Source organism: Zingiber officinale, chromosome 10B (genome assembly GCF_018446385.1).
Source record: "Zingiber officinale cultivar Zhangliang chromosome 10B, Zo_v1.1, whole genome shotgun sequence".
NCBI classification, from domain to species: Eukaryota; Viridiplantae; Streptophyta; class Magnoliopsida; order Zingiberales; family Zingiberaceae; genus Zingiber; species Zingiber officinale.
Genome location: NC_056005.1, coordinates 89,954,017 through 90,026,105, shown reverse-complemented (window position 1 = coordinate 90,026,105; position 72,089 = coordinate 89,954,017). Strand labels below are relative to the sequence as shown.

The following is a 72,089-nucleotide window of genomic DNA, read 5'->3' as shown; positions in this document are numbered from 1 at the left end:
AAACCTCCATCTTCTTCCTCATTGTTCTCTTCTCTTCTCTCCCTCTCCTCCTCTTTGGCCGAGACTTCTTGGAGTGCTAGCACACTCAAGATTTCTTCGCCATCTCTTGCTTGTGTGGATACACATAGAGGAGTATCTACTTTGATACTCTCAAGATCCGACGAACCTTGGACTAGCGGGATTAAGCGAAGGGCTTCGCATCAAGAGTAAATTCTTATCTTGTAGATCTAAAGTAGATCTAGGCTTAGAAAACTCGTATGTGAAAGTTTTTACGAAATTTTAATCTTCGCACGGATCCTCTAGCATGGGAATTTCGGGGTTTCCGCAACGCAAAAAGCGGTTTTTGCGGCCCGAAAAATCCAACAGTGGTATCAGAGCCACGTGCGAAGCGCGTATGAGTTTTATTTTGAATTTTATGAAATTCTACATATCTATAAGTTTCTGTGTTTTTATTATTTTTATAGATTTTGTGGGTAATTTTCTCGTAGAAGCGAAGCACAAGTGTTTAGACACTTGTAGGCTTCGACTACCGAGAAAATATTTTCGAAACGGCAAGGTTTCGCCCCAAATCGTTTTGGGACAGCGGACTAAGGCGTTGTAGGATCTCTTAGGAACACTCGCGATGGTTATATCACGGGAAGGGGTGCTGCCCCTAACCCCACAAGGGGCTTCGTTCCGCGATTGGGCCTGAAAATCGCTAAACGGGACCACCGGAAATTTTTTACTCAAAAAAATTGTAAAAATTGTAAGAAAAATTAAAGAAATTTATAGAAATTACATATTTAGAATTATGTATTATTTTGTGATGGTCATGGCCCAAAAGACCCAATTTGATTGGATATTGTGTGTTGTATTTCATAATACGGTCTGCGTGCCGTCATGTGATTGTGCGTGTTGTATATTTGATACGCGACCTGCGCGTCATGCCTTTCTATTTATTTATTCCTGTTGTAAATAGTTTAGACTCGAATGTAACTCGAGTTTCACTTTTGTAATGTACAAAATGGAGCGGTGGAAGGTCCACTCGAGACGGAGTTACGAGGAGGGCGCGAGCAACACAAGGTGGTCAAAGGAAGGAGCTTGAGAAGTTGTTGACCTTAGGTTGACCATCCGATCTTCTCATTGGCTTCAGAAGATCGTAGTAGGGTCATGACTAATCACAAAATATTTAATTAATTGCTTGTGTGTGTATATGTGATGCATGCTTGATTAGTAATTAATTAGTGCATTAACGATTAGATTAGATCTAAGTCGCGCACATGATGCACCTCCACGATTAGATTAGATCTAAATCGAGTATATGATACGTATCGCCGATTAGATTAGATCTCAATCGCGTCAACTCAAAAATGCCTAGCATGCCGGGATACCTATCACTACCTCGATCACATGTTGTTGTTGAATCTGCCAAAGCAGAGCAACACATATTATCTTGGTAGGGTATGGAGGGGCAATCTTAGTCCCGCCTATCAACGCATGGGTGAGTACAACTCAATTAGATTGAGTAACTAGTTAACTCAATTGGATCGAGTTTAACTATAGGCATTTTCCAATGGTTGGTAGATAGGTCAAAATCACGTTTATATTAACTCTTGGGCGTATTAGCCACATCTAACTCGAGTTTTAATATAAATGCGGATCTTGATCCTATAAACAAGAGTTGCATAGAGATGTAATTGGTAATTAGTTATCTACCGATCATACTAAGTCTTGGGTGATTTAGCCAAAGCTAACTCAGGGCATAGTATAATGTGGATCTTGTCTCACATGAATTATAGAATTCAGTGGGAGCATCATTTAATTAAAGGCCTAATTAGATGATTAATAGAATATGATATTTATTTTTCTACATTTTTCTGTTGTAGATAACCATGACGTCAAATACGAACTCTTTCTCCCTGCGTTCCGTCCTTGAGAAGGACAAGCTCAACGGAGCTAATTTCCTGGACTGGTACAGGAACCTGAGAATCATTCTCACACAAGAACCTGAGAATCGTTCTCACACAAGAACGTAAACTGTACGTTCTGGAGAAGCCCATTCCGGAGGCACCTCCTGCCACTGCCATGCGAGCTGACCGTGATGCTTACAAGAAATATCAAGATGACGCATTAGATGTGTCATGTCTTATGCTCGCGACCATGAACTCTGAGCTTCAGAAGCAACATGAGTTGATGGGTGTTTATGATATGGTTGAATATCTGCGTCAACTATATCAAGGACAAGCGAGGCACGAGAGATTCGAGATCTCTAAGGCACTGTTTCAGTGCAAGATGCAAGATGCAAGATGGGACTCCCGTAGGCCCATATGTACTCAAGATGATTGAGTATATAGAAAACTGAGTATATAGAAAACCTACAGAGGTTGGGATTCCCGCTTGGCCAAGAGCTGGCCACTGATCTGATCTTGCAATCCTTGCCAGATAGCTATAGCAATTCATTCTAAATTATAACATGAACGAAATTGACAAGCCACTGCTCGAGCTACTTAGCATGTTAAGAACTGCTGAGCTCAACCTTAAGAAGGTTAAGCCCAATTCCATTTTGATGGTACAAAAGCATAAGGTCAAGGGCAAGCCCAAACACTACAACAAAAACCTTCATAGACATCAGTGGAACAACAACGGTTTTAAGCAAAAACCGATGTCTTTGAGTATTTTACACCTGTTTTTCCAAAAACCGGTGTCTATGAGCGCAGATTTTCGCTCATAGACATCGGTTTTTTAGGCGATGTCTATGAGCGCCCGTTTTTTCGTTAATAGACACCGATTTTAACATCGGTTTTTAAAATCTGATGTCTATGATAATTTTCCCACCCATACTTAGCTAAAATTTTCAACTCTCACGCAAAAACCAAGTCGCGCGCACCTTTCTCTCACGCAAAAAACCTAAAGTCATACGACCTCTCTCTCACGCGAACTCCTCCGCCGCACGTGAACTCCTCCGCCGAAGCCCTCTCATGCGATCTCCTCTGCCGAAGCCCTCTCACACGAACTCCTCCACCGAAGCCCTCTCACGCGAACTCCTCCGCCGAAGCCCTCTCCACCGAAGCCCTAAACCCTAAGTCCTCTCCGCCAAAGCCCTCCACTAACTTGAACATCTTCGTCGAGATCTTTCTCAGGTTAGATTTATTTTATTTGCTTTTATTTTTTGTGTATTATGTTGTGATCTTTCTCGTCAGGATCTTTCTCACCTAGCCTCCTAAACTCCAAGAAAAACAAATAAGAGCAAACAAAGGCAGGTCAGTCACACGATAACACACCGTTGCATGCCTCTCGCGGTCTCTCAGTCGCTTCATTAATTGCATAATTCATCAATAATTGAGTTCCAAATATGGAATAACACTTGATTTGCTCGCTAAAACTTTATTCTGTGTTTATTGCCTCACCTTCATCGTTTTTTCCCTTAATCTCTGTTATGCTTCGTTCTAGTTAGAATATTGCAGAAAGAATGTCTTTCCTTTTTGATGTCTTTCATTTACTTATTTATTCTATCATAAACATTGTTTAGAGTACTAGAATCGCATGGTTTGAACAAAAGTATTTCTCTTCCTCCAATTCCGTATTACTAAACAAATTAAATGAGATAGAGTGGAAATAAGATAAAGATAACACAACTCTTTTCTTTTCTTTTCACTTTAGAGTTTAGACCATTTCATATCACTTCTATTTTTCCCACTCTAAGTAAACACTGCCAAAAGAATACACTATATCGAGAAAAAAAGGAAGAGTGTAGATTAGAGATCACAGAAATTGATCAGATAAAATTTTAAATTAAATAATAATAAATGTACTTTAATCTGACAACAGATATTGTTTTGGAATCAACTGATGTATAATACATACTTATGGCACAAAGGATAAAGTAATAAATGAGGAATCTCGGACTTCAGTATAATACAGCAAAGTTATCAGCTATGGCTGTCTCTTGCTTCATGGCACACTCATAGTAAGATACAGATAATCTGACAGTCCTATCATTTTTTCTTATATAAGCTTCTGCTCTTAGTATACTTAAATGCTTTTTTTGACAATGATGCTTAGGATACTCTTCGCATTTTTTTGTACCATTTATTTGTTAAATATTGTTCCCAACTCCATTTTTGTTTGCAGAGTTGGGGAAGGATGATTGCTACTGACCACTAGAAACATGTTCTTATCTTGTTCTACCTATTTTGCAGGTGCTTTGCTAGCCAAGATGGAAGTCTTTTGTTTAAACCAATAATCTAGATTGTTTTTTTTAATCACAACTACGAGCACCATTTTTTGTTTATGCATATGCACTTCTCTGTCCTATGCGTAAAATGTCTTTGATGCCAGTAGTGACCAACAAATCTGTTCATTGCAGCTCATGATATTTGTAGATTATGCTGGAGGATTTCTTCCAACTGTCAATCATAGTCCTTGGAATGGCATATCACTTGCTGATTTTGTCATGCCATTATTCTTGTTTATAGTTGGAGTTGCACTTTCCCTTACATATAAGGTAATCCATCAACTTCATAAAATCCTAATCCTCTCTTTGATTTGAAACATCAATTTTTACAAACTACAAAAGATGTAGGTAATTACACTGTGTTAATGAATCAAAGTCAGTCTTTATATAAATATGTTATTTACACTCCTTTTTTTTTTTTGCTCCGAGAGTGCCAAACAAAGTTATAGCAACCAAGAAGGTGATACTCCGAGCGTCAAAACTCTTTCTTGTAGGTCTTGTTGTTCAAGGTATACAACTGTTCCTTTTTGCATGCCTAAATAGATTACTTGTATATCTGGGTTATTCTTATAGTGTTATTGCATTAATTTAAGTGTAGGCGGATACTTCCATGTGTTTCACAATTTAAATTAACTAGCCGTCATGTCAAAAATGCATCCAATCCCAAAAGCTGATCAATAAGACTCCACTGTCTGTAATAATTTGAGCTAGAAATTTTAATAAAATTACTGTTACTAAAAAAATATTAGGGTATGTTTTTATTAAGAATTTATTAAAGAAGGTTATGTAAGGTTAATAACTAACTCTATGGATCAAAGATTGTGATGGGCAGACTAATGGAAGTGAAATTCAGTAAATTTATCAATTTTCCAAAGAGTTTATGAGCAAGTATATAAGTATTGAATGACCTTGCGTGAGTCTTTAATGACCTTGTGCAAGCTTTTGGCCTCGGATTTGAAGTCTAACAAATATGATCATGGATTTTTCTTGTGGAATGTTGAGAACTTCCCGCTTGTATACATTTCCTTAATTTATTTTGTTCTTATCGAAATAGATGGGGTTTTGATTACATGTCCAATGCCTATATTATGTCCAGATAAGGTGCTAGTTAAATGTGTCCTTGACAAATCTCTAAAGATGATTGCTTTTCTAATTTGTTAAGTACTGATTTCTGACTTACATGCCACTGAAATATTTTCTAAATCTGAAACACACACTCAGAAGAATTTTTTTTTGTATTATTTGTGTGCCTTTACCTTCATTAGATTCGTCTGGCAGGAAGATGTTGTTGATGAATATATAGATTCGTGCATATGTAAGTGAAACCCTTCCCATTGTTTGACAAAAGATGACATATTCTCAGACTGAAGCAACACAATGGCATATTAAAAGGTGGAGCAAAAGCATGCTCTGGTGGAAGGCCTTGGAGTCTTGCATGTATTATTCGAGGATTCAAGGATCGAAGTGAAGGTAAATGTCTTTGCTTGACTTTATCAAGTAGATAGCGTCAAGTTAAAATAGGTGTTAATGCCTCGTGTGTCAAAATCAAAATTGTTGTTATGCATCGAATAAGAGTTGCAAATCTTTTACTACTTTTTACAACTTTGTTCTGCAACTTTTGGATAATCTATTGTAGGATGCCCAAGATTAAACTCCATTACATGACTCAAAATACTCTAATAACTTGAATACTCTTAACTGCTACAAAGCACAGTGGGAAATTCTTAGGTCCGTGCTTTGTGAGAATTATATTGTGATAGAGCTTGTAATTGGAAATCATCTGTCTTTTTCTTCATTCATATTTGCAAATAGCATCTTAAAATCTTCTGTTAAATACTTATTCCAGGTTTTTATGAATGTGTTTGCAGTATGTTCTGTAATCTTTTTGAAAACTATTGGTAATATTTTGGCATAGCTGGTATTGATTTTCTATATACCTCCTTTCCTTTAAAAGCATTAGTTCTTCTTACTATTTCTGAACTTGACTTCTCAATCTTGGGTTACCAAATTTCTCAGTAACCTGATTTACAGGTCTTAGCTAGAGGCATAGAGTGCGACATTGCATTACTTGCAGTTGAGAGTGAAGAATTCTGGAAAGGTGCTGAACCACTTCGTTTTGGTCAATTGCCTTGCCTTCAGGTTGTTGTTGTTCATGAATTGCAAAAATGTTGCTCTTCCTTCATGATAAGCAACTTTTCCATAAGTAATTTGTGTTTCTTTTGATGCATCATTGAACCTGGTATTAGCCCTTCTCCAGTTGTTCATTGAATTGGCTTAATTATTTTTTAATTCCTATAAGCATTTTGCTTCAATGATACAACATATGATTGTTTTTTTAATCCCTGACTTGCAGGATAATGAAGAGCTGGAAAATTGTAAATAACTGGCCTACACTTCTATATCTGTAATTTTGATGAATTAAGTGTATCAAAATGCCATAATTAGCCTTTTTGTTCATCAAAGCAAACTCCAGTTACCAAGTTTGATAGATTGCTTGTGGTTCTTGTCACATAGTGGTTAGGTATTTATCCAATGTGAAGAAAGTGAGGAAATTTTATGTTCCATTTTGAATCACTGGTAGGTGATGGGCTATTATAATATAATCTATAATGTTCTTTCATAAGGCAACGTACTCCATGTTTCTCCAAGTGAATTTATGCTTTGCCACTTGCAGCATGTTTTCTTTTGAAACAATAAAGATATTGATTATCCACACTTGAATTTTATCAGTGGTAATATGTACTTTTGGTATGCCAAGTCTGTATTTGTTGTCAAATCTTTATGTGATGAAGTGTGATCAAGTAGAAGTTCAGTTGTTGCAACAGTTAACATTTTCTAAGGCTCTCTTTTCTATAGGGTTATTTAATCTAGTTGTTCTTCCATAATTCATCAAACTAACAAGTTATATGATACACATGATTCAGTAACTGTTGTAGGATATCCACTTGGTGGAGATACAATCTCTGTGACAAAGGGTGTGGTATCACGAATTGAGGTTTGATTTCATGAAATTGTGATCATAAGCTTTTAGTATTTTTTTGGTGAATTTTATATTCTTGTTGAGATTGTTTTATAGATGATAAATTGCTGACTTAAGTGTTATCAATTTTAAGTTGGTTGAAAATTTTAGAACATGGTGTCTAAATGAGCTTTTTAATATTAATCACTTTTTTTTTTTGCTTCTGTTTCAAGTTAGTATGCTCATGGATCCTCTGATCTGCTTGGTATTCAGATTGATGCTGCAATAAACCCTGGTTGGTAACTCAACCTAGTTTCCTTGCTAGAAAGATAGCATTTTATTTTTTAGATAGTTGGATGTTATTGCGCCACTTTCTCTGGCAAGGTACAGATATATTCCTGTAAAAGCATATTAATGTTGTCAAAGAAACGTACTTGTTTTGCAGGAAACAGTGGTAGTCCTGCCTTCAATGATCGTGGTGAGACATTCATTCTGTAAAACGTACTTGTCTCAGATATTTAAAGTATGTTCAAAGTTTTATGTCCTAATTGTAAAACATTCATTCTGTAAAATGTAGAGACAACATGCGATTCGAGCTTACAGGAATGCACTCTTCGTTTACATAGAAAATGGTTGGAGTTATATATCTAATCATGTTCACTACAATGTTGGAAGGTTCTCTATGCTTTGTTTGTATATTTGTGAATTTATCTTTGATGCTTTTGACCTTATCTCCTTCCATTTACTTACATGATATTCTTTTATTGGAGTTCTTGATTTGGCTATCAAGCATATGCTAGAGGTTTTGGCTTGCAGTCATCTATCCCTAGCCACACAAAATGCATTCCTTAATGAATTTTCCCATGTTGTCCAGGTACTTCTATAGATTCTTCCTCATGATATTTTTGTTTAGTAGTTCGTAAATCTTAAAATCTTGCTATACCTTGATTCATCAGAGCATGGGAATGAAATTTGAGGTTTACAATCTTCGACTACCTGTTATCAATATGGCCTCACTCAAAGTATTTTATTAAGATTTTCGAACTTATGCATCACCTTCAGATTTAAGTTAGTTGCTTGATTTTCATTGTCTTTGAAGGACTACTGTTATTATATATTTTCCTGGTTTCTTGTCATGGTTATTCCTTATCCTCTATCCTTAATGTACTTTCTTTTGCTTTAGATGCTAGAACAAAAAGCAAACTAATGCTTTGATTGAGGTTATGAAAATTCATAATTTTTTGTGCTCCAGAGAAAAATTAATTCTTAGCGATGGATTTGGGTTCAATTCCATCAATAAGAAAAATGAAAAACAGTACTAGACATGATTTTGTTTAAAAATTCATGCGGGCTATGAAGAATGCTCCTAAACAAGGAGACAACAACGTTAAACAAACATGTTAACAACATTTAACATCAAAATAGTGTTGTAAATACAGAAATTGATTTTCCTCATTATTATTCTTCTTCTCTGAACTTGGGATAAAAGCTACTGAGGTTCCTACACAATTGGGAGACTTTGCAAAACCAAAGTAACTAATTTATTAGGTTGAAATGATAGATAGATGAGTGATCTCAGTCTTGGCTTTTGAATGCTCCTCATTTTATAATTTATAGATGCTCGAACCAGATCCTAAGAAGAGGTTGACGGCTCAGCAAGTTCTTGGTAACTTTTAGCTCCTCGCTTATTCGTCCTTTGTAAAGAGAGTATTAAGTACTGGTTATGTTAGTTTCTCTGTATGATCGTTCATGCTTTGTAAGAGTAGAGAAACTTATTTCTCATTGAAAATGATGTTTTACTCGTTGAGTCAGTATAACGCATGTTCCATCATTCTATTATGTATGAAGGTGCCAGTCATCGGTTTGAAACTCATCTTCACTGATAGTGCCTTGCTTACATATAGAACATCAACAAGCAGTTATATAGATATCTTTTCTAATCGAACCAATTTAGTTATATAGAATGTACTTAATCTATGAATTCGCAGATCATACATGGCTGCAGAATGCAAGTAAAGCTCCCAATGTTAATCTAGGTGAAACCGTACGAGCAAGACTTCAGCAATTCTCTGGGATGAACAAACTTAAAAAGAAAGCTCTACGGGTAAGTGATCATAGCTCAACACTCTTAAGGCATGCAACTTTTGATTTTGATTATCTATTTGTTGATTAGTGAATTATATTGCATGATAAGTCTGCTCTGCTCTTTCTTACAGGTTGTGGCTGAATACCTCTCTGTCGAGGAAGTTGCAGACATAAAGGAAATGTTTGACAAGATGGACATTAATCAAGATGGGAAACTATGCTTTGAGGAGCTGAAACTCGGTTTGCATAAGCTCGGTCACCAGATTTCAGATTCAGACATTCAGATATTAATGGAAGCAGTGAGTGCTTAACCGAACATCTCATTGAGCAGGATCGTCTTCGTTGAAAATATCATGATGCCTTACTTAAAACCTCTGTCTCTTATTCGATCTTGTTGATGACAGGCTGATGTCAATGGAAGCGGTACCTTAGAATACGGAGAATTTGTTGCTGTCTCAATCCACTTGCGCAAGATTGGAAACGATGAACACCTGCACAGAGCCTTCTCATACTTCGATCTGAACAAGAGTGGATACATAGAAATTGAAGAACTCAGTGATTCCTTAGCTGACGACTTGGGTCCAAACCGAGAAGAAGTTATTAATGCAATCATCCATGATGTCGACACAGATAAGGTCAGAAATTTAAGTCTTCTGTCCATGAACCATTCATCTGCTTTATACTTTTGTCTGCGGACATCAATAGTTTACGAAAATATGGCTGCATTTGCAATTATAACAACATCAGCTGACAATGGACGTCTTTCATCACAGGATGGTTAATAACTAGTCTTGGCTTGTGAACCACTGAAGATCCTTATTGCAAGCATTGAAGTAAGCATTGATGTGGTTGAGATAAATGATGAATATGTCTCTTTTTAAGCATTCAAATTAATCATCTTGTTACCTGGTGCTCTTACTACTTTTTCAACTATGATTTTTGGTCTTGGTTTACTAATATATTATTTATGTGTTTTTACAGTTTACAAATCTCAAGTACTCCAGAGTTGAAATTGATGAAGTGCGGTTCGAGTGGGCTGAATGCATGCTAGATTACATTTGAAGTGCGGTTCTACCTTGATGTGTTAACAGAATGTAATACTTTGATTTTGATATCTATTAGCTAGCTTTTGATGTAAAAAGAATGTTTGGGTATTTTATGGATATTGTTGTAAGAAGATTATTTATATAATTTGTGAATATTTGTGTATTTTATGGATATTATTGAATGAAGAATATTTGTACAATTTGTGAATATTTGTGTTTTTTTTTTGTTATTGTCGGTTTTAAAATCAAATCTGTGCTGTTAAAAAATATACATATTACATCGGTTTTCCACCGATGTAAAACCGGTGTTATAAAGTAATATTACATCGGTCATTTACCGCTGCCAAAACTGGTGTTATTAACATATAATATTAAATCGGTTTTACACCATTGATGAAACGGTGTCGTTAAGTGATACTACACCGGTTAATAACCGATTCGAAGACCGGTGTCGTTAAGTGATACTACACCGGTTTTAACCCGATGTCTAAAATGGCAGACTTTTAACATCGGCTTCATAGACATCGGTCGAAAATCAAATAGACACCGGTGGAAAACCGATGTCTATGAAGGTTTTTGTTGTAGTGAAAGGTAAGGGAAAGTTCCAAGCCAAGGGTAAAGGCAAGGCACTGAAACCCAAAGGAGGGGTTACCAAGGATGCTACCTGCTTTCACTGCGGTCAGACCGGGCACTGGAAGAGGAACTGCAAAGTATACCTGGAAGATCTTAAGAAGAAGAGAAGTGAGACTTCCACTTCAGGTATCTATGTTATAGAAGTCAATCTATCTATTTCTTCATCATGGGTATTAGATACCGGATGTGCTTCTCACATTTGTACTAATGTGCAGGCGCTGAGAAATAGCAGAGCATTGACGAAGGGCGAGGTGGACATACGCGTAGGCAATGGAGCACGGGTTGCTGCTGTTGCTGTAGGAACTTATCATCTATCTCTGCCTTCTAGACTTGTATTAGAATTAGAAGAATGTTGTTATGTGCCTGCTTTAACTAAGAACATAATTTCAGTTTCTTGTTTGGACAAGAAAAGTTTTTCATTTATAATAAAGAACAAATATTGTTCAGTTTATTAAATGATATGTTCTATTGTAGTGCACCTCTGATGAACGGGCTCTATATTCTAGACCTTGAGAACCCTATCTATAACATAAGTACCAAGAGGTTCAAGTCAAATGACATGAACCAAACCTATCTCTGGCACTGTCGCTTAGGTCATATAAATGACAAACGTTTATCCCAACTCCATAAAGATGGTTTGCTTGACTCATTTGATTTTGAATCATATGATACATGCGAGTCATGCCTTCTAGGCAAGATGACCAAGACTCCCTTTAGTGGGCACAGTGAGAGAGCGACTGACTTGTTAGGTCTTATACATAGTGATGTATGTGGCTCTTTCAATGTCACTGCTAGAGGTGGTTATAGGTACTTCATTACATTTACTGATGACTTCAGTGGATATGGTTATGTGTACTTGATGACACATAAGTCAGAATCCTTTGAAAAGTTCAAAGAATTCAAGAATGAAGTACAAAACCAGCTTGGCAAAAGTATTAAGATACTTCGATCAGATCGATGTGGTGAATACCTTAGCCATGAGTTTCGTGACTATCTAGCTGAGTGTGAGATTCTATCTCAACTCACTCCTCCTGGAACACCACAGTGGAATGGTGTATCCGAAAGTAGGAATCGTACCTTTTTAGATATAGTACGGTCTATGATGAGTCACACAGATCTTTCTATGTATCTTTGGGGCTATGCTCTAAACACAGCAACCTTCATTCTCAACCGAGTTCCATCTAAGGCTGTAATAAAGACAACATATAGGATATGGACTGGGAGAGATGCCCAGGTGTCTTTTATGAGGATTTGGGGTTGTGAGGCTTACGTTCGACATCAAGTCTTGGACAAATTGGGACTCAAATCCGATAAGTGCTATTTTATTGGATATTCCAAGGAAACGAAGGGATATTACTTCTACATTCCCAGTCAATACAAGATAGTTGCGGCTAAGACTGGGATATTTCTAGAAAGGGATTTTGTTTCTAGAAAGACTAGTGGGAGTACGTTCGATCTTGAAGAAGTTCAAGATGTGAACCATAGCACTGAAGCCTCGATAGAAGTTGAACTGGAACCACAAAGTGTTGTGGATGATGTTGTTCCACAAAGAGTTGAGGAACAACAACCAGTTCAAGTAGACGTACCTCTTTGCAGGTCTGATAGGGTGCGTCGTCAGCCTGAGAGATATTCATTTCTCTTGTCTGATCATGATGACGTTGTGTTCATTGAGGATGAGCCTACCTACTATCAGGAAGCTGTGATGAGACCAGATTCTGAGAAATGGCTAGAGGCCATGAGATCCGAGATGGAATCCATGTACACTAACCAAGTATGGACTTTGGTTGATCCACCTGAAGGGGTCAAACCCATTGGGTGTAAGTGGGTCTTTAAGAGAAAGACTGACATGGATGGACTTATTTATAAGGGTCGCTTGGTAGCTAAAGGTTTCAAGCAAATTCATGGTATTGACTATGATGAAACTTTTTCTCCAGTAGTGATGTTTAAGTCCATTCAGATCATGCTTGCTATTGCAGCGTACCACGATTATGAGATCTGGCATATGGATGTCAAAACCGCGTTTCTGAATGGAAACCTGCTCGAGGATCTGTATATGACACAACCTGAGGGTTTTGTAGATCCACAGCATACTGGCAGAGTATGCAAGCTGCATAGACCCATTTATGGACTAAAGCAAGATTCTCGGAGCTGGAATCTTCAATTCGATGATGCAATCAAAGAGTTTGGTTTCATCAAGAATGAAGATGAACCTTGTGTCTGCAAGAAGGTTGTTGGGAGCACAGTTGTCTTCCTTATATTGTATGTGGATGACATACTACTCATTGGGAAAGACATCCCTTTGCTGCAGTCTGTCAAGACTTGGCTAGGGACTTGTTTCTCAATGAAGGACTTAGGTGAAGCATCCCGCATTTTAGGCATACAAATCTATAGAGATAGATCTAAGAGATTGTTTGGCCTAAGTCATAGTACATACATTGACAAGGTATTACTTCGGTTTGCCATGCAGAACTCCAAGAAGGGATTTCTTCCGATGTCACATGGTGTGAGTCTTTCGAAGACTCAAGGTCCCTCTTCTAGAGAGAAGAGAGACCGCATGGATCAGATCCCTTATGCTTTAGCCATAGGATCTATCATGTACGACATGCTATGTACTCGTCCTGATGTCTCATATGCTTTGAGCATGACGAGCAGATACCAGTCAAATCCAAGTGAAAGTCACTGGATAGCGGTCAAGAATATTCTTAAGTACTTGAGAAGTAATAAAGAATATTTCTTGATACATGGAGGTGATGATGAGCTAACTGTAAAGGGTTACAGTGATGCTAGCTTCCAAACTGATCAGGATGATTATGGATCGCAGTCAGGGTTCGTGTTTTGCATAAATGGTGGTGCTGTGAGCTGGAAGAGTTCGAAACAGGGCACAGTAGCTGATTCTACGACGGAGGCCGAGTATATTGCTGCATCAGAAGCAGCAAAGGAGGCAGTTTGGATCCGCAAGTTTATTACCGAGCTTGGGGTGGTTCCTAGCATAGCTGATCCCATAGAGCTCTATTGTGACAACAATGGAGCAATAGCACAGGCCAAGGAACCTCGCTCACACCAGCGGACCAAACACATACTACAGCGCTTCCATCTCATTCGAGAGATCATCGTTAGAGGAGATGTGAAGATTTGCAGAGTACCCACTGAGGCTAACATCGCAGATCCCTTGACCAAGGCTTTGGCACAGAGAAAGCATGATGGCCACACTAGGTCATTGGGCCTTAGAGCCTATACTGATTGGCACTAGTGCTAGTGGGAGATTGTTAGTTAGAGCCCTAGAGCCAATCATTTGATGATTGTTGTATGGACTCATTGTATCATATTTTTATATATATAAAGGCATTTTTTTGGTTATTATGCTTACTTGTATTGGTGCCAAATAACTAAGTATAATAACGTCCTTGAGTAGAAGGTTCTTACCTATATCAATCGATTAGTTGAATCGATAGTGAGATGATATAGGGAACACTACTCTTAATCAGTCCTAGTCAAGTATTAGCATTCAAGGACAATGTTAATACGACGAGACTAGCACGTAGGTCAATTCGATGACTTGATCTCACAAGTCATGGATATGGAGATATCAAGTTGACACATGGGTATGTATTGGAGAATGTATACTGAATGACCCGCCATGAGAAAGTATCATGAATCATTATATGAGTGTCATATACTTTCTCATGTGGCTATTAGTATGACTATTAGTCTTTAGACCTGAAGTCACCATGGTTCCCTCCATAAGGAGTTACATACTTTGACTTCGTCAAACGTCACTCGTAACTAGGTGGACTATAAAGGCGATTATTGGGTATGTAACAAATTATGCGGAGGGATGTGAGTGATGTAGATGGGATCTATCGCTCCTATATGATGGGAGAGACATCGATATTCTTGATAGAGTGAGACCACTAAGTGCATGGTCATGCCCAAATGAGTCAATATGAGATGTTGAGCTCATTTGATTGAGTGAGTCTACTTGGGATTCAAGATTTAGATTGATTAGAGGATGACACGGTCTATGCCTCACATTGATCAATCTAGATGTCAAGGATAGAAGGACACTTGTCATATATTGTGAAGAGTCACAATTAGTAGTCACAAGGTGATGTTGGATCTCAACATTCTTATAACTTGGGTAGTAATGATGTGTTACTAGATACCGCTCATTACTTATGCTTCTAAATGGGTTTAGGAGCATTACCAACATTATAAGAACCTATAGGATCACACACAAAGGGAAATTAGATGGAGATTAGGTTCATTTGATGAATCTAAAGGATTAGGTTCATGTGATGAACCAAATTGGATTAAGAGTAATCCAAATTGAGCTAATTGAGTTGGACTCAATTTGGTTCATGTGTTAAGTGAGTCTAATTTGGACTTAGACTCATTTAATTAATTTAATTCAATGAATAGAGATTCATTAAATTAAAATTGATTTGAACCAATTGTTAGATTAGATCAACCAAGGGAGAGAAGTGGTCAAGTTTGACTTGACTTGAGAGGAAGATGAATGGTCAAGTTTGACTTGACCATTTGCCACCTCATTGGTGAGTTGGCAAAGAGTGGGCCAATGATGATGCTCCACATCATCATGGTTGTTTAAGTGGGATGCCACCTGATGGGAGTTACCAAGAGTTGTGACTCTTGGCATTCCATGGAAGTTATAATCCCTCTTATTGTGGCCGACCACATCAATTCATTGGGTAAGTTTCATTTTGTGTTGAAACCTCCATCTTCTTCCTCATTGCTCTCTTCTCTTCTCTCCCTCTCCTCCTCTTTGGCCGAGACTTCTTGGAGTGCTAGCACACTCAAGATTTCTTCTCCATCTCTTGCTTGTGTGGATACACATAGAGGAGTATCTACTTTGATACTCTCGAGATCCGGCGAACCTTGGACTAGCGGGATTAAGCGAAGGGCTTCACATCAAGGGTAAATTCTTATCTTGTAGATCTAAAGTAGATCTAGGCTTAGAAAACTCGTACGTGAAAGTTTTTACGAAATTTTAATCTTCGCATGGATTCGGTGGCATGGGAATTTCGGGGTTTCCGCAACGTAAAAAGCGATTTTTGCGGCCCAAAAAACCCAGCACCAGACACTAGACAAGACGTCCAAATGTGGGATTCTGGTAGGAGGTTGGGATGTTTGATTCCCGATGGGTTAAAGTTCAGATGTGTGATTTCGGCAGGAGATCGGGATGTTTGATTCCCGATAGATGAAGTACGGATATGCGATTTCGACAGGAAAATCTGGTGGGTCAAATTGGATGTTAAGGAGGATACGTCCCAGTTGAGGGGACAGTAGGCGTCGATCCAATTTAAGTCAATTTCAGAAATCTAAATTGAGATCCTAATTAGATCATGGTCTGCAGGACAAAGTTTAAGTCATAAATTAATCATATTATTGTTGTGCTAACTTTGTTTTGGAGGTTAAATATTTTTGTGTTAGACTAACACATTTTGCAAGGTAAAAAAAACACAAAAGACCTCAAGTGAACAGTACCTGAGGCACCTTCCAGGAGACGGAAGACGTATTTAGTACTGTTTATAGAAGACACCTTTAAGTGCTTGGAAGGCACCTTCGGTTGAATAAGGCAGAGACGTCGTCGACGATAAGAAGATAATTTCTAAGGGATAAAATTTGGCATTGAAGGCGCCTTCAATGCTATGGAAAACGTCTTTCATCCCTTATAAAAGAGCATCTCGACTAAGGCTTCTACACACAAATTCTACAAGCTTCTACGTGTCCTTTTGGCATTCCGACTGCTCCAACTTCCTACTACTACCTTGCTATGACTCTGCTACACCCGACTGCTGTTGAGAAGTCGTCTAACACTGAACGCAATCCGATCATCTTTGAAAATATTGGATAGCAAAGTTCAATTCTGTACTTAATTATTGCAAAAGGAAAAGTTTATTGTGTTACATTTGTTCCTATTCTTTTTCTACTCGATCCCTAATTTCGACGATTCCGAAAGAGTGGGTCTTGGAATAGAAGTCGCTAAAGGTTTCGAACATAGTAAAACTAAACGTGTTTTTCTCTTTTCTTGTTTTCTTGTTATTCCGCGGCACTCGTACTTTTTTTATAAAAGGGAAAAAAAGTTTTTTAAAATTACATAATTCACCTCTCTCTCACGTGCATGTCGATATATATATATATATTTTGAATTGAAAATTATTATAATTATAAGTGTTGATTGAAGCGGCTACAGTATAGAATAGTTTATTAAAATTATTTTTAATAATTTGTAATTAAAGTTTTCAATATTAAAGCAATTTTGATCAAAGATGTTTAAATTGAAGTAGTTTTGACGAAAACTGTGCTGTTCAATAAGAGTATTTTTAGAATATTAAATACTATTTTAATATTTTAAAATAGGGCACTGATCATGAACATAAATGGTGCATTTTTTATTTTTAAAATGGGGCACCGATAACAATCTTTTCTAATGATTAGTTGATGGAACGGAACAAACCAACATTTTGGTGAAATTTAATGAAAAATAAAATAAAATTTCCTCCAATAATTTTGGTTGATGTGCCATTTCCTCCAATTCAATCGTCTCCAAGAACATTGATAATTATCAGAATAAATTTCACTTAGCCCCTGAACAATTATTAAATTTTTTAGTTCCTCTCAAGTTTGAGAAAATCATATATCAACTTAATTCTTTTTATTTAAAATTAATATATTCGGGATCTAAATCTCAAATTTCTCAAAATCTACATGCACGTCCAAACAGCCATTCATTGATGGGAAAATCTTCAACTAAGTTTCGACCTAGAAATTCTTAGGATCCATATTGAGAGGTCTAATCACTATATCATAGCTATGTGAACACTCGAGACTTTTTATCTGATTTTTGATAATTTAGTTATTCAGTTCTTTAATCGAATAATTTTATAGATGACTGATCTGACCTTACGAAAATTTTTCATTAGTCATTAGGATAAATTAAAAAGGGCTTACGAAAGCTCATCTAAAAGGCCAACATTTTTAGATTTGTCATCCCACTGAAGGAAAATCTGTAAAGTACGCACACAGTTGGTGGAATTTGAATCTTAGATGTCTGGTTAACAGTTTGGAGGACCTACCATTACACCATAGTCTCGAGGGCACCTGAGATATCTTTTGGAGTAAAATATGATATCACTCATCTAAGCGACCCAGTATTACCGACCCCACAATAAGATAAAGGCAAGTAAATCATTGTCGACATTTTGCCCTAAAATAGTGGCCTTTTATATGGGGAGGTCATACATCAAACAAGACATTTTACACCATGGAGAATTAATCCTAAGACCTATTGAAGTAAACACTCATGTAAGTATCAACTGCGCCAACCCGTTGAGCACCCTGAGACCTTTTTTTTAAAAAAAATAAAAAGGTGATTACATTTACCGCAGGCGCCTCTCACAGTCCATCTCAAATTATGTGAAGGGAGGTAAATCAAGGGGTCAGTTTATACCTGACAGCCAAGTGGCTGCGGATGAGACCTTGAGACATCTTTTATAACAAAGGTGATCACGTTCACCTTAGGCGCCCTTCACAACCTACCCCCAAATTATGTGAAGAGGGATAAATCATGGGATTAGTTTATAACCGACTGCCCAAGTGGCTAGAGGGCAGAAGAAATTTTTTCCCCCCGAGTGCATGTGCTCGTTAGGAACCACGAGACCTCTATTAAAAAAATATTAAACCAGGTAACAACGAACCTAGGGCGGCGGATTTGGTACCACGGAAGTTTTCCATCAGCTGCTAGAATAAATCTAGAGGCGTTTATGGTGAGCAGTCCAGAAGTCTAGCATCTTGTAGTTGCGTACTCCATTTAGAAAAAAAAAAATCTATAAATACACCATAAGAATCGAACCGCAGACGCCTAGGTGATAAAAAAAAAATCAAAAAATCCTGAGAACTCTTTAAGAGTGCGTTTGGTTGGGGGTTATCTTTGATAACCTTGGTTATCCATTCAAGGTTATCAATAAAAACTCTGTTTAATTTAGGTAATCGATGAATCCCGAGTAATGTTCCATGTCCGACATGTCAGCAAAATAGGCATACAACCCGAAATCGAAAAATCTTAGAAAAATGAGGTTTTTCTTGATTTCGGGGTTAACGATTTTTTTTACCAAAAATACCCTCCGATAAGAGAAAAATCTAAAAAATAGAAAAAAATAAAAAATGTAAAAAAATAAAAAATAAAAAAATATATAAAAAACATTAAAAAATAGAAAAACATTAAAAAAATTTAAAAATAAAAAAATTGAAAAAATAAAAAAACTTAAAAAGTTTAAAAATAAAAAACAAAAAATTTTAAAATATAAAAAATAATAAAAATTAAAAATTAAAAGTTTTAAAAAGTAAAAAAATTTAAAAAAATAATAAAATTAAAAAATTAAAAAATTAAAAAATTAAAATTTTTTAAAAATAATATAAATAAAAAATAAAATTTTAAAAAAGTAAAAAAATTAAAAACAAAACAAAAAATGTAAAAAGTAAAAAATCAGAAAAATAAGAAAAATGTATAGTTTAAATAATAATAATAATTATATTATTATTATTATTATTATTATTGATTTTGATAATAATACAGTAAAATATTAAACTAAATCATAACTTGAAAAAGGCACCTAAATGTTTTGAAAGGGGAAATGCAATTTTAATAAATTAGTAGCCCAATGTGAAGTTTTCTCAATTCCATAGATATTTTCCAACAGGAAAATTTTCGCCTCCCCTTTGTTTGGAACCTTATCTGGCGCTCCTTCCTCTGTGTTCTTCTTCGTTGCCTTACTGCAGCAGGTAGCCCCATGACAGCAGCTTCTCCACCTCCTCTCACCCCTCCCCAGTTGCCATTCTCCCCCCGGAGACCTCCTCCCAGGCCCATCTCCAAGGAGCTACACTTCAACCATGACCTCTCAGCCACCAAGAAGCTTCAGGTCCAATCTTCACTGTTTTTCAGTCATATTTACTTGACCTAAAAATTGCATTTTGACAAGGCACGATGCAGGCTGGGGTAGATTTAGTGGCTAATTTGGTTGGAGTTACTTTGGGCCCGAAAGGAAGGAATGTGGTGCTGAGTAACAAATATGGCCCTCCCAAGATTGTTAATGACGGAGAGACTATCCTTAAGGAGGTAACTTAGAGGATAAACCCTGTTTCATTCTATTTTTAAACTTGAATATTTTGATTTGGGCGACCAAATATTGAGTAGAGTTCTTAACTTGATTTCTTCTTCTTTAATTGGAGCTAGACTTTAGAATTTATGTCAGCAGATTGAAAATGCTTTATGTTATGTGTTAGTTTGTTTCTCAGTATAGTTTAGCAGGTCTTGTTCCATTAGGCTTGTGAAATGCTATTGGGATCCATTTTTGTAAAGTTGAATCTGACAATTTAAGCCTTCTAAAGTCGTGTGCATCTCAACTATTTGCAGTCAGCTACATAGGATTTATGCTTGCATTGTTCTGATATCATATCTAGCACATATTTTTCATCTTACAGTTGTGAACCAATAAGCTTGCTTCTCGATAAGGTTTTCGAAGGTTACTATGTGGGTTAGAAGGCCAGGAATTGTTGAACTAGAATTTAATTGCGACAACTTTTCTTTCTTCTGCCTTTAATGGAAAAAAGTTAGAATGTATTTCTTTTTGGTTTGCTGAAGATTGAACTAGAAGATGCAATGGAGAATGTTGGTGTTAAATTGGTAAGACAAGCTGGTGCAAGGACAAATGATATTGCCGGTGATGGCTGCACTACTTCTATTGTTCTTGCTCAAGGTTTGATCTCCGAAGGCAATAAGGTACATAAGAATCTTTTTGCTTTCCTCTTTTTAACTCTCAGTACCTTCATCTCTATGATTAAGTGTTAATACGGTATTGATTAGAACATTATATTTCATCTCTAGTGAACTTTTCATCTCCCCCTCCAATCAAGAACAGGGTTGTGTTCCATGTTCAAATGGCAACAAGAAAGGCTTTCTTTTCCTATAAAGGAAGAAAACAACTAGGAAAGAAAGATAGTGAAAAGCTGACAACAAAAAACTGAAATAGTTATCATCCAACCGTTTCCGTTGATAGAAGAAAAGGAGTGAAAAGTTTAAACTTTATTTGTTAAAGCAACCATAAATCAAAAATAGATTTGAAAAACAAGAGCTTTTTAAGCTCAGATTTGAGCTCTGTTTTCGATCCAATTGGATATAAGAAAAAAAAAAATCAGCCATGTCTTTCCCTCAATTTTTTTTTTTGCTCAAAGAAAATAATGGAAAACAGTATTTCCTTCCTAGTTTCCTTCTTGTAGAAAACACACCCTTAATTTTTGTCAAGAATGTTAATCTTAGTCTATTGCACAACTAGAGCTTGTTTTTCTTTGTCTTATAACTGAAAAAGGCCATTGTCATTGTTGTTAGTCCTTGATGTTGTTGTTGACAGTGACATTGCATTATGTTTAAGGTATTAGCTGCTGGAATGAATCCTGTCCAAATTGCCAGAGGAATTGAACAAACTGCTAAAGTTCTTGTTTCTGAACTCAACTTACTGACAAGAGAGGTATATTCAGTCCTTCACAAAACATTATATTGGTTAGGAGTACTTTGCTTGCAGTTGAAGTTTATATCTATAACTATGTACCTTAATTTTGCAATATAGTATTAAACTATCCTATTAGACAATAATGACGCTTTACTATACCTTTTTGATGATGGAAGAACTTCTAGTTATTGTCATGCAGGTTCAGGATGAAGAAATTGCAAATGTGGCAGCAGTGAGTGCTGGCAATGACTATGCTGTTGGAAATATGATTGCTGAAGCTCTGAGAAGAGTTGGAAGAAAAGGAGTTGTTAGGATTGAAGATGGAAGATGCTCAGAGACCAATTTGAAAATTGTTGAAGGAATGCAGTTTGATCGTGGTTACTTATCGCCTTACTTTGTAACTAACCGTGCAGATATGACAGTGGAGTTCAATGACTGCAAAGTATGGATTTGGGTACTATCATAGTCAATACCTTTCTGAGATAATTAATTTCTGGTTCTCAATGCAGATACTTTTGGTTGACAAAAAGATTACTAATCCGAAGGATATGTTCAGAGTGTTGGATAGTGCGGTCAAAGAGAAATTTCAACTGTTGATAATTGCAGAGGACTTTGAGCCAGAGTCTCTTGCTCTACTTATTAGAAATAAGCTCAAAGGTGTTCTGAAGGCAGCTGCTATCAAAGCTCCTTCTTTTGGAGATCGAAAAAGTGACTACTTAAATGATATTGCTGCCTTGACTGGAGGTACTAGTTAGTGAAATGATAGATTGATGGATAATTATGTTAAAGTGGTTCTCTCTTGATGCCATATTTTGCTATACGTTTCACAATCAACTTCGATATGGGTTCAGGTACTGTGATTAAAGATGAGATGGGATTGACCCTTGAGGAGGCTAGCAAGGAGGTTTTGGGATCTGCTGCCAAAGTAGTAATATCAAAGGACTCGACTTTAATAGTTACCAATGGAAGCACTCAGCATTTGGTGGAAAAGCGGGTTAGCCAGCTTAGAAATCTTTCAGAGGTACATAATTACAAAAACTTGTGCTTCTGCCGTGCAATAAAATTTCAGATTCTCGAGAGTGTTATCTAGTCACTGTCCATAAACAACTTTCTGCCAAACAAATATTTTTCAACTTTGACGTCATTAGTCCAAATAAAAATATGAGAAACTAACAGTAGAATCAATTTGAATGAGGAAGGTACTTTAAACAGCAGCCTCTAACTGCCCTCTATAGCAAGTGCTCATAGATGCAAAATCCTTCTCACCGCAACACAACCTAACACCTTGTATGCAACCAAGAACAACCTCTGCGAGTACTACAGGATAATAACAACAAGAAACACAGGACAACAAACAAGAGTGATGTAACTTGGTTTGACCTAAGCATACATTTGTAAAGACAAACCAAGATGCAATATGGTGTGACCTAAGCTTACATCTATAAAGTGAAAAGATATAGTTTGGTTCAATCTATAGCTTGAATCCATAAAGAGAACCCAAGCCTTTATTATATGATGGAAAAAATGCACAATTTTTTTTTATGTGAGAGGCAACTACTCTATATGGGTCTCCCATTGAACCTAACTAATCGCCTCATAGTTTGTAATTTTCCCTCTGTGTTTAACTTGTTAAAATTTGTTCTTTCTTGCTAGTTGATCAGATGTACTAATTAACTTCAATAAAATTCCAATTTTGACCAATGCATGATTGTGAAGTTGGAGACTTTTATTAGATTAATGTGAACCCCAAGTTAAAGTTATACACAAGGTTTGACATCCTTTGTCAAGGCTCAAAATCTAAATCTTAGCGCAAAATATTCTCTAATCAGCAGTTAATAAGGCCTAACAAATGTCTCACCATCACTGACAAGTCATTTCCCTTAATCATCTCATCAAGCCAAGAGTAGGTCCAATTCAATACCTTTCAGGCTTTTATCAAGATAGCTTTGATAGCTTTAAACCACGAGTCTAAAATTCTTAAGTCCAAGTTAATGTAAATACACATGTAGGCTTTGAACTATTATTACCCCACAACTTCTATGACTAAATTGCAATGTCATGATTGCCGATTGAATTGGTTGATTTTTGTTTTACAGAGTTATCCCTAAAGAAGCTTACCTGATGACATTATTGTAGATTTATCTATCACAAAGATTGACATTCTACTCTTACAGAAGCTTGATGAGTTATGAAATTTGATAAAATTGGAATGCTTCAATGACTAGATGTATAGAAGCAGTTGTAATCTCGGAAGTGCTGGTGCATGAGAATTCCACTAATGTATGTAGTTTTATGCTAGCAAGCAAAAAGAAGTTTTAGTCAGCTCTGGTATTTTATTAATCTTTTAGGTGAAAGTATAGTTTGCTTTATACGACATATTACCTAATTTGCTCCATTTTATATGGAAATTTCTCAGTTTCCTTGAGCAGTAGCTTGTGGAAGAAGTTCTCACACTAACCATCTTCATTTTATCAATTTCTAACTTCCTATCTGTGTATTTATGTTCTCATTTAGTACTCAGAGGAGAAGTTCCAAAAGAAACTATTGAACGAGAGGATAGCAAGACTCTGTAGTGGTATTGCAATTATTCAGGTTTGCAATGATTTAAACATTCTTAACTTAGAAACTTCTGTCACCTGAGATACACAATCTAGTTCTTTTGAAACTACCATTGAACAGGTTCTTACAGGTTGGCGCACAAACGGTGGTTGAATTAAAAGACAAAAAGCTGAGAATTGAAGATGCTCTAAATGCGACAAAGGTCAGTCTTTTTGGAGATAACTGCAGCCCTTATTTACAACCCTTTTTTTTTAAAAAAAAAGGGAGGCTCAAAGCATTGCATTATATTTGGTTCATTTGCTCCATTGCCTTGAACAATTGCTCCCCAACAGTCCATGGCTATGAGATCTGTTTTCTTGATGTGAGTAGTGGTTTTTAGAGAAATGTAGTATAATAATGATAATAAGGGAAAAATACTTGGAAGCATGGTTTTAGACTACTACCCACAACTACGGCTTGATGCATCCTCTTCTTCTTATGCAAGTGCTTGAGGTAAGGGCTGCAACTTTCCCTCCTCTTCCTCATAGCTAGCACTCAAATCCATTACTCACGGATCGTTTCATTTCCTCATTTGTGCCACCAACGTTACCGATACGATTTTATTCTGGAAGGGGATTGAAACCTTGGTTCATGATTTTATTGTTGTTGTCCCTTTGCTCTATTTCCTTACCAATATATTGGAAAACTCATGTAAATATTGATACTCTTTCCAACCTGACATGATGTTTAGATTCATTTTACAGGCAGCTATTGAAGAAGGTGTTGTAGTTGGTGGTGGCTGCACTTTACTAAGATTGTCCACAAAGGTTGATGGCATCAAGGAGTCTCTCGACAACGAAGAGCAGAAGGTAGAGGGCATGTCTTTCTCTTTTTGGTTCCTGGGTAACGAACTTAAACTTTGAATTACAGTATTTGTAAGTTCTGACTCAATTCACATAACTTAGATACTCAAAATCATTCCAAAATAAGTTGATTCCTTTTGATCGATTCATAAAAGTGAAATACTTCTATCTTTAACCGAACTCGATCAAGTCAGTGCATTCAAACTTCATTCCTCTATTATTTCTACAGATTGGAGCTGACATCTTTAAACGGGCCTTGAGTTACCCTGCAAAACTGATAGCAAAAAATGCCGGAGTAAATGGCGATGTTGTCGTCCAAAAGGTATCCAAATCTTGCTATTTCAGTCCATATCGATAGGCATTCCACAAAGTTAGTAAACCATGCTCCTCTTCTTAACAGATATTGTCGAACAGCGATGCGAACTATGGTTACAATGCAGCCAAGAACTGTTATCAGGATTTGGTTGCTGCTGGAATTTTAGATCCATCCAAGGTAATCTTATCGAGTCGATAAAAACATATCGCCTTGTCGCCTCTTTGTCGGTCTCTCGATGCATCACTCATCAGACAGTGTTCTTTAACCTGCTGGAGCAGGTGGTCAGATGCTGTTTGGAGCACGCTGCTTCAGTCGCAAAGGGTTTTCTCACATCTGACCTGGTTGTTGTTGATCGAAAACAAACAGAGACTGCCCCAATGAGAGTTCCGGCGAAAAGGCCACTTCCGATGTCAAAACCGATGCGACCACCACCAATGCCGTCGCCGAATTTGATGCGAATGCCCGGTGCTCGATCCCTTTCTCAGATTTGAAACTCCATTGGCACGTACACTAACAGAATTTAAGAGTTACTCAGCAGTGTTTTCTCTTAAAGCTAGTCACTTAATAATCCAAAGTCAAAGTCAACAAAGTTGACTTTTCTCTCTGTTATGGAGGAAAAGTTTAGATTGACTTTGGAGTTGTCAAAGAATGATTCAAACTCGAAACCTAGTCAACTCTGATCACCTATTATCATGATTCATGTTCATATCTTTGGTTATTCTTATCGCATCTAAATTTAATTATACTTAATAACAATATTTATCTCCTTCCACAAAAAAAGGACAAGGGACCTGGGAGATTATCACCTTTTATTACAATTATACTTGATAACCGCTGAAACTTGTAAAAATAATTAATTCAGCCTAAAAATAAGCCAAGCCTTAATAATATTCATCCAACTTAATTAATTACGTATTAATAAAAATATAACTTTTATCAAAATTGATTTAACGAAAATAATTTGTTTTAATAATAATTAGAAATTGGAACCTTCTGGAATTGGAAATCTACACGTGGCCATTTCGAGAGTTTCAGTATATAATTTCCTTTTTATTATATATATTTATGAGATGTTAAATGATAGACCATTTCCTTTCGACGGCATCCTGCTGCGGTCGGCCTCCTCGGCCTCAGAGTCAGAGATCCCGTCTCTTTGGATCTCGCAGCTTGCTGCTTGGCCGGCCGGGGAGATGGATCTGGTGGAGGGTTTCAGATCATCGAGCTGGGAGCAGGAGTCGTACCCTGCGTACGAGGACTTCCTGGCGCTGCCCTTCTTCGTGCTATTCTTTCCCACCATCAGATTCTTCCTCGATAGGTTCGTCTTGGAGGTGCGTGGTTAGGGCACTTTTGATTGATGTGTCGGCGATGCCTTGGATTTTCCTTGTGTCGAAGTTCGGCGAATTCGCGAAAAGTTTGGATTTGTTTTTCCGTGAATTTGGGATCTTGTTTCATGTGGATAGTATTGGAAATTTTTGATGGCGCTGGATTGAAATGAAATGATCCCAAATAGCGCGTACTTAGCTTTGCTTGAGGCCCGAGAAAGAATCCACCGTCCACCCGATTCAGAAACAAGGTCATCTGAGTGAGTGCACAAATTTGGTGATCTAAACTCCGGCTACAAGAAGGAAGAAGGTTGCTACTCAATAAGGAGAAGAAACTTGTAGGGATTTGTGAATTCTATATTGAATTCAAAATGATCCTTCGCGACCCATATACGGCCCTTCTACAAACGAATCTACAATCCTTGATTGATTTGTGTAATTTGGGTGGCACCCATCCAAGGTTGATCTGGGTCCTTCAGTTGCGTGGACAATCTATAGTTGGTAGTTACGACTCTAGTTTGTTTGGACTCCTGGGTTGGCAAGGTTCATATGAGTCTTCCTTCGGTAGGAACCCTATTCAATGCATGGCAAGCCATTAATAGGACTTCACCTTAATACCCATGTGCTAAGTGAGTACAGGATAACATAATATTAACCATCTCCATTAGAGTTATTTATTTATTTTTGGTCACACCATTTTGTTGAGGTTTAGAAAGGGGTGAAGAGGATTTGTCTGGAGCTAATGCTTACTGAGAGATTCTTATGATAATCTGAGCTCATTGTATTCTTTCTCTTCTCCCCTTTATAAAGCCTCCTTGTATTCATTGAAAAATTGTAAGAGTTTTCTTCATCTCCCGAACTTCTCCGACAAGGAGAAAATATAGAGGGCTCTTTTGGAGTCATCTGTCAAAGGATCATAGACTATGGAGTAGCAGCCTAAGGGCTGCTGAACCATGTAAAAGAGCAAGTGTTAGCTTGATTTATTTTCTATTCAATGGTGTATTAAAATTGTAAACTAACCTTACAGCAAGAGAAGGTCTTAAATGTTCTGGTGGTGGAAAACGTTCAATGAATGTTTGCACCAAATTAAACTGGAAGAGAATCAATAGGAAAACGTCTTAAGGAGTTATATTTGTCCAGGTAATAGTGTGCATTGGACAATCAAAGATATGGTAGTTTAATCTGTTTTCTATAGGTGACGCAGGACATGAAATCAAGGTTGATGTTTGATTAATGGACTCTTCTTGCTCCCTTTTTCAGTTTAACTTGCAATTTTGAATTATCTCAAGAAATTAATTTTTTTCCTGATACATAGACATTAGCTGTGCGGCTTATACCTAAAACAGTGCATGATGAAAGAGAGAGGAAACGAAAAGCCAAAAAATTTAAGGAGTCAGCATGGAAGTTTCTTTACTTCTGTTCAGGAGAGCTTCTGGCCGTTTATGTTACATACAATGAACCATGGTTCACAAATACCAAATACTTTTGGGTCGGACCAGGAGATCAGGTTTGGCCTGATCAAAAAATAAAGTAAGACCTACTATTTCCAGGAAATGAGCTTTCACTTGTATATTTTGTTGGTGTCGTAATTGCATTGAAACCTAAGTGTTGTTTCTTTTTCATCCAGATTAAAACTTAAGGCCGTGTACATGTATGCTGCTGGGTTCTACACATATTCTATTTTTGCTCTCATATTTTGGGAAACAAGAAGATCTGACTTTGGCGTTTCAATGTCTCATCATGTAGCAACTGCAGTTCTGATTGTGCTCTCTTATATTTTCAGGTTGGTTTTTACACTCCATTTTATATTGTTTTGGTGAATAATCTGGTTTTATGGTTTTATCGAGAATGGTTATCATATAGGAGATAAAAACGTGTTAGAGTATATGGTCTATGCTCTTCATATAAACTATTTGTGATATGCTGAAAATTCCAGGATATTAAAGAATTGATTGGCTACTCTAATAGTAGTTTCTATCTAAACTGCCATAATTTGAACATCACATGTTCCACATACTAAGAAGTAAAATTCTACAGGGGATATTTAATTTTTTTGTTTTTTGTTTAAAAAGATTGATTAATTTATGTTTATAACTTTCTTTTCTTCCTAATGCAAAATAGAACCATGGTTTGAAATCTTTATATATTAGTTTGCCCTGTCATACATAGTGATTAACAGAATGCAAATCATATCCTGGTCTAAAATAACAAAAACATGTAGTCTGTATGTAAAAGGCTTCCTTTTACTCTAAATAGTCCAATCACCACTTTTGTTCCTATAGCATTCTCTTTTTAAGGCCTTTCTTCCTTTCTCTTTTTTTGATTCTTTGCATTTAATTAAAAAAAGTAAATATAAATCAAATTGACCATCTTTTTATCTATCTATTGCTAAAAGATATTAAGTTGACTTAGACTAATAAACTTGCTTGATGTGGGTAAATCAATCAAAGATTAGTAGCAACATGCAACTACATATCCATATGTGAGTTTGTACAATGTGATGATGCTCTGAACATTCATATTTAATCATATATGTGATCACATGAAATGCTTTTCCAAAACTGACAGTGTGCTTACTTGTATTAGATCAAATTGTATTATGAGATGATGCTAGTACTTCTGTTTCTTATTCCTTCCAATACTAAATGAAGAGTGCCGAATAAAAAGGTTAAGTATATGAAATTGTTGATGGGTATAGGTCTATAGGATTTTATACTCACTAGCTGGAAACCTTTTGTGCAATTCTTCAAAATGTAAGACTTAAGTAGGTATAGAATAATAAAAAGCCATGAACCCTAATATCTAGTGTTAATTAAGTGGATCTTACCACCCCTTTGAATGTAAGTAAGATCCATCATGAAGCTATTGTCATAGTTTTATGCTAGTTGTGGCGATCAAACTGACCTCCCACTTGAATGCCAGTATGATTTTAGTTGCTGTGCATTGCCTTTTTTATAGGTTGATCAGTCTTCGTTCTAGTAATAAAGAATTTCCCCATAGAAATTAAATGGATATTGCAAGAAGGTTTGGGAGTACAAGGTAGCAAAAGTCTGTAGAAACTCCTGAGGCTAGATTACTACTTCACAAAGTTGAGTATATGGTAGCAACGTTATGTAGTTTTATTTATGATCTGTAACCAAACTCTGATAACTAATTGGCTTGAAATGATAATGTTTCTAAAACTAATATTAACTGCTAAGCAAGTCTTTTGACTGCTTCTTTAAGATTATGATTCTTTATTAATTTTCTCTTTGTATTGGAGCAGATTTGCTCGGGTTGGTTCAATTGTTTTGGCTCTACATGATGCAAGTGATGTGTTTTTGGAGGTGGGAAAGATGTCCAAGTATACTGGAACAGAATGGCTTGCTAATATTTCTTTTCTTATGTTTGTTGCATCATGGGTTATACTTCGTCTTACATACTTTCCATTCTGGATCCTCCGAAGCACAAGGTAAGTGTCACATTTCTCTTACACATTTCTATTGGAGTAGTACCTTGTGACACTTGACAGTTCTAAGATACATAAGTAGTCTTTACTACTGTTTTGCAACGCCATTATATGTTCTTTATGTTATGGATCAAATGTGCGTATTGATTTCCATATTCCTAGAGAAACAGGTGAGCTTTTGTGGATTATTTTTACAGCTGTTATCTTAGTGGCAGTCCTTGTTCCAACTCGAGGACTGTTATGCCAAGCTTCTATTTAGAGTGCTAACCTTTTTGCCTTTTTGAGCGGTTCATGTTAAGTTACTTTTGATCTCAAAAGAAATTTGAAGCTTACTTACAAAGCATAGAAAAACACAGGATTGCAGAAAATTTTGGCATTACTGTGTCAACTATTGCCCTAGCCATAAGTTGCTTTTACATGCTCAGTTATCTTGAACTGTAATAGGAAAAAAAAAATCTATATTTTCTTCCTAATTTGTTGCTTATTCACTAGAATGTTTCATCCAGTCATGTATTTTTAAGATTTACCCTAGTGAATTATTTGCCTTATATCTCAACAGCTATGAAGTCGTCCTGACCTTGGACAAGGCAAAGCACAAATTTGAAGGACCCATATATTATTATGTATTCAACACTCTGCTCTTCTCGCTGCTTGTTCTTCACATATATTGGTGGGTTTTAATGTACCGAATGCTTGTAAAACAAATCCAGGCTAGAGGTCAAGTTGGTGATGACGTCCGATCAGGTAATTCCTCCATCATGTGTTTTGGTATATCAAATTTTATACTGTGTGAATGGAAGGATATGAACATATTGCAGTATCTACTTTTCAAACTGCATCAGTAGTTAATAGCATCCATTGTGCCGTTCTGATTTTTTTGGATCCTGTCTTTCAGATTCAGAAGGGGAAGAGGAACATGAAGATTGATCGGGAATATCTCCTTGCTAGTGTTTACATGATTCTGTAGCATTCTTTTTGCATATCGATTTCTACCTCGCACTATTGTGCCAGCGACAATTTATATGGTTGGCTTGCAATTTGCAAATTCCAGAGAGATCAGCCATTTCTCTATTTTCAGGTTAATTTGCAATTAAGCTTCACTAAATGGAAAGAAAAAAAAAATGAACATTTTCAGCGCACTTCAGCTCTAGTTTGGTGAGTAGTTGCTATTCGACTAGAAGGAATCCTTGTCGATTGTGTATGCAAACGGTGGAGGCTTATTGCGATTCTGTGGTGCTTATGGATGGCCATGTGCTTCATTGCAACAAGTTGTTTTTTTTTTCTTTTAATTTTAGCTAGAGCTAGTAGTTCATATTCTATTATCTGGCTTTTTTTAAAAAACTTGGCGGCAACAATTTTAGGGTGTGTATTAAAACTAGACTTTTAATAACTTTTAATGATTCTTCTAAACTTTAAAAGTCTACCGGTATTGAAACTAGACTGTTATAAATTCTATATACTGCTATTCAAAATAGATTTTCATTGAATAGTTTTTCAAAGAGTTATAAAAAATTATGTGATATTTAAATTTGACTTTTAAAAATTCTATAAAAGTTTAGAGGTATCTAAAATTATAATAGATTTTTAAGGATTCTTAGAAATTTTTTTAGTATAAATTTCAATGCTTATGGTATAAATTTTAATGCCTTGGGTATTACTATAAAAAGTAAAAAATTATCTTCCATTTAATCTAGAGATTTTGATCGATTTTAATAACATTAAATTCTCTCAAGAAGGTTCTAGGGTTGTCTATTTTCATGATAAAAAAATTCTCTTTCAAATGTATGATTGGTATTTCCTTTATTTCATAACGATGGGTACTGTTATATATCTGGTTACTGTCTTTATCACTATTCCTAACTATTAGTATATATTTTTTTCGACTCTATAGGTCAACATAAGTAGATATTGAATTATTATATGAATAGTGGAGCAAAATTTTTTATTTGATTTCATTTTTTAAGGGTGAATTCATTTTTTTATTTTACGGAGCATATGTATGGAAAATTGATCGTAGAATTTGTTATACCTCTAACAACTATTATTATATGAATAGTGGAGCAGAATTTTTTTGTTTGATTTCATTTTTTTAGTGGTGTTCGATTTTATTTTTTATTTTATGGAGCACAATTTGTGTATGAAAAATTATTCGTAGAAATTTCGTATAAAATATTCTTCTTTTGTGATTCATAGGTGTTTGTTTTTGTACCATTCTAACTCAAAATCGACTCTGAAATGTTGTTGGCTTTGGATTTATGTAATTTGAAAAAATGGAGTAGCTGCTCTATGTTTTGCAGTTTCCAATATTCATTTTAGCAAAGAACAAAGGATCAAGGAAGATATCAATTATTTGTCAATTTTTAATTATACTATGAAGGTAGAAGTCAACACATGATCATATATTTTTGTACATGATGGCTTGCTTTTATAAACATGTGCAAATATGTAATCGAGAATGGTATAACTTTTGAGGCATTATGGAGAGCATAAATAAAATAGTATTTTATTTTCATTAAAGGAGTAAATGAAAAACTTCATGTAATTTAATAGTGAAATTGATAAATTAAGAAGCATTTGATTGTTAAAGTTTTTTTTCTTTTTAATTGGCCGCATAAGGTAAACTTTTATTATAAAACAACAAAGAATATTATCATATATGTGCTTATCCACTATTTTTCTATCTTATGCATACTAAAGAAGTACTATCAATGGCAGATTCACAAGCAAAATATAATATATGGACTACTGAGGACAGCAATGAATTATTAAAACTTACGGTTAATGCTGCAATGCGAGGATGGCGTGATTGGAATAGTGTGTTGAACAAAAGAACAATGGAAATAAAAATACTTCTCACTCTTAATGCAAAACTTCGGTGCGAAAAGACTTTGGTACAATATCAAAGTTGTTTGAAGTGGTTCAAACAATGATATAACAACTACTGTAAGCTTATACATCATAATTCTGGGTTTGGATGGGATTCTATGACAAAGAAATTCACGGCTAATGATGAAGTATGGGAGGATTATTTTAAGGTTAGAATAATAAACTGTATATTTACAAATTGTATATTTATAATTAGAATTTGAATTACAATTATGATTTTTGTTCTTTGGCATCTCACCCTAATCATGAACATTATCGGATTGATACTTTTGAGGATTGTGAAGACTTAAGACTTGTAGTTGGGAATGGAATTGATATAGGAAAATACACAATTGGACTAGGAGATAACACTGATGCGAGAACCTTTGAGACAGAAGAAAATGGGAGTACCAACTTATTAGATGATTACGTTTTTGACTACAACAGTGGTGAATTCATACAAAGCAATAGGCAAGAATCTTCATATCAACCTCTATTTCCCGTGGACCTTGCTTCACCATTACCATCTCAACCTATGAGTTCAGAGTTTCCACAAGCAACTAGAAAACGAGATAGGACCAAATTTGAAGCAAAATCAAGCACTTCAAAGAATATAGACCCAAATGTTTTAAATAGGCTCTCTTACACCATTGAGAAAGTAGCTTCTAAGATTGAATTAGTTGGCGTTGCAGATGATAATTGTTGGGATGCTATAAAAGAAGTCCCAAACTTGGATAATCGTACTCATTACAAGGCGCTTGACTGGCTCAATACCAGAGCAAAGAAGGTGACTTTCTTGAAAATAACAATTGAAGAGCGTTTGGAGTGGATAGATTTTAAAATGAGTGAATGAGTAGTTTTTTGGGGCATAAATTAGTAATTAATGTTAGAATTTTTTATTTATAGTATTTTGAATTGTTTTCTAATTATTGAACTAGTAGCGAATTATTAGCTCTTGAATTCTTTCTAGTTCTACAAGTTATGGATTGTTTATTGAACACATCTTTATTTTGGTTTTACATGATATGTTTTTTCATGAATTCGTAGATGTTCTTTCATTTTAATTGCTTGTTTAATGTCAGACATTTAAATGTCAAATATCAATATGCATGAAGTAGATGAACAAATGAAAGAAGAAGAATTGCAAGAAGAGTTGCATGAAACCATTGAGTATTTGTTGATGGAAATTTCCAAGACCCTCTATGTGCTATATCAGTATATAGCTAACATACAGGACGAATGTGTTCATCGCCCCTTTAATAGTCAACCAATAAGTAAAAGCGGATATGATTATATTCATAGAATATTAAAAGAGAATCCAATAAACTTTCAATAAATTTATAGAATGTACCCCTGACATATTTTAAAAATTATGCAAGATCCTTAGAGAAAGAACCTCCTTACAAGATACAAGACACATCTGCGTTGAAGAAATGCTTGCCATGTTTTTACTTGTTGTTGGTCATAATACTCGGTATTGGTTGATTCGTAAAACATTTGGTCGATCATATTACAATACTAGCCAAAAGTTCAACAAGGTGTTGAAAGTATTGAAGAGCATTGTAGTAGATATGATGGTCAAACCTTGACGTGCAATGCCAGAAAAAATAAGAGAGAGTATAAGATTTTACCCTTACTTTAAAATAAGTATGAAATTCTTCTTCTTCTTCTTCTCTTCTTATTATTATTATTATTATTATTATTATTATTATTATTATTATTATTGGCGATGGTGGTGGTTATGTTATTGTTGTTGTAGGATTATATTGGAGCCATTGATGGCACTCACATTCCAGCTATGGTGTCTGGGCAAGATAATAATAATTATTTTAACCATCATGGAGAAATTTCTCAAAATATTTTAGCATTTTGTAATTTTGATTTAAAATTTATATATGTACTCAGTAGGTGGAAGGGGTTTACCCATTATTCACTTGTGTTGACAGATGCTTTATCAAGAAATAATAAGCTTAAAGTGCTCGGAGGCATTTTTTTTGTTCTATATGTTTCTTAGCTATTTATATTTTTGTAATTTTAAAGAATATATATGTTACTCACGGGTTACTTGATACTATAAATATGGTTTGATAGATAAATATTTTTTAGTGGATGGTGAGTACACAAATCGACGTCAATTCTTAGCCCCTTTTCGAGATGTATGTTATCATCTTCAAGAATTCACTGGTCAAGGTTGTGACCCTAAAAATGCAAAAGAGTTGTTCAATCTTCGTCATACTTCTTTGAGGAACACTATTGAGATGATATTTGGTATATTTAAATCGTGGTTCAAAATATTCAAAATAACTCCGTCATTTCCATATACAACACAAGTAGAGCTTGTATTAGCTTGTGTCGGATTATACAATTTTCTTCACAGGGAGTATTATTCTGATGAATTTTTAATCGAACTAAATAATGAAGTTCCATCATCTTCATCAGAACAAGTTTATGAAGATGACAACTTTGATCAATTATTTACTCAAGAACAACAACGAGCGAATGCTAACTCATGAAGAGAGAGAGAGTATAGTCAATCAAATGTGGAGTGACATTTGTAGTCAATCATGTTGTCAATAACAATTTGGTTTTTTCTATACCAGACTAATGAAAAAATATTAAATTTTCTCAATATTTAAATAATTATTTATCTAATTTTGGTATGTATTATTAAAAAATATTGATTAATTAATTATATACGTTAAATTGATTTGAAGAATTGAAATTTGATTTTAATAAATTGAATAGTGATTCATTCGTAGTTTTTTTTAAAAATTAAAGTGAAGCTAAGAAGAATTTATTTATACAAATAAATAATAAAAAAATTGAAGATGTTATCGTTTAGTAATTAATTCAAAGAGATCAATAAAAAATAATATAATTACAGAATACATGAAACTCTATGAGAAATATTACAAATATCTATAAAAATCTTATAAAAAAAGTCAACTATACAAAAAAAATCTATCATTTTTTATAAAAAGTCATTAGAAATCTAGAATCAATACACCCCCTTACTCTTTCTCATTTTATTTTGTTTTTTAAACTAGAATCCAATTTAGCAAATCTGGTCTAACTCTTTATATAACTTAAAAAAAAAAAAAAAAAAAAAAAAAGCGAAGCATTCAACTTTATATATAATATCACAAAAAACAAAAAGTACTGAGGAAACAACCCTTAACTAATCCATTACAAAAAGGCACACTAGCCACTCAATTTGCTCATATTTCTCCAATCCGATCTCATCTGAAGGAGACCAAACAACTACAATCTGCTGTGATGCTGCGCTGTTTCAGGTGTTGCGGTGCAAAGAACGAGCAGCCGGCTGATCATGGTGGAAGGTGGCGAAGCAAGAGCAAAAGCAACGATGAAATCCTGACAGATGCCAGCACCTTCTCCGTGAAAGAGCAACAGAGGAACCTGGAGAAGGCGCTGGAGGAGGAGAAGAAGGCAAGCAGGGAGGCGAAGAAGGTCGTCGAGTGGGTAAAGCAGCAGTCTGCAAGGATGGAGGCTTTGGAGTAGTAGTAGTCTCATCATCTGGATGCATATCTGTTCTTTTCCATCTTTAAATCGGTCGAGAGATTAATTGTTTCTCTTAGATGAATAATGTTTTTAGGTACCCCAAAAAAAGCTGCAGAATAATACTACAGAAGATCAGCCTAAAAGATTTCATAATTACCTAAAAATTGTGAGAATGAAGATCCAACGCAAAAGAAGTAGAGTTTAATGCATGTTCAACGTGTTGGAAATCTAGCAAAAACTAAGAAGAGCAAAATCGCTATGCTTTAATTTAGAAGGTGGTGTTCGACTAGTGTTTTTATTTCTATTTGACGGAGCCGGTCGACTAGACTAGTGAGTCAATTTATATATATGATCCGGTCCAAGATTAAGAGATGAGTAAATTTTTTGAAGTATTCGTGTTTGAGCCCTTTTCACTATAAAAAAAAATCCATCATTAGCCACAGAAGTATAATTTCATTGTTAATTTAGCATCAGAATTATATATCCATCGCCAATTAATTCAGTCGACATATCTGATGTTAATAATAAAAAAAATAGTTAATATGGAGAGATTAGCAATAGAATTTATATTTCTATCGTTAACGTTAGCAACGGGATTATATGTCCATTGATAAGTTATATTATTAGGGATTCTGATAGGGATTTTTTTTTCCTATTTCATCCCTCTATTTAGCGACGAAATTAAGGTTCCATCGCTAATGCTGAATCAAATTAGGGTTCTTGGAAATTTTTTCCTCTCTCATGCTCACTCTTCTTCCAATCGATCTCCGAAGTCCTCCTCGACACATACACGATCTCCTCTCTGGCACCTAGATAATCAAACTCCCCCTCCCCTCTCCCATCCCATCTTCGACTGCGACTTCGAGCAAGTGGTCCTGTGCTTGAGATGCTGCCGCAACCAGCCTTGCGGTGTGCTTGCGAGGTTGTAGCGAGCTCGTCACGACTAGCCTTGCGTTGTGCTCACAACCTTAGCCCTGGTCACGACCAAGCTAGCGACCCCCTAGCTACGATCTTGGCAAGCTGCGACCAAGCTGCTCATAGGCCCCCCCCCCTGACTACAAGCTTGGTAGGCCATGGACAAGCTGCTCGTGCACCCCTTTGCTACGAGCTTGGCTGGTTGTGACCAAGGTGCTCACGGCCCCCTTGGCCACGAGCTTAGTCAACCTCAACTTGGCCGACTGCTAGCTCAGTGTGTTGCCTGATCGAGCTCGGGGTAGGGCTCATCGAGCTTGACCGCAGGCTCAACGAGCTTGGGTTGTGACCTCAACTAGGCCTGTTTGTTAGCTTGGTCATCTGCGAGTTTGGCTAGTCATGAGGTCACCTCGGCTACGAGTTTGGCCAGCCGTGAGCCGTGAGCTCACATCAACTATGAGTTTGGCCAATCGTGAGCTCGCCTCGGTCGCAAGCTTGGCTAGCCAAGAGCTTGGTATTCGTCAGGTGGGCATGAAACTCTAGAAATGATTGTTGTTTGTAAACACACTTTTATTTTATTGTTGATTTTATAATGTTGTTTGTGTAGGGTTGTAACGCCCGAAAATTCTCAAACTTGCATTAGAATTATTCTATGATTTTTCTGGAATTTTTAGATATTTTTCCGGAATTTTCCGAGTAGCGAAAGTAGCAAAAATAATTAGAAGAATAAAAAGGCTTAAGCGGGAATCAAACCCGGGACCTCTCGGGTCCGCTAAACCTTTAGTTAGCCTTAGTAACCGGTGAACCCAGCAGGGCCGTGCTGAAAGAAAGAGGAACCAATTATATTTATATTAGAGTTTGGTTCAATAATCCACTTAATATAAATAGGAAACTTAAAGAGGGTTTGGTTTATTTTATTTTGGTTCGGCACATCCTTCCCCACCGAAACCCTCTCACGCCACCTCTCCCTTTTCTTCCTCCTTCTTTCGGCGCCACACCAAGGAAGACCTAGGGTTCTTTCTCTAGGGCCCCAAGGACACTTCCCGGCGACGATTTCGACACAAGGGCGCACTTCTTCGCGAGAGGAACGCGAGGACGTAAGCGGTTCGTCGAAAGGAGCAGTTTTTCCGGAAAACCTAGCGGATAGAATCGTAAGAAAAACCTTGCGATTGAGGTAAGAAACCCCTCACCTGCAGTATAATTGCTCTCGCTTGTTAGTTTTGGCGTTAGTTCAGTAGTTCTACAGTTTTCAGTTTTAGGGTGTGCTTTTAGTGCACACCAAGCATTCGGTAGAATGCCCAGTTCGTAGGATGCACCAGTAGGCGTCCTAACAGCATGTAAAATGTATTAGAAATATTTTATTCAGCTTATTATCAGTTATTACAGCTATATGGATCAGATATCCATTGGGTGGGCTCCCACAGTAGCCTCTAGGTTCAGATAACCTAGCTCTAGGTTCAGATAACCTAGAACAGCAAAGTAAAATAAAACAGTATTCAGTATTTTACTTTTATTCTTGGATCAGATATCCATGGGCTGGACTCCCACAGTCGCCCCTAGGTTCAGATAACCTAGTAATCCTGCTGGATTCGAACTTGCAATCCGGGTCTCGTAGGGAAGCGCGCACAGTAAGTACAGTTGCCAGGGCCCAAGAAGCATGTTTAGTATTTTCATCTATTATTATATATAGTTTTCCAAATATGTAATCAGTGGTGGAAACACTAACTTAGTTTCAGTTACAGTTAATTACCTCAGTTAAGTTTCATGATTTGAGTTCATGACCAGTTAGATGTATATGCATGACCAGTTCAGTATTCATGCTTAGTTTCATATACAGTATGCTATGCTCAGCTTGTTTGTATGCCATGATCAGTTCAGTACATGTTTGTATGTCATGCCATGTTGCCATGCTCAGTTCAGTTTTCAAACCGCATGTTTTAAAAACATAATCGCATCGTTGCATGTTTTTGTGAGGTAGATGGTTTCTTACTAAGCTTCTTAGCTTACAGATGCTACTTTTCTTATACTGCAGATACCGGTAAAAGGAAAGTGGACTAGCAGAGGCTGGAGGGTGATGCTACGATGATGTGTGTGTGCAAGGGGTCTGGAATAAAGATCCTTGGGATCTATACGCTTTTATTTCAGTTTTAGTACTTAACATGTCTACTTTTATGACTTAGTCTTGTTACTAGGTATTATAGCTTAGTAAACTATGTCCTGTTTAGTTTATCATGTTTAGAACGTTAGTATTTACATGCTAGAGTGTTTTTCATGTATCTAGAGCTTGTGTATGTGATTTTTGGCACGAACCAATGCTGGAAATCAGAAATTCTGATTTTGTTCAGACTATCAGAACCTGGATCGGTCAGCAGACCGATCCAGTGCCATTCCTTTTCCTGGATCGGTCAGCCGACCGATCCAGATGGATACAGTAGCCTATTGTATCTCTCTGGATCGGTCAGCCGACCGATCCAGTATCGAACAGAAGGCATCCCAGCGTCTCCAGGTGCCTGGATCGGTCTGCAGACCGATCCAGACACACCTGGATCGGTCTTGCCGACCGATCCAGCCTCTGCTGGATCGGTCCGTAGACCGATCCAGCAGGGCACGGAAGCAGGGCAAGTTTGATCGATCCATGGATCGAACAACAGCTAGCTGGGAAGTTAGTTTTGAGTTCTAGCTCAGATGGGAGGTCAAGTATCCTCCTCAGCACATATACCTCAACGGAAAGGGTCTTGAACCCTTCCTTATAACAGCATGGGTGTACCAGTTGTCAGTTTAATAGAGTCAGTTAGTGAAATTTTGTTTTACCTAGTTTCCGCACAGTACAGCACAGTAGCTTCAGTAGTTAATGTAGCGTTCCGGCTCACAGCTTAGTACCTAGGAATTGGATCGTTACAGAGTGGTATCAGAGCAAGTTCCTTACCTCCTACACACACATCAGCATTGTGTCTACAGCTTCCAAGTAAGAACATCTCTCACTCAGTTTTGTTTTCAGCTTTCATATCAGTTATATGTGCTTTCATGTTTGCTCTCATGTTGGTAGTTAATTAATTCATGTTTATAGTGATAGTATTTAACATGTTACCAGTAGTTAACTATAACATGATAACCTAGTTATATATATGTGTTATCTGCTATTTAGAAAATGGTACGAGGACGTCCAGCTAAGAAAGCATCAGCGGCTGAGCCCCAGCATGAGGCAGGCAGTTCAGTGCCTCCCCCAGACCTTACAGCACTAGTGCCTCAGCTACAGCATCAGTTAGCTGAACAGCAGCAGGAGATAGCCTCCTTAAAGGCTAACCAGCAAACTACTCCCCCAGTCACTCCAGTACCGAACCTCACAACTCCAGTAATCACAGAGGTTGTACCAGCTCAGCCTGCAGTACCAGTCCCAGTAGCCCCAGTAGCAGGGGCTAAGTGAGAAGCTTACCTTATCCCGTGGCAGAGAATTAAGTCCGAGAACTTCTCAAGCACCAGCGAACCATGGGATGCTCAGGCATGGTTTAAAACACTGGAAAGCACGATGGAGCTTTTAGACTGGCCAGAGCACGAAAAGGTGAAGTGTGCCTCCTTCTGTTTAACAGGAGACGCACGCATGTGGTGGGAGCGGATTAAAGCGAAGTGGCCAGTAAACCAGATGACATGGGCCAACTTTGAGAAAGAATTCTTCGAGGAATTCTTTCACATGCAAGTCACGAACCGACACTATGACGAGTTTACAGAATTTCGTCAGGGCAACCTATCAGTTCAGGAAGCCGTGAAGAAATTCAACAGGTTAGCCCGTCTGTGTCCAGAACTAGTCAGCACAGAGAAGGAACGAGTATGGTTGATGCTGAAGATGCTCAGACCAGAGATCGCAATGAATGTGGCTGGTGGCGTTCATAGGCCACAAACCACAGAGGAGCTAGTGAGTAGTGCTCTGATCACCGAACACTATCAGCACAGCATCACCCAGCAGAAGCAGGTTTCCACAGAGGCCAAGGGACAAGCTGGCTCAGGTACTCAGCAGAAACAACAGGGACATAGCTCCAACTGGAAAGGGAAACGCAAGGCAAGCAGTGACCCAAAAGGAGGGCCAGCTGGAAAACATTCCAGACATCCCAAGTGTGCTACTTGTGGGAAACATCATCCAGGAGTTTGCCGCAAGGGTACACGAGGTTGTTTTGAATGTGGACAGGAAGGGCACATGGCTAAGCAGTGCCCGAACAAGAACAGTCTTCCTCAGCCTCAGCCGATACAGTATGGAGCTCAGCCAGCGCAGCTACACCAGATGTATGCTGCCTTAGATGGTCCACGGATCAGTCAGGGAAGATTGGAAGCCCCTCCAGCTATGGCGAATGCGAGGATCTACTCACTCACCAGAGAGGACGTAGCCAATGCCTCGACAGTTGTTACAGGTCAGCTTAGCATTTTTCAGCAAGTAGCAACTGTTCTATTTGATACTGGGGCAACCCATTCTTATATAGCTAGGGCGTTCGCCGCAAAGTTAGCAATAGCTCCAGAGGTACTCAGTGGTCAGTTTCTGACGACACTACCTTCGGGAGAAGTTATGGCGTCCACGCATTGGCTCAGGGCAGTGCCAGTCATTATAGCAGACAGGGAACTCTTTTGTGATCTGATCCTGCTAAAAATGACTGACTACGACGTCATCCTTGGAATGGATTTCCTGATCAGATACGGTGCTTCCATAGAGTGTCGTAAACAGAAAGTCGTGTTCCAACCCGAAGCAGAAGCACAGTTTGAGTACATCGGAGAACCAAAGAGAAAAGCCAGAAAATTTCTCTCAGCTATGAAGGCACAGAAGTTGATGGATTCAGGATGCATGGGATTTTTAGCAAATGTAGTCAACACCAGTCAGGACAAGAACCAACAGCTATCAGAGGTTCGAGTCGTTTGTGACTACCCAGCAGTCTTCCCTGAAGAGCTACCAGGCTTAGCACCAGACAGGGAGATTGAATTTGAGATAGAGCTCATTCCCGGCACAAATCCAATTTCCAAGGCACCGTACCGCATGGCTCCAGCTGAACTGAAGGAACTTCAGGAGCAATTACAGGAGCTTCTTGACAAGGGTTTCATACGCCCTAGTCACTCACCATGGGGAGCACCTGTGTTGTTCGTGAAGAAGAAGGATGGAAGCATGCGCCTATGCATAGACTACCGTGCCTTGAACCAGGTCACAATTAAAAACAGGTACCCTCTTCCCAGGATAGATGACCTGTTTGACCAGCTAAAGGGAGCCACAGTGTTCTCTAAAATTGACCTCAGATCAGGATATCACCAGGTTAGAGTCAAGAAAGGTGATATACCTAAAACAGCTTTCAGGACCAGATACGGACATTATGAGTTCGTAGTCATGCCTTTCGGCGTGACAAATGCTCCAGCTACTTTCATGGACCTCATGAACAGAGTATTCAGGGAATACTTAGACAAGTTTGTCATCGTGTTCATCGATGACATTCTTATCTATTCAGGCACTCAGGAGGACCATGCAGAGCATTTGAAGACAGTTTTGCAGATCCTTCAGCAGAACCAGCTATACGCTAAATTCACGAAATATGAATTTTGGCTAGACCAGGTAGCCTTTCTAGGTCACATCATCTCCAAGGATGGTGTTATGGTAGATCCCAGCAAGATAGAAGCAGTAAGTAACTGGAAGAGACCCAGGAACGCCAGTGAAATCAGAAGCTTTCTGGGATTAGCAGGCTACTACAGGAAATTTGTAGAGGACTTCTCCAGGATAGCCTCCCCACTGACAACTCTCACCAGGAAGAACAAGAAATTTCAGTGGACAGAGGACTGTGAGAACAGCTTCCTTTAGCTATACCAGAAAACACAGACAGCTTCGACATCTACAGTGACGCCTCTAAATTGGGATTAAGAGCAGTACTGATGCATCAGGGCAAGGTGATCGCCTATGCCTCCAGACAACTCAAGGATTATGAGAGGAACTATCCTACTCACGACCTTGAGCTTGCAGCAGTGGTGTTCGCTCTCAAGATTTGGAGACATTATTTGTACGGAGCTCAGTGCAGAGTGTATACAGATCATCAAAGTCTGAAGTATTTCTTTACTCAGAAGGATCTGAATATGCGACAGCGCAGATGGTTAGAGCTGGTCAAGGATTATGACATAGATATCCTCTACCATCCAGGGAAAGCTAATAAGGTAGCAGACGCACTCAGCAGGAAGTCCAGTGCTACATTATTATCTTTAGCAGCTATGTCACCACCCCTAAGGAAGGAGATTACAGCTTTTAGTCTCGAGCTTATGGTCGGGCAACTTTCCACTATGTCCTTAGCATCTACCTTGCTTGATGATATCTAGACAGCTCAGGAGCAGGATCCTGAAATCTAGAAAATCAAGCAAGGGTTAGCAGAATCAGAAAGTGGAGAGTTCAGAATGTCCGCCAGTGGGGTAGTGTACTGTGGTGACAGACTTTGTGTTCCAGATCAGGAGGAACTACGAAAAGATTAGACGAGGCTCACAGGACTCCTATGCGATGCATCCCGGTTCCACCAAAATGTATCAGGATCTAAAGAAACGATTTTGGTGGCACTGGATGAGCGAGATATCGCCAGATCGTGATGTCTGTCTAACTGTCGAGGGTTAAGGCGAACATCGACGGAGGAGTTCGCGATCAGATTCCGAATGGAAGTGGGAGGATATCTCTATGGACTTCATAGTGGGATTACCGAACCACGAATGGTTTTGATGCCATCCGGGTAATAGTCGACAGATTGACTAAATCACCCACTTCTTAGCTATCGAATATCCTATTCCATGGAGCAGCTAGCTCGGTTGTATCTCAAGGAGATTGTCAGGCATCATATCAGACAGAGACAGCAGATTTACATCACACTTCTGGAAGTGTGTACAGTCAGCTATGGGCACCCAGTTAAAATTTAGCACAGCCTTCCATCCTCAGACAGATGGTCAGACGGAGTGAGTAAACCAGGTACTCGAAGATATGCTCCGGGCTTGTGCTCTAGATTTCAAGGGAAGTTGGTGCAAATATCTGAGTCTAGCAAAATTTGCATACAACAACAGTTATCAGGCCACTATCGGCATGGCACCTTATGAGACACTCTATGGGCGGAGGTGCAGATCATCAATCTGCTGGTATGAGAGTGGTGAACAGAAGGAACTAGAGCTTCAGACAGATCTAGTAGCAGATAGCACAAAATCCATACAGCAGATTCGCCAGAGGATAGAGACAGCACAGAGCCGTCAGAAGTGCTATGCTGATACACTACGCAGACCCCTAGAGTTTTCAGTTGGGGATACAGTTTTCCTCAGAGTAGCTCCATAAAGGGAGTCATGCGTTTTGGGAAGAAGAGCAAGCTAGCTCCCAGATATGTGGGACCATACCTTATCACGAAGAGAGTGGGCAAGGTAGCATATGAGCTAGAGCTACCTCAGGAGATGTCGGCTGTCCATAACGTATTTCATGTCTCCATGCTGAAGAAGTATATTCCAGACGTCACCCAGGTGATTGAGCCCCAGTTGGTACAGGTCCGTGATGATCTCAGCTATGACAGTCGACCTATTCAGATAATAGACCGAGCAGTAAAGAAATTATAGAACAAGGAAGTACCATTAGTCAAAGTCAGCTGGCAAAATCACACAGCAGCAGAGGCGACTTGGGAGACAGAGGCCAGCATGAGACAGAAGTACCCAGAATTGTTTTAAGTTTGAGGACGAACTTTTTATAAGATATGGGGGATTGTAACGCCCGAAAATTCTCAAACTTGCATTAGAATTATTCTATAATTTTTCTGGAATTTTTAGATATTTTTCCGGAATTTTCCGATTAGCGGAAGTAGCAAAAATAATTAGAAGAATAAAAAGGCTTAAGCGGGAATCGAACTCGGGACCTCTCAGGTCCGCTAAACCTTTACTTAGCCTTAGTAACCGGTGAACCCAGCAGGGCCGTGCTGAAAGAAAGAGGAACCAATTATATTTATATTAGAGTTTGGTTCAATAATCCACTTAATATAAATAGGAAACTTAAAGAGGGTTTGATTTATTTTATTTTGGTTCGGCACATCCTTCCCCACCGAAACCCTCTCATGCCACCTCTCCCTTTTCTTCCTCCTTCTTTCGGCGCCACACCAAGGAAGACCTAGGGTTCTTTCTCTAGGGCCCCAAGGACACTTCCCGGCGACGATTTTGACACAAGGGCGCACTTCTTCGCGAGAGGAACGCGAGGACGTAAGCGGTTCGTCGAACGGAGCAGTTTTTCCGGAAAACCTAGCGGATAGAATCGTAAGAAAAACCTTGCGATTGAGGTAAGAAACCCCTCACCTGCAGTATAATTGCTCTCGCTTGTTAGTTTTGGCGTTAGTTCAGTAGTTCTACAGTTTTCAGTTTTAGGGTGTGCTTTTAGTGCACACCAAGCATTCGGTAGAATGCCCAGTTCAGAAGGATGCACCAGTAGGCGTCCTAACAGCATGTAAAATGTATTAGAAATATTTTATTCAGCTTATTATCAGTTATTACAGCTATATGGATCAGATATCCATTGGGTGGGCTCCCACAGTAGCCTCTAGGTTCAGATAACCTAGCTCTAGGTTCAGATAACCTAGAACAGCAAAGTAAAATAAAACAGTATTCAGTATTTTACTTTTATTCAGTTAGCACTGTACTTGGATCAGATATCCATGGGCTGGACTCCCACAGTCGTCCCTAGGTTCAGATAACCTAGTAATCCTGCTGGATTCGGAACTTGCAATCCCGGGTCTCGTAGGAATGCGCGCACAGTAGGTACAGTTGCCAGGGCCCAGCAGCATGTTTAGTATTTTCATCTATTATTATATATAGTTTTCCAAATATGTAATCAGTGATGGAAACACTAACTTAGTTTCAGTTACAGTTAATTACCTCAGTTAAGTTTCATGATTTGAGTTCATGACCAGTTAGATGTATATGCATGACCAGTTCAGTATTCATGCTTAGTTTCAGATACAGTATGCTATGCTCAGCTTGTTTGTATGCCATGATCAGTTCAGTACATGTTTGTATGCCATGCCATGTTGTCATGCTCAGTTCAGTTTTCAAACCGCATGTTTTAAAAACATAATCGCATCGTTGCATGTTTTTGTGAGGTAGATGGTTTCTTACTAAGCTTCTTAGCTTACAGATGCTACTTTTCTTATACTGCAGATACCGGTAAAAGGAAAGTGGACTAGCGGAGGCTGGAGGGCGATGCTACGATGATGTGTGTGTGCAAGGGGTCTGGAATAAAGATCCTTGGGATCTATACGCTTTTATTTCAGTTTTAGTACTTAACATGTCTAGTTTTATGACTTAGTCTTGTTACTAGGTATTATAGCTTAGTAAACTATGTCCTGTTTAGTTTATCATGTTTAGAACGTTAGTATTTACATGCTAGAGTGTTTTTCATGTATCTAGAGCTTGTGTATGTGATTTTTGGCACGAACCAGTGCTGGAAATCAGAAATTCTGATTTTGTTCAGATTATCAGAACCTGGATCGGTCAGCAGACCGATCCAGTGCCATTCCTTTTCCTGGATCGGTCAGCCGACCGATCCAGATGGATACAGTAGCCTACTGTATCTCCCTGGATCGGTCAGCCAACCGATCCAGTATCGAACAGAAGGCATCCCAGCGTCTCCAGGTGCCTGGATCGGTCTGCAGACCGATCCAGACACACCTGGATCGGTCTTGCCGACCGATCCAGCAGGGCACGGAAGCAGGGCAAGTTTGATCGATCCGTGGATCGAACAGCAGCTAACTGGGAAGTTAGTTTTGAGTTCTAGCTCAGATGGGAGGTCAAGTATCCTCCTCAGCACATATACCTCAACGGAAAGGGTCTTGAACCCTTCCTTATAACAGCATGGGTGTACCAGTTGTCAGTTTAATAGAGTCAGTTAGTGAAATTTTGTTTTACCCAGTTTCCGCACAGTACAGCACAGTAGCTTCAGTAGTTAATGTAGCGTTCCGGCTCACAGCTTAGTACCTAGGAGTTGGGTCGTTACAAGGGTTCTCTATTTGACATTGTTTGTATTGGCTTTGACATTTTCTTTAGACAGACTCTAGCTTCTCTGTGGACCGGTTTTAGGTATATCATGAATGGTTATTTATTGATAGTTATTTAATGATTTAATTAAGCTTAAGTTTAAACTATATGCATGCTTAGTTGCTTAGTTTACACATTTAATAATGTTGTAAATTTTATTTTTATTAGGATATAATGTGTAAGTACCCCAAATTAGTTTTGATGTGGTCAATCAGGTTAAATTAGGTCCTATTGGGTTTAATCCTTGTGTCTAAGTGTGCAGGAGATTAGGAACACAAGAAGTCGAGCTGAAGACGCAACTAGCGAGAAGGATGGCACGGGAAGGGAGTCGACGAACGACGGGCTCAGTGCGTTCAAGGGACGAGGTACTATGGAAGAGTATATTCGCGGATGAGAAGGAAGCGCATGGCATTTTCGAGGGACAAGAAGTCGAAGCGAAAGACTGCTCGAGAAGAAGGTCGGAAGATGAGTTTGGGTGAGTCCGATTCTGAATGGCGAAAATCACTCAAACGAAATGAAAGAAGCAGCAGAAGTGCTGTTTGTCCGGGCGTCTGGACCCAGTCATAGTCCAGGCACCCTGCCCAAGTTGGGTAGCAGAGGCACCCTCAAGCCTTTGAAGGCGCACTTGCGCTTTTTTGGGAGACGTTCTTAAGCCATTGAGGCGCCTCCAGTAGCCGTTAAGCTACTGTTGTGAAGAGGATAAAACTCTATCATCTTGGAGGCGCCCTAGACCTCTTTGGAGGAGCCTTAAATCTCTTTGGAGGCACCTCCAACCAACGGTAAGATTTTTCCAAAGGTTATAAAAAGTCCCTTGGAGTTAGGAATTATATACAACTTGAATAACAACTTCTATAATCACTTCTTAGTCTTTTTCTGAGCTTTCAAAAAGTGTAAGAGGTTTTTCTACCTTCAAAGTAGGAGATCTTTTAGAGCTTTTCATCTACCTTGGATTAACAACCAACTAGGTAGTAACCAAGTAAATTTTATAACATCTTTTCCTTTTATGTTGTTATTTATTTTAATTAATTGTGCTTAGTTAAATATGCATCCTTGCTAAAGCAAAAGAAAAATATATTTTTATTAACTCTAATTGTAGTCTATTCACCCAGCTTTAGTTGACTCCATGCGCACCAATAATTGGAATCAGAGCTCAACCATCTCAGAAGGACTAACCACCAACTGAAGCAACGAGACAATGATTGGACCAAGCATCTACTCGCCTAAGTTCGAGGGAGAGTTCGTGATGTGGAAAAAGTGAATGGAGGTATTTTTTTAAAACCGTTTTAAAAGTTGGTTAATAATCAAATATAGTTTTATAGCTCCCAAAGATCAATAAGGAGAATAAAAAGAAGAATATTAGTGAACTAAGAAGTAACAAGCTGACCTCGTAGCAAACGGACGAACGAAATTCTACCTCCTAAGTGTGCTACCGTCGCAGGAAGTCAACATAATCGGTGCCTACGGATCAGTAAAAGAACTCTGAAATATATTCCTAGAGCTGCACAAAGGGACTTCCGAAGCCTAGCTCACGAAATGGGACCTGCTCCGAAGTCAACTGACTAACCTTCGGCTGAAAGAAAGAGAGTCGGCCGCTCAACTACACGCCAAACTAAAAGAACTGATCTTCGAACTCATGAATCTCGAATAAAATGTAGCAAATCGAGATTCACTAAGGTATGCACTAAACGCTTTCCCAAGACACCCAAGTGAACGCCCATAATCAACTCCTATTATATCTCTAAGGATCTAGAGGTAAGTTTGTTAGAAAGTTTATTTTTTACTTAAAATTTCTCGAATCTAGATGTGCAGAACTAAGGAAGGAGTCGAATCAGAATATTGTCCTAAAGACAAAAATTGATAAACCTAACTCTGAAGCTTCTATTGACGAAGATGAAGCAACCCTCATGGTAAGAAACTTTAGTAAATTTCTTAAATCTAACAAATTTCACAAGTTGCAGGCAAAGAAACATCCTCAAAGTAAAAGGAAGGTTCGATGCTATAAATGTCAAGAAAAAATGAATATCAAGGACGACCACCCTAAACTAAAGAAGAAGGAGAAAGAAAAAGAAAAAGGGCCAAGATGAACGAAGCAGAGAAACTTAAAAGCTACGTGGAATGAATCGCCATTTTCTGAATCCAAGATCGAGGTCTATGCTAGACTGATACTAATGGTGAACCAGCAGAGGGACAAAGAAAGTATCTCAAAAATGAACATCGATGAAGAGGGAGCGTCAATGGACGGAAGCAGTGATGAAGGAACATTAGATCACAAGGTAAGTGAAATACGTTCCCTATCTCCTAAATAATTATATGAATTTATTAAAATACTTTCTAGAACTATATGCAAATTAAAAATATATATATATATATAAAGTTAAAATTGACCTTAGCAAATGCATGCTAACTAAGAGATTTTGATAAATTGAAATTTAAAAACAAAAAAATGACAAAACAAATAGAATCTTTGAAAAATAACTATACATACTTAAAATCAAATGTTTTATGAAAGTCAAATTTTAATAATTATGGTGGACTCAATTGGTATATCAGGAACCATAGAAGATAAATTAGAAAATTTCCTATAAATTATATTCCACCAAAGTTCTTGATACATAGGAATTTATATTAAGTTCCAAAATCATGTCTAGATTAAATCCTCCATTTAATTGATTTACTAGGATAGAAATTATTTTACTTAGAAAAATATCATTCATAGAAACCTTTATTTAAAATTTGGTATCAAAATTTTTATGATGATAGGATAGTAGATTATCTGTTAGATTAATTTTGTTTTGGAATTTTCTAATTAATAATAAACTTTCTATGAATTACTTACCAAAAAATTAATTTTTAATATTAAAATTTTTCAAAAACTAAATTTTAATTTTTTTTATTTTTCTGAAGATGTTTATTTGATTTTACATACATAGTAAAATTAGAAAGATTTTTTCTAGATTAAAATATGTTTTTAATATTTATTTTTGTAAAAATAGGATTATGTAATGAAACGATTTATTTCTATTAAAATTAAAAATATTTTTTTGTGAAATTTTTTTATTGATCTAACTACTTCTTTGTAATTTTGACAAAATATTTCAGGATTTTTTGAAATAAAAAATAAATTTTAAAATTATTTTTGTTAAAATAGAGAATTAATTAGTAAAATTAGAGTATTTTTCAAAATTATGTTTGAAAAATGTTAGATTACTGTTAATTCTATTCATTATTCATGATCTCCTAGAAAACTTTTCAACAGTTTTTATAACTATGTTTTTTTGTATTTTTTTTTTTAATTTTTGATGTGATCAAAGAAGAGATAAAGTTGAGTTAAGGGGAGGTAGGAAATTACAAATTTATCCTTGTGCTTACTTGCAAGTTTTTTTATTATAATTACAATTTTCATTTAATTAGTTAAGTTATTTTATATTGGCTTAACCCAAACTTGGGTTGATGCACATTAAAAATGAGAGATTGTAAGTACCCTGGATTAATTTTGATATGTGGTCAACCGGGTTAAGTTTGGTCATGTTGGGTTTAATTATTATGTCTAAGTGTACAGAATCTTAGGAACACAGGAAGTCGAGCGGAAGATGCAGCTAGTGAGAAGGATGACACAAGAAGGGAGTCGACGGGCTCGGTGTGTCTGAGGGACAAGGTGCTATGGAAGACTATGCTGACAGATGAGAAGGAAGCGCCGAGCGTTTCCAAAGGACGAGAAGCCAGAGAGGAAGACTGCTCGAGAAGAAGGTTAAAAGATGGGTTTGGGTGAGCCCAATTTCATATGACAGAAATCACTCAAGCAAAAGGAAAGGAGCAACGAAAGTGCTGCCTATCCAAGCTCCTGGACTGGGTCCAGGTGCCCCGCTTAGGTTGGGGAACAGAGGCACCCTCAAGCCTTTGAAGGTGCCCTCAATCCATTGAGGCACCTCTAGTAGCCATTAGGCTACTGTTGCGAAGAGGATAAAACTCTATCCTTTTAGAGGCTCCTTGGATCTCTTTGGAGGCGCCTCCAACTAATGGTGATATTTTTTTTGGGGGTATAAAAAGTCCTCTAGAGCTAGGAATTAGATACAACTTTAACAACAATTTATCTAATCACTTCCTAGTTTTTTTTTAGATTTCAAAAAGTGTAAAAGACTTCTCCACCTTTAAAGAAGTAGATCTTTTAGAGTTTTTCATCTGCTTTGGATTAACAACCAACTAGGTTATAACTAAGTAACCTCTTTAGCCTCTTTTCCTTTTATGTTATTGTTTATTTTAATTAATTGTGCATCCTTGCTAAAGCAAAAGCAAGAGATATTTTTATTAACTCTAATTACAATCTATTCATCCCTCTCTAGTCGGCTCTACGCGCACCAACACAATGTACATAAACAAAGCTTGGATGTATAATAGATTATAAAATGAATTTATTCAAGATAAATATTTTGCTAAAGTTAAAGAGTTTGTAAACTTTGTTAAGAATCATCCAAAATATATGAATGATGTTGAGTTATGTTGTTTGTGTAATTATAGTAAATGTAGAAATACATCTTTCTGTGATGAGGATATCATGAAAGTACATTTATGTAGAAATAGTTTTGTTCGAAATTACTACAATTGGTACTATCAAGGAGAGTCTTATTTGTTTCATCTAATTGAAACTTCGATTGCTTCTTCATCTGACACACCTGCTCTAGGGGAATCATCATCTAATGAGATTGCAATGCAATCAATAGTTTATGATTCGACGAATACAATTGATCATTCCAATATAGATGAAATACTAACTCTTAAAGTTTAAAAACTATATGACATGTTAAAGGCTAGTAAAAGAGGTGTGAGAAGACATTCTATTTGAGGTTATTGAATATCAAGACAGAACATCATTTCTTATAACAATGTAACGATGACATTTGTCAATTGATGTCAGAGCTACTCCTTATTGATCACCTAATAACTGATAGCTTCTACAGTATAAAGAAATTGGTGAGTGGTTTAGGTTTGTTTGTAGAGAAGATTGATTGTTGTAAAAATAACTATATGAATTTTAGAATTAAGACAGTAACTGATTGAATGCAAAATTTGTTCTCACTCTCATTACAAGCATGATAGTCACATACTAGGGAAGAAAAAGAAAAATATTGCATAAAAGTTATGTATTACTTCTCGGTAACTGCTAGACTTTAATGCTTGAATGCATCTACTGCAACAGCTTACAACATGAGGTGACATCATGAGCACGTGCATGAAGGAGGTATAATGTGTCATCCTTGTGACTCCCTTACATAGAAACATCTTGATACAACATTTCTCTCCATTGCAATGGAACCACGTAATGTGAGATTGAGGCTTTCCGCCGATGAATTTCAACCATTTAGTCAGTCAAAATAGCAATATTCATCTTGGCCAGTTATATTAACATCGTACAACTTACCATTATAGATGTACATGAAAGATAAATTCATGTTCCTTACTGTGTTTATTTTAGGTCCAACGAATCTGAAAGAAAAGATAAATATTTTCTTATAACCTCTGATTGTCGAGTTGAATGAATTATGGAATGTAGGGTCGTAGACTTATAATGTTGCAAGTAAAACTAATTTTACCTTCCATGTTGCCTTATTATGGACGATTAGTAATTCTCCAACATACTCAATGTTGTTGAGATTAAGCACGGTTGGTAAGCTCGCATACCCACATTGCATGACAGAGTCTGAAGCATTTTTATTACCTTGCAGTGAGAAGATATCTTAGTTTGATAATCATTACAAATTTTTACTAGTTGAACACCCTTTTAGGAGAAATAAGAAAATTTTCATAAAAAATGTTGTAATAAAAAAACTTCCGCTAACAATCATGTCAGGTGAAGAAAAGATTGATCAAATAGATAGTTATGGATTCTTACTAGTATCTTAGCTTGATTCTAATGAGATAAATAAATATGTTGTTAGACTGTGCAAGTGTGATTGGAAAAAAAGAAGTATTTTCTGGAAGCCGTCATATTGGAAGTATCTACTCATTCGACATAATTTAGATGTGATGCATGTTAAGAATTATTTTCAATAATATCTTCAATACTGTGATGAATATTCCTGTAAGAACTAAAGATACTATAAAACCATGTGAGGAATTACAAGAACTAGTTAGCAGAGTTGAGTTGCATCATAATGAAACAACAAATCAATTTCCAAAGGCTTATTATACATTGGACAAAGAAGGTAAGCAAGCTTTATATAGTTGGTTGAAAGAAATCAAATTCCTAATGAGTATACCTCAAATATGACCCGATGCGTGGATATAAACAAATTAAAAATGTTTGGAATGAAGAGTCATGGTGAGAAATGTGGGAATTCATGGCTCAAATGAGTTAAACACCGCTTGGTTTTGACTCTCATGAGACTCATGACCCTCACAATACTAATTAGTAGCTGATTGAGAGGTGCGTTGACCTTTAACTTTTCTTTTTGTTTTTGTTTATGACTCATGAAACATGTAAAATAGATCTATTACTTTTTATATTAGATGTATATCTACTTGTATTATATCTTTTCAGGAACATTGTAGATAATGATGTTAGAATGTATATTAAAAGTCTAGCTTTTGGTATAAAACATTTATCTAGAAATAAGAATCACATTGGTCAAATGTCTACATTTGTGATAAATGTAGTTGTTCAATTAATTTATATTGTAGATAACATGGTGTGTGGTGTCACACACAGAAGATCATGTTATCAATACCTTATAAATTATAAACAGTAGCTCATGACCAAAATGGAAAGGAACAAACCATTGGAAGGTCGTAGTGTAATTAGGAATTAGTTAATCTTGACTATATAATTACACTAGTACACGTAGAGTGTATTGAGTAGGACCATTTGAGGTTGTTTCTTTTATACTGACTTTATAAAGAAACAAATACCTCGGTTATTATGGAAGTGTGTGCTCTTAATCCTAATATAATAACAAGCACATATATTTGATATTTATTTCTTTAATTTATCAATGGGTGAGATTTAGTTCGATGAATCAATAAACCCGATAAGTTGGGGAATGATATCACTTATAGTGTGTGTTGTTGATTATAGAAGGAAACTGTGTCCTAGAGATACTAGGTTGATAATGTCCCCAAGAGGAGCTCATAAGGATTGTCATGTTAAACCCTGCAGGTGGACTTAGTCCGACATGATGATAAGGTTGAGTGGTACTACTCTTGGACTAAGATATTAATTAAATGAGTTGTCAGTAACTCACTTAATTAGTGGGCATTCGATATCTTAAACACAGGGAGACTAACACACTCATAATAAGAAGGAGCCCAAAAATGTAATTTGGGATTGGTGCGATAGTTCAATAATAGTTCTCTAGTGGAATGAATTATTATTGATAAAATTAAGTTGTGTGTTCGGGGCGAACACGAGATGCTTAATTTTATCGGGAGACCAAAACCAATTCCTCCTCTCGGTCCCTATCGTAGCCTCTTATTTATAGAGTACTATACCCACCTATACCCACCTTCTATACCCACCTAAAGGGGGTCGGTCAAGCTAGCTTGGAATCAAGCTAGGGCCGGCCTAAGCATGGTTTAGGGTGGCCGACCCTAGCTTGAACCCAAGCAAGAGAGGGCCGGCCATAATTAAATTAAAAAGGATTTTTAATTTTAATTTTTATTATGTGGAAGATATAATTTATTAAAGAGAATTAAAATTAAAATATCTCTCTTAAAAGGATCTACAAAAGATTAAAGAAAGAGATTAGATCTCTTTCCTTATTTGTAGATTGGAAAGATATTTTATTTTATTTTATTTAAAAATTATTCACATGATTGAAAATTAAAATTATAGAAATTTCTTTTTATCAACCATGAAGGGATTTTAAAGGGAAATTTTATTTTTTAAAATTTTCAAAGACAAATAAGGAAGTTTTAATTGTTGATTAAAAATTGGCTTATTTGTTCTCCATGAGGTGGCCGGCCACAATTCAATTAATTAGGAAATTTTATTTATTTTTTCTTAATTAATTATTGTCAAATAAAGTTAAGGAAATTTTATTATAAATAAATTTCCTTATTTGACAAAGCCAAAAAATATAAAAGAAGGGGTAGGGGTGCCTTCATGAGGTACAACTTCTATTATTTCTCTCCCTCTCTTATTCCTTGGTGTGGTCGGCCATCCTCTCTTTTCCTCTTCCTCTTTGTGGTGGCTGAACCTCTCTCTCTTCCTTTGGAGTTTTGTGGTGGCCGGATACTACTTGGAGAAGAAGAAGAAGAAGGAGAGAAAGCCTACATCCCTTGGAGCTTGGTTGGTGGAAAAGATCTTCATCTTTTGGAAGCTTTGTGCTTGGCCGAAATTTGAAGAAAGGAGAAGGTTCTTTGGTGGTTTCTCATCTCGGAAGATCGTTGCCCACACAACGTCCGAGGTTAGAAGAGGAATACGGTAGAAGATCAAAAGGTTTTTCTAAAAGGTATAACTAGTATTTTTTCTTTCCGCATCATACTAGTTATTTTTGGAAATAATACTAAATACAAGAGGCAAACGATTCTAGTGTTTCGAATTTGTTTTCGATATAGTGTTCTTTTGTTTTCCTTTTCCTTGTGATTTGATTGTTCTTTTCGGTTAACTTAAAGTTATTTTAGGAAATTAAATATTAGCTTTCCTTAAAAGGTTTTGTCTAGTCGGTGGTGGTTGCTCTCATATCCAAGAAGGTCATGTGCCTCGCCACGTCAGTACTGGGAACCAATTTTGGAAATTAATATTTAATGGAATTAATAACTTAGGTGATTTGGATCAAACGTGTTAAGTTCCGCAGGAGATCCAAGTCAAAACCTAAAAGAACAAATAGATTAAGTTTTGGATCAAACGTGTTAAGTTCCGCAGGCGATCTAAAATTTAATTTAAAAGAACACATGGTAGCTAGGAAAAGGTTCAGACCTTTGTACAAAATTTTTGTACAGTGGAACCTCTAGGTTTTCCGAGTAGCAACCAACAATTGGTATCAGAGCTAGGGTTTTGCCTCTGTGTATTTGGTATTAGTTTAATTATGCACATGTCATACATAATTTAGGCAGGTTAATAGTAGGATGTGCTAACTTTGTGGATGCAGGATCCAACTATTATGGCTTATAGTTATTATGTGTGTGATTGGACCCTTGGACATGTCAAGGGCATTTTATTGCGTGTGCATGATTGTATTATAAAATACAGCAGGAGTTGTATTTAGTTTTATTATGATTTTATTTTTTGATCTAGTTACATGTACATTCCTTTTATGGAATATAGGATCGATGGATGTAAATTTTATTTTATGTTCGATCTAGTTTACATGTATATTCCTTCGAGGAATATAGGATCAAAATGTAAAATTCTATTTATGTCGCGGATCGAATCTTGCAAAGCGTGGAACCTTCTAAGGACCAGAGGCGCGGCGGAACTAGGAGCAAGATGGATGCGACAGCTAGACCCGGTGGCAGTGACCAAATATGGCAGCAGCTTGGGATGATAACACACGGAGGACAACTAGAGATAAAAGCCATAATAGTTGAAAATTAGATTTTCTATTTATTACTTTTATATTGTGCTGTGTGTGCATGTTAGTTTACATATTTAGTAGGCTAGCATAGTTAAAATTCCTCATTTATAAATCACTAAGTGGGAGAGGGATTTTTAAGTAAATCCCATGGTCTCCATTACTGGTTTGTAAGTGATGCAAACAAGCTTGCGCGTTGGCTCTGAGTGCCTTCCTCCATAACGGATGAGCTTGTTTGTGGATCACTAGAACAGACTTACATTTTTGGATGACTATAGGAAGTTAATTAAGAGCGTGTGATCTTCCCCAACGGAAGGGGCATAATCTTATTAATGGACTTAGTGTTAAGTAATGGTATACACTTAGACACATCTAATAGTATCCTCCCCATCGGAGTCACTGCTAATATTTGTGTGACCAAATGATACCAACTATTAATTTTATTTGTCAAAAAGTTAGGTTGACAAGATAATAAAATTAATGGGTTAAAACCCTCCTTTTACAAATGTTGAATTTGTATACGTCCACACTAATGTGACATGCAAAATTCACGGTATTTGAGGTGTTGAAGAATTTAAATAATATTGTTTGAGGAATCAATATTTTTTTATTCAAAAGTTTTTGACCAAATATTTGATCAAAGACAGATCAACTATTAATTTTATTTCGTCATAAAGTAAAGTTGACGAGATAATAAAATTAATGAATAAAATCTCCTCTTCAATTTTGTATACGTCCACACTATCGTGGCATACAAAATTCATGGGGATTTTTAAGGAGTTGATGTTGACCAAATATTTTTGTGATTCTTAGGATTTAAAATGTTTGTCAATTCCCTAGTAGTCATACTATAGAAAAGACTTAGTAATCCCAATTGTAATGATTGGAAATAGGACTTGGACATTAAGGTAGACTGTCTTCTTAGAACTAAGAACAATATAGGTGTATTTAATTTATTAGTTGAAACATGTGTAGTGGTGTTATCTACCGGAACTGGGATGTAGATATGAGACATTAATCATGTCCGCAATTCATTGCAGGGGTGAAACCCGAACTAAATGAAAATTAAAACATCGTCTACATGGGCACTATAAAAATGGTAGCTGTGGCATGGGAGATGTTTATCTTTGATAAGAATAAAACATGGATTTTGAGTAATTATCTTTACGCACCAAGTTTAGAAAGAACTAGTTTTCGTTCTAAACTATTCAAAGAACTTGATATTCTCCCTTTTAATAACAAAGTTGTTATTAAGAAAAGAGGAAAGTTATCTGCTCGCACGTTGGTTGGCAATTTATAAATCCAATAACTCTCACGATGCAACAAATGGAAATTAGTAACACATCTTCTAACTTTAAGAGAAAGTAACCTTCGAAATGAACCAATTATATCTTTGGCATCTAAGGCTAGGTTATATTAACTTGAGTAGGATTCATTGGTAGCTGATGAACTTTTGGGTTCATTAGTAGTGGAAATCTTTCCGACCTACGAGTCATACTTGGAAGGAAAAATAACCAAGAAGCTTTTAAGTCTAAGGGTATGGAGTCAAAGATATATTGAATTGGTTCATTCTGATTTGGGTGATCCTATGAGCATCCAGTAAGAGGTTGTTTCAAATATTTCATCTATTTTATAGACAACTATTTGAGATACTGGTATATTTATGTGCCAGAAGTCTAAGTGCTTTGATTAGTTCAAAGAGTACGAGGTGATGTGGAGAAACGACAAAGTAAAGTATCAAGACACTACGGTAAGATCGTAGTGGCAAGTACCTTTGGGAGAATTTAGAGTCATTTAATGAAGTAGGGATTCAATCCCAACTAATCGCACCTGGTACACAGAATGGTGTAGGAAAAGGAAGGTATATGACTCTTATGGAAATAAGTAGATTGATAAGTTATTAAGAATATTATCAAAATCATTTTAAGGATATACTCTGGAAACGGGAGTGAATATAGTACCTTCTAAAGTCAGAACTCTCTACTCATATAGAAATGTTGAATAGGCGTAAGCCTATTTCGAAGCATATTCGGATTCGGGTAGTCCAGCACATATGCAGAAGAGAGACAATGATAAGTTGGACAGGAATTCACTTGTTTGTGGGTTATCCTAGTGAAATGAAAGTAGGTTTATAGTCTTAAAAATCAGAAGGTCATTGTTAGCATCAATCACCGATTTTTAGAAAAGGACTATGTAATAAACCATGTGCCCATAAGAAAATTTGTTCTTAAGGAAATAATAAAAGGCATGTCTAATCTAGTACCAACTGTACAAGATGAGATACCACAAGGAAACTGCAACACGTATCACAAATGATACACAATTGCAGAAAGTGCCTTGTCGTAGTGGGAGGGTTATTAGGCAACCTAAAAAGATTCATGTTTTGGGAGAGTTTTTGGACTCGATCCCTGGAGGACATGAACCTGATCTCCGGACATATGACGAAACACTCCAAGATAAAGATGCAACATCTTGGCAAAGAGTAATGAATAATAGAATTAGAATATATGTACTCTAATAAAATCTGGAAGCTTGTAGAACCACCAAATGGTGTAAAAGACTTTGGGTGTTAAAAGGTCTATAATAGGAAAAGAGGGATAGAAAGGAAGGTAGTAACTTTCAAAGCAAGGCTTGATGAAAAAGGAAACTTTTTCACTGGTAGACATGCTTAAGTCTATCCGGATTCTTTTATCTATTTGGCAAGTGGATGTCAAGACAACATTCCTTAATGGAAGTCTTGATGAAAGCATCCATATAAAGCAACCAGAAGTGTAACGACCCAATTTTCCCTATTTCGAGTCCTAAAAGACCTTATTAAAATTTAGAAATGCTTTAGAAAAATTCTAGAGATTTTTAGAAATTTTTAGAGTATTTTTATGGAATTTTTGGAGGTCGTTTGGTATTTTTACCAAAAGAAAGAAGTTGTGACAAAAAAATGTTGAAGCCGGATTTTGAACCCAAGACCCCGGACCCGAATCCGGACTTAGCCAACCAACTGGTCTGGAAACATTTTGTTAATAATAAATGAGATGAAATGTATATGATGTAGAACATGGTAATGGAGAATAATAAGAAGGAAAATAAGTTGAAGAAGCTGGGTTTCGAACCGAGCTCCTCGGCCCGAGCAGAACTCGGCCCGACCAACCGAGCTGTGCTCGATTTGTTAACTAGATAGGAGAACAAATATATTTAAGCATAAGTTGGAATATTTAAAATAAAATGGTTGCAGCTGGGATTCGATCCCTCGAGTTGGGCTTTAAGCAGAACGCAGCCCACCAACAGACCAGCCGCGGGTTTGTTAATAAAACCCGAATCAAGTTGTATTTAAGCAATAGTTAGTTAACAGAATATTAAAGTTATAAGAAGAGAACTTAGGTTTTCCCCGTGAAAAAAAATCTTCTCCTCTCCTCCTCTCGTGACGGCGTTTTTTCCTCTCGGGCGAAAACAGAGACGAAGCTAGGGCTTCGTCTCCGGCGGTCGGCGAGCGTCTTCTTCCGTGAGTTCTTCACCGATCCAAGCTCCTCTCGTAAAGGAGAACTCGAAGGCGCAAAGAAGACCGAGATTTCAAGCTCGCCGCAAGCCCTAGAAGAATTGGAAGTTCTTCTCTTCGGCTGTAAGTCCAAGGAACACATGTGAGTTGCTTCTCACCTGCAGTAGGAGTAGCTCCGAATTGGCTTTGGTGTTTTTCTTGTTTTCTTGAGTTTTGCCGTGAAGAATCTTGGTTTTTGTTTGCTGCCATGAACCTTAAAGAAAGAAGAGACAAATTAGTTCAGTAAGCATGAAGAACAGATTTTCGGATTCCTGTGTTGGGCAAGGAATAAGGAAGAGTTTAGTTTCCTTTAAAGCATGTAGTTTGATTTTGTAGAATGGTATGTTATGATACAATACATGAAGAACAGCCATGTTTTCCTAGGTTTTCAGTAGCAAATCTTTGTTTGGTTGCAAGGTGTGTACAATGGCACAATGTTGGTGAATATGCTGTGAGATACTTGATTGTAGTTTAGTCCTTAAAGCATGTAGGTAAATGTACTGCAGATTTATGCAATTGATATGGAATTTGTGATGTGTTCAGATTATGGTGGTGTAGAATCAATTCTGTTGATGCTCTGTGAACAGTTAGGCTAAGAAATTTTGTAGACAGTAAGTGGTAATATGATGAGCAAGTTGATTTATAAAAGCTGGAGAGAAGATTATTTTATAGCAAATAGAAAGATGTAAGTGCAGGTGGTGACAAAATTAAATCTTGGACGTGAAAGATTTTATGGATCTTAAAAGGAAAACGAGAGTATGAAGCTTTTTAATGTTAAAAGATCTTAGTTGAAGAATTAGCAATGTGAGAGACACAGTAATATAAAGATAAATAAGAGTTAGAGGGAGACAAGGGATAGTCATAACATATGACAGTATTAAGCTCTATAATAAGTCAGATCAGCAGGAATGATGATAAGAGAATACTAGTAATGTTAGATGGATTCTAAGTAAATTGTAGTATATAGTATATTTACTGCAACTCTACTTGCACTATTCAGCTTATATCAGTTAGATCTCTTAATGGCTAATTTAAACATGCAGTGATCTCTTCATTTTGTAGTTTAGTGTTTCAGTTTGAAATTGTTCTGTTAATTCCGAGCACGAACAGTTTAGATTTCCTTTGCCTATAGGTTAATGCTATTGTGAGTAGTTGATCTATTTAATTTATGGTAGTTACTTCACTTATCAGCTTTGGAGATGTAGAACCATGGAACAATTAGAATTGTAGCCTAGATTCTACCATGCACGAATAGTTTTTTTGAAGCTTGCTGTGAGGTTTCGGTTTGTAGCAGATAAAACAGATTTTCAAAGTGTTAAAGATGGTTTCTAGTGTGCATTGTATTCCTTGGGTTGACTGCAGAATTTCTGGACAGATTAGAAGGAATAGATTTAGGTGTGGTAGTAGATGTGTTCATTGTTTCATTTTTAGTGTAGTTTCCTTTAAGCAACTAGTGCTATAGCAGTGCAGATTTTTTTTATTAGTATGCAGATTTTGCTAAGCTTAGTATACAGATTTTAGATAAGCTTAATATGCATATTTTAGTTAAACTTAGCATGCAGATTTATGTTAAGCTTTGTATATAGATTTTCAGTACGTAGGGTGTGTTCTAGTGCACACCAAGTGTTCGATAGAATGCTTAGCTCAGTAGGATGCTACAGTAAGCATCTAAATAGCACAGTGAATGCAGTAAGAAGCATTTAATTCAGCTTATATAGTCTTGCTACAGCTTTTATGGACTAGATGTCCAATGGGTGGGCTCCCACAGTCGCCTCTAGGTTCAGATAACCTAGTTAAAGCAAGGTAAGAAAATTAATTATGAAATCAGTATTTTATTTTCAGCAAAGGCACTGTACTGGATTAGATATCCATTGGGTTGGGCTCCCACAGTCGTCCCTAGGTTTAGATAACCTAGTAAACCCTACTAGACTCGGAACTTGCAATCCCGGGTTTAGTTAGGGATGCGCAAGTACAATTGCCGGGCCCATCAGCAGCATGATTATTATTTTAATCTATTATGTAAATAGTTTTCAAAACTTCACAAATTAGTTATGTGAATACAAGTTAGACTCAGTTTAGCATTAATTAGTTTAGCTTAGGTATCAATTCAGTTTCTTATTGATACACATGATAGTTCTATGATTAGTTTTACATGTTTAGTATTTCAGTTAGTTAGATTTCTTTGCTATTTATGAGCATGATTAGCTATACATGTTTAGTATTTCAGTTAGTATGATTCCTTTATTGGTTTATGAGCATGATTAGCTTTACATGTTAGCTTTTCAGTTAGTTCCTTTGCTATTTATGAGCATGAGTAGCTTTACATGTTAGCATTCAGTTTTAGCATATTTTTATTCATATACATGCATATCGAGTTTTTGTGAGTAGATAGCGCTCACTAAGCTTTATGCTTATAGACTGCATTTCCTCCTACTGCAGATAAAGGAAAAGCTAAAGTATGAAAGGAAGGCGACAAGGAGATGCTGTGACGGTGTGTGATGCCAGGACTATGGAGAGATCATGAGTTTGCTAAGGAAACTGTCAAGACTCCTTTCGAGTTTTCTTTCAGTTATTAAGTTGATAGAGATTGTATTAGTTGTTTCCTTTGTCTATGTTGATTAATTGAGTCTATTCCGCATTGTTAGTTGAGTTATTTCCTATTGTTGGAGCTATATAGTTTCCTATTGCTAGAATAGTTTCTTTTTAGTGTCGTGTTATTATTTCTGCGTGGTTGTGAAAAATATGTTCCAGCCGCCTGTGGCTGTGTATATAGTGCCTGTGGTGGTATTTCTTGTACTATACGTAGATAGCATTTTTGGTAGTTGGAAACAATATCAAAATGTTGTCAGAAGTAGGGGTATGGTTGTCCAAATAATTTGATATAAAGGACTTGGGAGAATGTATATATTCTTGAGATCAAAGTAATAAGGGATCGCAAGAAAAGAATATTTTACTTATCCCAAGCTTCATACATCGGAAAAATCCTTGCTCGTTTTAAGCATGCAAAACTCCAAGAAAGGTTTCTTACCTTTTCAGGATGGAGTAACTTTATCTAAAGATATGTCTCTGTAGACATCAAAGGAGATAAAGGAAATAAAGTCAGTTCTTTATGCTTCGGTTGTCGGAAGCCTAATGTATGCTATATACGAGATCAGAAATCTGTTTTGCCAAGGGCATAGTTAGCAGATATCAAAGTAACCCTGGACAAGGACAGTGGACTGCAATAAAGCATATATTGAAGTACCTTAGAGGCACTAGAGATTATATGCTAGCTCACAAGGCAATTAATTTGGTTCTTGTGGGTTGCATGGATTTTGACTTCCAATCGGATAGGAACAATAATAAGTCAACCTCGGGGTTTTGTGTTTACTTTAGGAGGAAAAGTCCAGAAAAATCATAGAATATTTATAATGCAGTTTCAAGAATTTTCGGGCATTACACTGAGTATATGGCAAGCCTCTGAGGTAGCCATAAAAGCTGAATGACTTAATACCTCAAGATAGACTTAGATATGATTTCTAGTTTGTCCAAAGATTATTACAATTTATTGTAATAATAATGGTGCAGTAGCAAACTCGAAGAAACCATGAGTCTATAAGGCAAGTAAACACAATAGAGCGCAAGTACTACCCAATACGAGAAATTGTATAACGAGGAGAAGTTGTTGCTGCTTAGATTGCATCGATGATAACCTAGGAAGAGCTTTTTAAAAGGCATGGGAATCAGATGTATGGCAGCAGATATGGCAATTTAGTCTTTTAGTATAAGTGGGAGATTGTTAGAATGTATACTAAAAGCCTAGCTTTTGGTATAAAACATTTATCTAGAAATAAGAATCACATTGGTCAAATGTCTACATTTGTGATAAATGTAGTTGTTCAATTAATTTATATTGTAGATAACATGGTGTGTGGTGTCACACACAGAAGATCATGTTATAAATTATAAACAGTAGCTCATGACCAAAATGGAAAGGAACAAACCATTGGAAGGTCGTAGTGTAATTAGGAATTAGTTAATCTTGACTATATAATTACACTAGTACACTTAGAGTGTATTGAGTAGGACCATTTGAGGTTGTTTCTTTTATACTGACTTTATAAAGAAACAAATACCTCGGTTATTATGGAAGTGTGTGCTCTTAATCCTAATATAATAACAAGCACATATATTTGATATTTATTTCTTTAATTTATCAATGGGTGAGATTTAGTTCGATGAATCAATAAACCCGATAAGTTGGGAAATGATATCACTTATAGTGTGTGTTGTTGATTATAGAAGGAAACTGTGTCCTAGAGATACTAGGTTGATAATGTCCCCAAGAGGAGCTCATAAGGATTGTCATGTTAAACCCTGCAGGTGGACTTAGTCCGACATGACGATAAGGTTGAGTGGTACTACTCTTGGACTAAGATATTAATTAAATGAGTTGTCAGTAACTCACTTAATTAGTGGACATTCGATATCTTAAACACAGGGAGACTAACACACTCATAATAAGAAGGAGCCCAAAAATGTAATTTGGGATTGGTGCGATAGTTCAATAATAGTTCTCTAGTGGAATGAATTATTATTGATAAAATTAAGTTGTGTGTTCGGGGCGAACACGAGATGCTTAATTTTATCGGGAGACCAAAACCAATTCCTCCTCTCGGTCTCTATCGTAGCCTCTTATTTATAGAGTACTATACTCACCTATACCCACCTTCTATACCCACCTAAAGGGGGCCGGCCAAGCTAGCTTGGAATCAAGCTAGGGCCGGCCTAAGCATGGTTTAGGGTGGCCGGCCCTAGCTTGAACCCAAGCAAGAGAGGGCCGGACATAATTAAATTAAAAAGGATTTTTAATTTTAATTTTTATTATGTGGAAGATATAATTTATTAAAGAGAATTAAAATTAAAATATCTCTCTTAAAAGGATCTACAAAAGATTAAAGAAAAAGATTAGATCTCTTTCCTTATTTGTAGATTGGAAAGATATTTTATTTTTTTTCTTTAAAAATTATTCACATGATTGAAAATTTAAATTATAGAAATTTTTTTTTATCAACCATGAAGGGATTTTAAAAGGAAATTTTATTTTTTAAAATTTCCAAAGACAAATAAGGAAGTTTTAATTATTGATTAAAAATTGGCTTATTTGTTCTCCATGAGATGGCCGGCCACAATTCAATTAATTAGGAAATTTTATTTATTTTTTCTTAATTAATTATTGTCAAATAAAGTTAAGGAAATTTTATTATAAATAAATTTCCTTATTTGACAAAGCCAAGGAATATAAAAGAAGGGGTAGGGGTGCCTTCATGAGGTACAACTTCTATTATTTCTCTCCCTCTCTTATTCCTTGGTGTGGCCGGCCATCCTCTCTTTTCCTCTTCCTCTTTGTGGTGGCCGAACCTCTCTCTCTTCCTTTGGAGTTTTGTGGTGGCCGGATACTACTTGGAGAAGAAGAAGAAGAAGGAGAGAAAGCCTACATCCCTTGGAGCTTGGTTGGTGGAAAAGATCTTCATCTTTTGGAAGCTTTGTGCTTGGCCGACATTTGAAGAAAGGAGAAGGTGATTTGGTGGTTTCTCATCTCGGAAGATCGTTGCCCACACAACGTCCGAGGTTAGAAGAGGAATACGGTAGAAGATCAAGAGGTTTTTCTAAAATGTATAACTAGTATTTTTTTCTTTCCGCATCATACTAGTTATTTTTGGAAATAATACTAAATACAAGAGGCAAACGATTCTAGTGTTTCGAATTTGTTTTCGATGTAGTGTTCTTTTGTTTTTCTTTTCCTTGTGATTTGATTGTTCTTTTCGGTTAACCTAAAGTTATTTTAGGAAATTAAATATTAGCTTTCCTTAAAAGGTTTTGTCTAGTCGGTGGTGGTTGCTCTCATATCCAAGAAGACCATGTGCCTCGCCACGTCAGTACTGGGAACCAATTTTGAAAATTAATATTTAATGGAATTAATAACTTAGGTGATTTGGATCAAACGTGTTAAGTTCCGCAGGAGATCCAAGTCAAAACCTAAAAGAACAAATAGATTAAGTTATGGATCAAACGTGTTAAGTTCCGCAGGCAATCCAAAATTTAATTTAAAAGAACACATGGTAGCTAGGAAAAGGTTCAGACCTTTGTACAAAATTTTTGTACAGTGGAACCTCTAGGTTTTCCGAGTAGCAACCAACAAATGATATATTTTACATATTAACATCATCATATATTCAAACTAGCATTCTAGTATCTTTTTTAAAAACTTGTAAAACTATTATCTAGCTAACATTTTTTTATTATAGTGTTCACCTTGTTTTGTTTAAACTCAATTGGTCTCTCATAATTCTGATGATGTATGACTAATTTTTTTTCTTATTTTATAAATAACTCATTGTATTATACTTTCTGCAAGATGGGATATGTTCACTAGGAATTTTTTTTATTATCGTTGGTAATGTATTTAGATTTATTAGATTTAGATGTTTATTAGTAAAATTTGAGATGTCATGGATATTCATCTTTGTTGGATTGAATTTGATATGTTATTGGTGTTGGGAATACAATCAAAGTCTCACATTGGAATACATAGAAAAGATCATGGGTTTAAAAAAGAAAGATATTTTTATTGGTATGAGACATTTTGGGTAGAGTCCAAAAATAAATCTATGAAAGCTTAGGATCAAAGTGGACAATATCATACAATTGTATAGATATGTGAATTCTTTTGGGCCTAATAGGTGGTATCAGAGTAAGGTCGCTCTTCATTGGACTAACCGCTAGAAGAAGCACGAGCAAGAGCCATGGTTCAGATCGAGCTATGTGGGTGGACTTGAATAAAGGAGAGGGGAGGCCTGAAGTAAGTCAAGAGCGACTAGATACTTACGGGGAGGCTCAGAACAGGTTAACAATGATTGGATACTTGCGGAGAGACCTATAGTAGGTCAAGAGTGACCAGATACTTGCAGAGAGGCCCGGAGCAAGTCAAGAGTGACCAAATGATTGAAGAGAAGCCCGAACCAAGAGAATAATGGTGGTTCTTCGTTTGAGGGGAGGATTGATGGAAATATAATTAAAGTCTCACATTGAAAATACATGAAATAAATTTAGATTTAATAAAAGAAGAAGATATCTCCATTGGTATAAAGCCTTTTGGGAAGAGCCCAAAAATAAATTTATGAGGACTTAGGCCCAAAGTGGACAATATCATACTATTATAGAGATATACAAATTCTTTTGATCCTAACGGTTGGATTGATTTGATATGTATCATTTGTATTGTTTGTTATGTTGTTTTTTTGTATAATGTGAATATGTGGATTTGTAAATGAGTTGTGGTGTTATATTAGGAGATTGTTCTTTGTGTATTTTTTTAATGAAATGTACTGTTTGCATCATTTGTTATGTTGTGTTGTTTGGTTATATAATGTGAATGTGTTGTGAAAACCATCGTTTATTATGTGTTGATTGATACTTTATATGTAAATAGGAAAAATGCTAAAACGGGGAGATGCTACCAAAATTATTATGTAATTTAGCAACGGAATTTTAATTCCTTCACTAAAGTTCCATTTAGGAATATAGCGATAGAAATTATCTTCCGTGGCTAATTAGCGACGAATTTTAAACTACTGTCATTACATCTAGGACGAAATAGAAAGGTTCCATTAAGGATTTTAGCGATGAAATTTTAATCTCATCACTAATTAGTGATGCAATTTAGCTTTCCATCGCTAAAATTAACGATGGAATTAAAATCTCATCGCTAAAAGTAATGACAGAATTAAAATTCCGTTGTTAAAATTAGCGACGAAAAGTTAAGTTCTATCACTAATGTACGAAGGAATTAATATTCCATAGCTAAAAGACGTCAGCGACCTATTTTATAGTGACGAGAATAATCAATGGCTAATCGGTTGCTATTCCAAATTAGCGACTGAAAATATTGGTCACTAATAGGGAATTTTTTTTTTTTGCAATGTTTGAAAGATCGAACACACATTAAGTCAATTGTTGTTGGGTCGACTATTATAGGGTTGGTTGTGTTGGTGCAGTTACTACTAATAATTAAACTCAGATTTTGATGCATAACAAAATGTTAAAGTTAGATTATGTGTTATCTAATGTATTTACCATGTTTGTAGGCTGAAAGACTTAATGGGTCTAGAGGACCAAAATCCAGACTGAAGTCCAATTAGGTCAAGAGGACCTGATAACTGACAGGAAGCCCAAATAGGTCAGAGAGGACCTGATATCTTATAGAAAGTCCAGTTGAGTTAGCAGGATCTAACAACTAGCTGAAGTCTAGATGAGACATCTGGCAGAAAAACTTGGTGGGTCAGACGTCAAGTCAAGTAACACTACAAATGGTAAGTGGAGGTAAGCAACTAGAGGAGAAATCTAGTGAGGATGAGTCCCAGTGGGACTGCAGGTGTTGGTTCAACTATGATTCATTTTGGAAATCTAAGTTGAGATCAATACTAGATCCTATGGGACATGATCTAATTTATAAATTTTATTATATGTCCTAACTCTATTTTTTAGGTATTCTTTGTTATTTTGGACAACCATGTTTTGCAGGAGTTAGAGTTAAAAATAATCCTTAGATGAATAGTGCTCAAGGCACCTCAGTTGAATGTAAAGTGCCCTGGATAAATAGTGGAGGAGGTGTCTCAACTGATTAAAGGCGCGTCAGTTGAGGCACTAAAGGTGCCCTGCATTGATGGAGGCTCCTCTCAATAGATAAACTTCACAGATGTAGTTTCAGCCATTAGAGACGCCTTGGATTGATTGGAGGTGCCTCGGATAGGACTGGAGGCACCCTAAGAGGATTGGAGGCGCCCCCAGGCGAATAAACAACAACTATCTCAAATCAACTCGAATGGAGGCGTCCTAAGTCATCGAAGGTGTCTCCAATGCAGTATAAAAGAGGGGTTCAACCAACTCTTTACACATTAACTTTCTACAAGCCTTCTAGCTCTTTCTGCTGCATCATCTCACTGCTACTGATATGCTATAACTCTAGTATGTCCAATTGCTGCAAACACACCGACATTGAGTTTTATTCTTCAACTACATTTTTATGTTGGTAAAATCAGTATTTTTAATTAAGTTTATTTTTTATTATTCTTGCATAAGAAAGTGTAGTTTGTTACACTTTCTTCATTTGTAATCGTTGTTTAATTTTTAGTGGATTGTTCAATTGATACGGTCCAAGGGATCGTGGGCCTTGGAGTAGGGGTCGTCAAAACTTTGAACCAAGTAAAACCAACTCGCGTACTTATTTTTCACTGTGCTTTTATTACTTAATTTTTTTCGCTGCATACTTAGTTTTCCAATAAATTTTTAAAACAGAAAAGAAAATTTTTAAAATGAGATTCACCCCCCTTCTCTCATTCATTTTGATCCTACAATTGGTATGAGAGCGGGGTTGCTCTGAATTAGTGTAACCACCATTCGAGAAGAATTATTTTTCTTACACTTCTATCGATTTTTCATTTTAAACTTTTCATATTAAGTCAGAATTAGCGCAATCACCTCTTTTGACAAATCTTTTCCTTTTTTTTATAATTGCTTGAAGTTGGTGCAACACTCCTCTAGCCATCTTCCATATTACTTAGTTTTATACCACACTACTTACCCCAAGATCTAGTCTTGGAAACTTCCTATGATATTTGTTTTGCAAGAACGATATGACTCAAAACGAAGGATACATCACCATTCACCTTCCACTTTTCAATGGATATGACTTCCCTTACTAGAAGAGGAGAATGGAGGTATACTTGAAGACCGACATCGATAAGTAGTTCAACATTCAACGAGGATATATGGCTCCTGATGTAACTAGTGTGCCCCTTGACCCAGAAGGAATTTGAAAATGAAGAAGAAGGCATAAGTCGACTCCACGGCATTGAACACACTACAATGTGGGCTGACAAAGGAGGAACTCAATCGGATCAGACCGTTCGACAACTCAAAGGAGCTCTAGGACAAGTTGATTGAGCTACACGAGGGCACAAAAGATGCCAAGGTAACTAAACGTGACTTATTATTAAATAATTTATTTAATATAAAAATGTAGGACAGAGAAATAATAAGTTAATTGCACATAAGGATCAAGAACATCCTGAACGGACTCCACCTGATCAGCCACTAGATGGAAAACATGAACATAATGAGGTATGCCTTAAACTCATTTCCTTGAAATACACTATGGGTATCTATAGTAGATGCTTACAAAGTTTCAAAAAAGCTTTCTAAATTAAAATTAGATGAACTTTTTTATGAATTAGAACTACATGAACAGACTAACTCTAAACAGGTCAAAAAAAGGTATAACTTTCCTTGCAGGTTCTACCAAGGAGGTGAGGACGAAAGCCGAAACTAAACCCGATTTAGAAGATGAGTCAGACTTAGGATCAGATGAAGAAAAACAACTAGTGAATCTAGTAAGAAAGATGTTCACTAGAAAGAATAAAAACTTCACCAAGAATGTGTGGGATCAGAGAAAGCACTAGAGGGGGGAGGGGGGGTGAATAACGCTCGTCACTTTTACTTTTTCATAAAATTTCGAGAGTATGCAACGGAAAAGAATAAATAGAAAATAAACAAACACAAAGTTGACATCATTTCTTTTTTACTTAGTTCATAGCCCGGTGACTACTAGTCCAAGGCTTTCACTCGTCGAGTCCTTTCGTTGGACAATTCACTAATAGCATAAATGTTTACAAAAGAATACTAAATTTGGAGTACAAGTAAATAAACAATTATACCAACGACTTAAATTAGAATCTTAAGTGTAGTTGTTAGAGTAGCATTTTAGCGCTGTAACAAATTTTAGAGCAGCTTGGAAGTTGTTTGTTCGTAGAAGAATGATTACTAAGTTGTTGATCAAAGCCTTCTTTTATAGGGTATTCTGGGTGCCTGGAGTCGACCTGATCTGATCTGACTCCGTTGGTGATTATCCACATCTGGGTGCTTGGATTCCTTCCGGGCACTTGGGTCGCTTACATGGCTGCACCTCGGTGAACCTCTCCAAGGTGCCTTTATCCATTCTCGAGTGCTTGGATTCCTTACAGACGCCTGGAGTCTAATGTGCGCCAGCCAATTATGGTATGCCAACTCAGCTGCTTGCATGGTTGGATTCGGGCCATTGCAGTCTCTTGGATCCTTTCTGGTCGCCTGGAGCTCCGGGCACATGGACCCATTCCAGGCACCTAGAATGCCTTTAAAAACATTTTAGACAGTCTCGAGACTGTTCGGTCTTGGCATTCAGATTTCACTAAAACCCTAGGTCAGACTAACATCTATTGTTCCCTCAATGTGGAATGTGTCCTCACCTACTCCTCTAAGGAGATTTTACTTGTTGCCAAACATTTGGTCCTCCTGATATGTTTGGACTTTTGCTTAACATCCGATCTTGACCTTCAGGACTTCTCACTAGACATCTGATCCTTAACCTACCTAAACTTCTGCCTAGTGTCCATGACCCCAGGGCTATTGGTCCCTGTGGACCGGCTAGAGGGGGAATAGCATTGCAATTTAAACCAACACCTTATTTTGCTTTCAAGTTTAGCAAAGACAAACATGAGTTAAGTTAACAAATAAAATAAACATAAATTAAAGAAGAGGCAAGGATGTTTTACTTGGTTTGTAATTGGGAAGGTTGTTAATCTAAGGTAGTGAAATCTCACTAAGAATCTCCTTCGATGTAGGCAAAAAAGCCTCTTACAGAAGTTGAAGTATAGAAAGAAATTATAGAATTAGAAATGAAAACTCAGAGTTTG

General features: G+C 36.7%; 4 protein-coding genes across 6 annotated transcripts; all 4 read left to right on the top strand.

Moving 5' to 3' along the window:
- The first annotated feature begins 8,789 nt into the window (after positions 1 to 8,789).
- LOC122029262 (calcium-dependent protein kinase 20-like) lies at positions 8,790 to 10,039 on the top strand. The gene is made up of 4 exons (XM_042588200.1): positions 8,790 to 8,838; positions 9,161 to 9,276; positions 9,389 to 9,556; positions 9,662 to 10,039. The coding sequence occupies exons 1-4, from the start codon at positions 8,790 to 8,792 to the stop codon at positions 10,037 to 10,039; spliced, it is 711 nt and encodes a 236-aa protein (XP_042444134.1).
- Positions 10,040 to 19,662: 9,623 nt separating this feature from the next.
- On the top strand, positions 19,663 to 28,031 carry LOC122030605 (ruBisCO large subunit-binding protein subunit beta, chloroplastic-like). Of its 3 annotated transcripts, none has more exons than XM_042589813.1 (14): positions 19,663 to 19,875; positions 19,947 to 20,072; positions 20,598 to 20,735; positions 21,385 to 21,480; positions 21,662 to 21,904; positions 21,972 to 22,206; positions 22,314 to 22,483; positions 23,977 to 24,054; positions 24,152 to 24,223; positions 24,765 to 24,869; positions 25,093 to 25,185; positions 25,264 to 25,356; positions 25,431 to 25,680; positions 27,817 to 28,031. In XM_042589813.1, the coding sequence occupies exons 1-13, from the start codon at positions 19,747 to 19,749 to the stop codon at positions 25,668 to 25,670; spliced, it is 1,818 nt and encodes a 605-aa protein (XP_042445747.1). In that variant the 5' UTR covers positions 19,663 to 19,746; the 3' UTR covers positions 25,671 to 25,680; positions 27,817 to 28,031. The 3 variants fall into 3 exon arrangements, 2 of the variants coding, with proteins under 2 accessions (XP_042445747.1, XP_042445748.1); XM_042589814.1 differs by having other exon boundaries at positions 19,664 to 19,875; positions 25,458 to 25,680; XR_006125492.1 differs by lacking the exons at positions 25,264 to 25,356; positions 25,431 to 25,680; positions 27,817 to 28,031 and having other exon boundaries at positions 19,664 to 19,875; positions 24,752 to 24,869; positions 25,093 to 25,144.
- On the top strand, positions 26,250 to 31,088 carry LOC122030606 (ASC1-like protein 1). The gene is made up of 6 exons (XM_042589815.1): positions 26,250 to 26,507; positions 27,817 to 28,031; positions 28,129 to 28,284; positions 29,767 to 29,952; positions 30,509 to 30,693; positions 30,845 to 31,088. The coding sequence occupies exons 1-6, from the start codon at positions 26,250 to 26,252 to the stop codon at positions 30,874 to 30,876; spliced, it is 1,032 nt and encodes a 343-aa protein (XP_042445749.1). The 3' UTR covers positions 30,877 to 31,088.
- Positions 31,089 to 35,994: 4,906 nt separating this feature from the next.
- Positions 35,995 to 36,542, top strand: LOC122030197. Its single transcript, XM_042589372.1, has one exon. The coding sequence runs from the start codon at positions 36,091 to 36,093 to the stop codon at positions 36,331 to 36,333; it is 243 nt and encodes an 80-aa protein (XP_042445306.1). The 5' UTR covers positions 35,995 to 36,090; the 3' UTR covers positions 36,334 to 36,542.
- The last annotated feature ends 35,547 nt before the right edge of the window (positions 36,543 to 72,089 follow it).

Coding starts and splice junctions, on each gene's coding strand:
- LOC122029262 (XM_042588200.1), top strand. CDS start 8,790: ATGCTCGAACCAGATCCTAAGAAGAGGTTGACGGCTCAGCAAGTTCTT. Junction 9,277..9,388: donor TTAAAAAGAAAGCTCTACGG/GTAAGTGATCAT, acceptor TCTTTCTTACAG/GTTGTGGCTGAATACCTCTC. Junction 9,557..9,661: donor TTCAGATATTAATGGAAGCA/GTGAGTGCTTAA, acceptor TGTTGATGACAG/GCTGATGTCAATGGAAGCGG.
- LOC122030605 (XM_042589813.1), top strand. CDS start 19,747: ATGACAGCAGCTTCTCCACCTCCTCTCACCCCTCCCCAGTTGCCATTC. Junction 21,905..21,971: donor TGGAGTTCAATGACTGCAAA/GTATGGATTTGG, acceptor TTCTCAATGCAG/ATACTTTTGGTTGACAAAAA. Junction 25,186..25,263: donor GCGATGTTGTCGTCCAAAAG/GTATCCAAATCT, acceptor TCTTCTTAACAG/ATATTGTCGAACAGCGATGC.
- LOC122030606 (XM_042589815.1), top strand. CDS start 26,250: ATGTTAAATGATAGACCATTTCCTTTCGACGGCATCCTGCTGCGGTCG. Junction 28,032..28,128: donor TGGCCTGATCAAAAAATAAA/GTAAGACCTACT, acceptor TTTTTCATCCAG/ATTAAAACTTAAGGCCGTGT. Junction 29,953..30,508: donor TGGATCCTCCGAAGCACAAG/GTAAGTGTCACA, acceptor ATATCTCAACAG/CTATGAAGTCGTCCTGACCT.
- LOC122030197 (XM_042589372.1), top strand. CDS start 36,091: ATGCTGCGCTGTTTCAGGTGTTGCGGTGCAAAGAACGAGCAGCCGGCT.